A 72,089-nucleotide genomic window follows, 5' to 3' on the forward strand; every position below is an offset into this window, starting at 1 on the left:
TGTATCCTTACCAACACATATATACAATAATTTGATAATAAGTTTGAATCTAACTTATGGTGATCATTCTGTGACGGATTAAAATCTAGAAATCGTAAGTAAAGACTTCTAAACATCATAAACTCATCACTAACAATTTAGAAACATAAAAATACTATCTTAAACTAAAGTGACCATTTTACTCCTCTACATGTGAGACAGTGACCATTTTACTCATAACTTAAGAATTTCACATCCTAACTTCAAAAAACATCGAAATTTACATTCCTCATGTAAATTTTTTCCTAAATCCCAATAACTAATTACAAAAATTTAAAACATATCCCAATTATGTCAAACATGCCTAGGTCAAAACATACATGAGTCAAATCTCTTGATTTTTGTTTCAATTCGATCAAGCCTCATTTTTCATGCTTCAACCGAAATATTGCAACATACAAAATCATATCCTATGTTCAAATAACATACAAGAAAAGTCAACAAACTTCACTTTAAAAAAGAAAAATCTTTTCAATACAACACTTCCAAGTTTTTAACCTTAAACACAACTCTTGGTTCTCAATGTTTTATCTCTTTTCAAAACAACTCTAAGAACTCCAAAAGTTCAATAGAATGCTTCCAATACATTCATAACACATTCCTAAGAACTATCATGCTTTGAATCAGTAAAGCAAAACCACAAAAATCATAAAAATCCAACTTAAAGCATTCGCATTAACACTTTCATCAAAACCGAATATGTGTGTTTGATTTTGATCAAACCATTGGACCTAAAATATTTCAAGAAATAAATCATAAATGATCAACATCATATGGTTAAAAATCATATCCTAAAATATATCTAAGCAAGCTCATATGGCAAAAATTGAATCAAAACATCAATCTAGGTCCTAACATTGAGGCTACTATTCACTCCCAAAAAAGGTAAAAATAACTTTACACCATAAAATCATAAGTATTCATACAAATCTAGGAGTGTATTTCGTTTTGTGAAATTAAACTCCTAAGTGCCTCGAACAATTCAAAATGCATTTTTGAATAAGTGTTATTCTAGAAATCAAAAGTAATTTTATTGTGCCATAAAATCTAAAATATTCCTATGAGACTAATGGTGTTGGCCGTTTTGCATTCTTATCCTTCTAAGTACCTCAAATAAATAAAATAGCATTTTTGACATCGTAGAAAGTAGTAAAACTAACTATGTTGATAAACTAAAATCTACGGGATTTGTGAAAACTTTCAAGTTTTTACAAGATTCCTAAAACCTAAAGAAATTCCTTCATTGAATTTATAGCTAGCTGTTACATCCTTCTTAAAAAAATATTTCATCCTCAAACTCTATGCATATATTAAAACCACCATACCAATCAAAGGAGAAGATGTTGCTCACCAAGCCTAATGCTGGTCGATGCGTTCGGTAGTGAGTCAATATCCATAGGTACAATATGCTGCTGTAAGTAGTATAATGCATCATCCTTAGAATCATATGTCACGTTACCAAAATGTCTAGGGCTAAGGTGTTGCTTGACCTCCTCATCATCACTATCAGGCACATGGCCTTCAACGAGTAGTTGCCCTCGATTAGTAGACCATATAGAAGATCTTGAAGTCTCAGGCTCAGGATCGATAGATGCAGCATGTTCCTCAATTGCCCTACTAGACTTAGCTATGTCACATGACATCCTCGCTCTAAAGCTATCCCGAGCCATCCAAGGGGTTGGGTGAAGAGGTGGGTAATGTTCTTCATGATGCAAAGCCTTTCTCTTGTAACCGACCCCATTTCTACCTATATCCATTACATGAGTGTAATGGTGCTCATGGCGTTCCATCTTCTACTAATAGGCAAGTATCTGCAAATCAGCAAGTCGCCTCCTACGGTGTTCTTCCCTCATTTCTCGCACTCATTGTGCGAAAAGGGTTGATTTCCTAGCAATCTTTCATTCGGGTGCAATGAAACTGCAAAAATACTTAATCAAATATAGAGAAATAATTCACAGAACACACTAAAGATAGTCCGCCATAGATATGAATCAAAACATATATTTTGTTTGATATCCAAGCAAATGAAGTACAACGATTGATTTATACAAAACAACTTCATACATAAGTGAATACAACAACATCGACTGAGCCAAGACCAAGACAAAACAATACTGGATTAGGTTTCAAACAACTGGGGATACTTGGCTCGCATATCAACTTCTTTCTCCCAAGTCGATTCCTGAAAATTATGATATTTTTCAAAGCACTTTGACCATTGGCAATTTCATAATTCTTTTTCCATCCAATCAATGATTTGTACTAGCTTTTCCATGTAGGCGAGGTTAGATTATAGAGGTATGCTATCAGGTTCTCTCAGGTATCCAATTCCCAAAACTCTTTTTCAATGAGGACACATGGAATATATTGTGGATCCCATGGCACTCAGTTAGTAACTCTAAATGCATGCAACTACTCCCACTTTTTTCCACTATATCATAAGATCCTACATATCATAGGAGATACTTTCACAATCTCTAATCTCAAATTCTACATTCCTCATTTGATTATCAGCAAGCTCTTATGTCGACTTTGTGCAATCTCATCCTTCCGCTAATTGTGTGGACTTAGTCCTTTATCTCTTGTAGGATTTCTGATCCAATTATCTTACTTTCTCCTACTTCATCCCAATACATCGGGGATTTGCATTTCTTGCTATACAAAGCCTTATAAGGTGCCATCTGAATGGTGGCCTAGAAGCTATTATTATAAGCAAAATCTACAAGAGGTAGTTGCTTCTTCCAAGTTCCTTCATGTTTCATTACACAAGCTCCTTGCATGTCTTCTAGCGTCTAAATCATCCTCTCTATTTGCCTATTTGTTTTCAGATAGTAGGCACTACTAAAATTTAAACTAGTGCCCATCGAATTTTGCAAACTTAGAATCGAGGCATAAAACAAGGATCTCTTTTTGACATGATCGTCTTAGGTACTCCATGCAATATGACAATCTCCAATACATAAATTCTCGTCAATCTCTCCAAAGAATCTGTATTTTTGGTCAAACAGAGCACCTTGGAAATCTATCGAGATATCTTCCCACTTTCATTATGGATGGTAGTGACTTCAATTCACCTGCTGGTTTTTGATGTTCTGCTTTGACTAGTCTATAGATAGAACACTTATTCATGAATTCTTCTACATCCTTCTTTGTTTCTTACCACCAGAAATACTGCTTTAAATCCTAGTACAACTTCATACTATTGGGATGAGCAGGTGTAAGGAGTGTTATTAGCTTCCTTTAACACACTTTCCATTAACTCTTGATCTATTGAGATAACTTTCTGGTCCTTGTAATACAGGTCTTCTCTGACACTAAAGTCTTTCGGTCCTTCCGACCTCTCAAATTTTTTGAGGACTTCTGAAAGTTTGCTATCTTCCTTTTGACGGTGTTTTAGTTCTTCCCAGTCCAATGGAATGACTTCTTGGACTGAGGTTAGAATGACTTCTTGATTATAATTCCCGATCAATAGTTTCCTCATACTGCATAAGAGATAACTTATTTCTGTTGATGGAATAGACGAATCTTTTGATATGTTCTTGCAACTCAAAGCATCAGCTACCACGTTGGTCTTTTTGGGATGATACTTGATGTCACACTGATAGTTACTAATTAGTTCCAACTATCTCATCTTTCTCATATTAAGGTTCTTCTGCTCAAAACGGTACTTGAAGCTTGTTTGATTCATGAAAACTTCACACTTTTCGCCATACAAGTAGTATCTCCAAATTTTATTAGCAAAACCACTGCAGCTAACTCCATGTCTTGAGTAGGATAATTCTGCTCATGATCATTCAATTGATGTGAAGCATAAGCGACTATCTTCCCTTCTTGCATTAGCACAAATCCGAGTTCTACTTTAGATGCTTTGTTATACACCACAAAGGCTTAAGTGGCTTCGGCAGTATAAGTATTGGTATTGTCATAAGTCTTTTCTTCAACTCGATGAAACTCAATTCGCACTTATCACTCCAAATGAACTTTACTTTCTTCTTAGTCAAGGTTGTAAGTGGTCCATACGAATTGGAGAATCCTTCCACCAATCTCCTATAATAACTAGTCAATCCTAAGAAACTTTTAATTTCGTGCACACTGGTCTATCTCTGCTAGTTTGCTGCTTCAATCTTGCTGGGGTCTACTTCTACTGAAAATTTTGTGACCTATAAACTTAACTTCACGAAACCAAACTCGGGCTTACTGACTTGGCATATAGATTCTAGTCTTTAAGTATAGTCAAAGCCATACTTAGATTATTTATGTGCTCCTTCTCACTCTACGAGTAGATTAGGATGTCATTAATGAATACGACAACAAAATTATCCAGATAGGGTTTGAATATTTTGTCCATCATGTCCAGGAATGCAGCTGGAGCATTGGTTAACCCAAAAGGCATCACCAACAACTTGTAATAGCCGTACCTTCTTCTAAAGGTAGTTTTCGGCACATCCTATTCCTTGACTTTCAGTTGATGATATCCTGATTGCAGATCAATCTTTGTAAACATTGATGCTCCTTGGAGTTGATCTAGTAAGTCATTAATCCATGGTAACAAATACTTGTTCTTGATCATCAGTTTGTTCAACTCTTTGTAACCTATGAACATCCTCATGGAACCATCTTTCTTCTTCACAAATTGTTCTGATGCTCCCCATGGTGAAGAACTGGGCCGAATAAGTCATTTCTCTAATAGTTTCTCCAACTACACCTTGTGCTCTTACAATCTAGCAGGGGCCATATGATACGATGCCTTGTATGTTAGAGTTGTCGCAGGCTCCAACTCTACATTGAATTTCGTTTCTCTATGTGGTGGTAATCTAGGTAACTCATTGGTAAAACCTTCAATATAGTCTTCAACTATATGTATCCCATGGATTTCTTCACTTCTGACTATCCTCTCCATAGTCATTAATAGAAATGTTTAAGCACCATCCTCGATGCACTTCTTGGCTTGCAAAGTCGAAATCACTAGAGGGGTGGTCTTAATCAATGCTCTTGCATAACTCATCTTATCTTCAGTCGGGGGTTCAAACAAAACTTCTCACTTCCGATAGTCTATCTTGTCATAGTTCTTGAATAGCCAATCCATTCTCGAGATTAGGTCAAACTCCATTTGACTGAATACTAACAAGGCAGCCTTCAATATCCTCCTGTCTAATTCCACAGGGTGGTCCTTAGCTAAAGGGGTACAAGCTACTATATTCCTGTCAAGGGTCATCACTACAACACTTCAAGATAATAGTTCAATTCACAAACTAAAAATCCATGCAAACACTGCAGACACAAAGGATTGCGACTCGCCTTAATCGAATAGTGTGCAAGTGGTAAACCTTAATAGGTTGATGTTTCCAATTAATAATATAACGTGATACTACTATTAATAGCAATCCTACCATCCATTCTAAAAATAAATGCACAAAAATAATGAAATACTAGTGATGATGCCAACGTCCTCCGTCTCTGATGAGTCAGAATCGATATCACCCAGGTTACAGCATATACGCACACTGGGACATGAGGCCTTGGCTTGTTATCACCAGTTCCACTACTTTGTGTGGCATTGGAACAATCTCTAATCAAGTGTTCGGGCTTTCCGCATCTAAAGAAAATTCCATATCCATAAAGGCATTCTTTGGTGTGATGTTTTTCCACACTTTGGGCAGTGCGTGTGTAAAGACGGTGTCTGTCTTCCTGTTGTGATTCCTTGCCTTTAGCTGGGCTGGGAAAATATCTCCTCTTCTAGGCATGCTTGCAACAAAAGACATGGTCCTTTTTCGTTCATAATAGATTTGAATAGCTAGACCTCTCTACTAAGCTTCTGCTATTGCAGCCACGTTTACCAACTCCTAGTAAGTTCGGTGACAAGCCACTTGACTACGAATCCTAGACTATAGTCCTCATTGAAACTTCTGCCTATGCATTCTTTCTATAGAAATCAAGTGAGGTGCAAACCTTCCCAATGCCATAAACTTGGTGGCTTACTACTCCACGGTCAGACTACCTTGAGTCAAAGATGCGAACTTCTACACCTTATGTTGTTTGACAGAATGTTGGAAGAATTTGTTATCGAATTCTTCTTTGAATATTTCCCATGTCAATGTAGTGAGGGTTCCTAGTTCTCTTATTATAAGCTACCTTTGGGTATCCTACCAAATTCCAGCTTCTCTTTGAAATAGGTATCCAGCGTATAAAACTTTATAGTCCTTAATGCATCTGTATGTCTTGTACGTCCTTTCAAGATCAATAATCTACTTCTTTGCCTTCAAAGGTCCTTTATTACTAGAAAAGTTTGGGTAAAAATGAATCAAAAACTTCTCATAGGACCAAATCCTAACTTCGGGTCTAGGCACGTGCACTTGTTGTTGTTGCTGATGTCTAAGTACGCTAGTCAATAGACGTACAATTTTAGCTAATCCTTGCCCGCCATCCATCAAGGGATTCTGATTCTCCTGATTGATATCTTCATCAGGGTTCCAAGGTATCCTATCCCACGTCAAGTGTTACTTCTTGAAACACACGGGCACATATATCAAAACCATGTACTAGCTTTCGTACTCAAGAAATTAAAACCTAACAAAGATTAAAATTTCAATCCTAATATTTGGTGCAATTCCTAAGGATATATGGTTTTAATCCAGAGACGTATTACTCTGATATCACTCTATGATGTTCCTAAATTCCATTTGAGATCGGGCAGACTCTGAAGCATTAGGACATACAACACAAGGTTTATGATAATTAAAGATGCAATGCACCTAGTATACAAAACAATATTGAATACTCACAGCGGATAATTTTTTTCTTTTAGCAATACTATGCACCAAAAGAGATATATCTCAAAAACTTTGAAACAAAATACATAAACATAAAAATGATAGACATTCCAGATTACATCATAAGTCTGAAAGGTCCGTAATCATAAAAGTATTGAAGACAGAGCTTGTTAAATACAAGCATAACTAAAGCATCTACTGGGCTAATATGTCCATTAGCTTGTGCAACTTGGTCAGAGATGCCATAATACTATCTTTGAATTGAAGCATGGAGGCTATGAGCTCTATGTCGTGCCTTTGCTACCTAATTGACTGTCTCTAGTCGGCCAGCGTCCATTGCATTTTCTTAGGTCTAGACACATTGTCTACCATTCTGGAAGGAATGCTAGTTAAGACTATTATGGTGAGATTTGATTATAAATCTCAGCAAGTTAATAAAGAATTTAACCAACAGTTTAAATATGCATGCATAACAGTAAAAACATGCATACATAACATGAGCATAAATAAGCTTAATGTGACTTGACAAATAACATGACATGTACTGACATTGCTTGATTTGACATGAGAAGAACTTGATCATGGACAAAACTTGAAATTGAACTTGACATTACATGAACTTGAATCTGAATTGCAACTGAACTAGACATGGCATGAACTTGAACATGAAATATATGAACTTGGAATCTTGTTCAATAATTAAACATGATTAGTAAAAGTGACCATATGGGTGCTACATGGTTCCCCTTGAGCCGTATGTGTCCTTACCGATTACCGGATCACAACACAGATATCTGTAACAGCTGTGAGTATGTTAATATACATACCAGCTATGGAAAACATAATGTAGTATCTCATTACAGGTACCTTCACCAGCACAAGTACATATAACATGAAATTGAATGTGTGGGAGGCACCATCGGCATGCTTGACTTCGCTCCGATGACTATTTAATTAGGCCTCATTCGATACCTGTTGATCTTTATTTTGTCAACTTAGGGGATATCTCACTAATTTAGAGACTCTAATATGAATAAAGGAGTTCCACTAAAATATTACCTCATCCTAACACTAAGGGTCGTGATAAATATAAATTGACTTGACTGGATGTGGAAAATTTGTTTTTGAAATACTCTATAGTTAAGACGTGACGTTAGGGGTGAGCACAGTCCAGTTCAGGTTATGGATTGAAAATTTTTGGTCCTTCATTTTCCCCGAACTAGACCCTATCGGTAGGATCCGATCCGGTCAGTACATTTGGTTCAACTTTTTTTTTTTTTCCTTAAAATCGATTAATAAAAAATTATTTAAAATACTAAAGTAAAATTAAGTGACTTATTAAATGAAAATTATATAATAAATTGTACAATTATTAATATATACTATTACTATATATTATAGTTAGACATTAAAGAATATAATAATATATTGATCTAAATATATATAGTTATAGACTTAGTACCAATACTATAACTACTAACTATACTAGTAGTATTATTAATATAATATATGTTTGTAATAAATTGGTAATACTATATTAAATAATACTCTATGTAGTTATAATGATTTAATACCAACATATTAAGTTAACTATACTAACACTACTATAAATTTATATAGATACTATAATTTATACTATAACTCTTATAATATGTTAATATATTAATATATACTAGTATTATATATTATAGTTATACATTAAAGAATATAATACTTATGTAATATTGTGATATATTAATAATTAATTATATACAATTATTTATATAAATAATATTATATGTAAATAATAATATATATATTTTTAATTTTCATTTGGTCTGATCCGGTCTGGTCCAGGGTGAAAACCCCTTGGACTATGAATCGAATCGAATGAATTTGGTCCTATATAATTTGGACAGGAATAGACCGGACCAATTGGGTCAAAAAATCGCCTGTCCTGTCGGTTTCTTAGGCCCCTACCCGCCCAATATCATCCCTACGTGATGTAACATGAAACAAAAGGATAGATGACCTAATGTAACGTAACGTGACATTTACGTGAAATGAATGATATGACATAACTGAAATAAACAAACATTTTGTAACATGGCATAAAATGAAATAAACAAACGTTTCATGACATAGCATATTGTGTAATAGATAAACATTTTATGACAGAATATAATATATATATATATATATATATATAACAAATAAACATTACATGATAGAATATAATGTATAACAGATAAACATCTCATGATAGAATAAAATATGTAATAGATAAACATTACATGATAGCATATAATGTGTAACAAACATACATGTGATGACATGGCATGACATATATAATAATGTAAGAACATAGACAATTGTTTCCTTACCAATACACAATACGCATAAACAGTAATTTGACAATAAGTTAGAAGCTAACTTATAGTGATTGTTGCATGACATATTAAAATACACGAAATATAAGAAACTGTAAATAGATATTTCTAAATACTAGAAACTTATCACTAACAGTTTAGAAACATAAAATTATTATCTTAGATTAAAATGACTATTTTTTTTCTTAACTTAAGAATTTTACATCCTAACTTCACAACTCACCAAAATTTACATTCATCATGTAAATTTTTTTCTAAATCCAAATATCTAATTAGAAGAATTTAAAATATATCAAACATACCTAAGAGAGACATGCATAGGCCAACTCTCTTGGTTTTTGTTGCAATTCTATCAAATTGTATTTCTCATGCTTCAACTGAAATATTGCAACATGCTAATCATATCCTATGTTCAAATAGCATACAAGAAAAGTCAACAAAACTCACTTCAAAAAAGCCGCAAATCTTTTCAATACAACACTTCAAGTTGTTAACCTTAAACACAACACTTGGTTTTCAAGGTTTTATCTCTTTTCAAAACAACTCCAAGAACTCCAAAAGTTCAATAACATACTTCCAATACACTCGTATCACACTCTAAGAACTATCATGCTTTGAATCATCAAGAAAAAATCACAAAAATCATAAAAATCAAACTTAAAGCATTCGACCTTAACACTCTCGCCAAACCTGAATACTTGTGGTTTCGTTTTGGTCAAGCAGTTTGATCTAAAATATTTCATGCAATAAATCATAAATGATCAACATAATTTGGTTAAAAACCATGTCCTAGAATATATCTAAGCATTAAACTCAAGATCACATGGCAGAAAGTGAATCAAAACATCAATCTACCTAGATCCCTTAAATACATGACCTAATCGAACCTCTGCATGCATAAGAAATCTTATCTATAAACCCAACACATAAATCCTTAAACTAACACCCTAACATGTAAATCAAAGTCTTAAAAACATCAAATGTGAATATTAAAGCCATTGGAGCATGCTTTCCGAACAAAAGATTCAAGCTTATTCAAAACAGAATTTGTTTTCAGCCTTCTAGTTTTCAACTTTTTTTTTTTTTTTAATCTAAATAAAACTCTAATCAAAAGCTTATAACATGCCATGAATGTTCATCAAACTTATATGTTAGCATGTTAACTATAATCTATAAAAATAAAATAAAACCAAGATCTCGTCAAGAACTTGGACAAAATCAACAAAATATCACACATTGTCCAGATTATCGCCCAAAATGACATTTTCATGCTTAAACCAACCAACTTTAGACCCATCAAATGACCACAAAAAGTAACATAATCATACCAACAAAAACTATACTTGAAGTGAAACAACTTTTGTGAAGGTACCCTGTCAATAAATTGAGCAAAGTAAACTAGAAAATCTATCCTAAAACTTCTCTAGTTTTCTCTCCAAGAGAAGGGTTGGAAAGTAACAAGTAAAAGAGGAAAGAACCTGGACACCTTTGAAACATCTAGAGGATGATATGAGAGGTGTGAATGACACTTAGAGTAATGGGGGTATCAGCCAAAGCCAGGGGCAAAACTAGCCCATGGTTTTTTGCCACAAGCTAACATGTGAGAGGGAGGGGTGAGGTGGCAGTTGGCCTTCCCATCATGCACTATTTGGAATTGCTTTGGGCAGTGATAGGACCATGGCAAGGGGAAACTTCTTCTGCACGCCTTGCTTTGATGGCTCCATTTCATGGGCCTTAATGGACCTTAACCGAATGGATTCTATTTAGGGTTTCAATGGGTTTGGTTCGAGTTTGGGTTGCTATCAAGCCTAAATACAATTTATAAGGTTTTACTTAAGTAGCATGATTACAAAACTTGATTTCCTTCATATTTTCCATCTCATGGTAACTCTTGGTGACAAGCGTCTAATACTATTCACTAAGTATGGCTAAGATCTTATTAAGTGTCCAAATAAAACTTCTCTAACCTAATTTGAACATTCCAAAATATGATTTTGAAAATACTGATCTAGGTGCTAACACCGAGGCTACTATTCACTCTGAAAAAAAGTGAAAGTAACTTTATACACCATAAAATCTTAAATATTAATACGAAACTAGGAGCGTACTTCATTTTGTGAAACTCAACTCCTAAGTGACTTGAACAATTCAAAATACGTTTTAACAAGCGTTATTCCGAAAATAAAAAATAGTTTTATTGCGCTATAAAGTCCTAAATATTATTTTGAGATTAATGGTGTAGATCATTTCTCATTCTCATACTTCTAAGTATCTCGAATAAATAAAATCGTGTTTCTGAACTATAGTGAGTAAGAAAACTAACTATGCTGACAAACTAAAACCTATACGATTAGGTTGATTCGTGAAAACTTTTGGGTTTTTATAAGATTTGTAAAGCCTAAAGACATTTCTCCGTTGAATTTCTACTGAGCAATTACAATGTGAATTTAGAGGGAAAATCCCAGAAAGGCTAGATAACTAGGCAATAACAAAAAATAAAACAGGAAATGCAATAGCATTGGATGGAGAGCGTTACAGTGAGGATATGAGGGAAAATGGAACAAAAAACAAAATAAGACCTGTTTCTTACAAACAACTCAAAATAAGCGTTACAGTGCATGAAATGAGAAAAATAAAACAAAACGGTTCTAGTCCCATAGCATCTCTAACCATGGTCAAGAGAAGGCTGCCTTTGAGGTGATTTCATCTGTTGAAGGTTGACCTAATAGCACGCACACACACCATAAATACCCTTATTAAGACTATCAATAAGGATCACATCTATGAGAAAGGGTAGAAAGAATACGAGACAATAGTTATTGTCAAAAGTCAAAAATCAAATCTCGGTCAAAAGAGTAAAAATTGTTATAAACTCATTTGTATGACTATTTAGCCATCAATTAGACCAATCTTTAGCCATTGATTAAGACCCTTGAGCCATCAATTAAGACCTATCTTTAGCCATCAATTAAGACTTAAGCTATATCTATTCCTTTATACTCTTATATATATGGGTATCATTCACTTGTATTTCATCAAGTTTTGCATTGAAGAACAACTTTTTTCTCTTGCAATATCCTCTTTCTCTTACAATATCATTTTTTTTTTTAGTTTCATAACATGTTATCAACATGAAGGTTCTGATGATTTTGAAACTAGTAGTCTTCTACATCAAATAAGTTTTTCAATATATTATTTATAGTTCTTAAAATGAATATGAAATGTTACGTTACTTATTATTACTTGATGAAAATCTATGTTTATTCTCATGATTTTGTGAAAGTATTTCTTATTTATAATATAAACATGCTTATGTTCCTGATTTATCTATGTAGAAAATGTCAAATCTTACAAAATTGAAATTCGTTATTCTTGCCATTTCTGGAAAAAATTATTTATCTTGGATCCTTAATGCTGAGATCTATCTGGATGTGATGAACCTGTGAGATACAATTAAAGAATGAAATCAAAGGTCCCGGCAGGACCGCGCTAAGGCACTGATTTTCCTTCGGCACCATCTTTATGAAGAATTAAAAACTAAGTATCTAACGGTGAAAGATCACATTATTTTGTGGAATGATTTAAGGGAGAGATATGAGCACCAGAAAACTGGAATCCTCCCAAAAGCTCGTCATGATTGGATGCACCTAAGGTTGCAAGACTTCAAGAGTGTTAGTGAGTATAACTCTGCACTCTTTAAAATTAACTCACTATTAAAATTATGTGGTGAAAAAGTCACTGATGATGACTTGTTAGAGAAGAGATATACTACTTTTCATGCCTCAAATGTGCTCCTGCAGCAGCAGTATTGAGAGCGAAAGTTCAAAAAATATTCTGAACTTATATCTTGTCTTCTAGTGACTGAGCAAAATAATAAACTTTTGTTAAGAAATCATCAGTCACGTCCTACTGGTTCTATATCATTCCCTGAAATGAAGGATACTAGATTTATACTATTCCTATAAGCGAATGGTGCATCTTTCCAAAGAAACCAAGGGCGTGGACGTGGTAGGAAAAATTATAGAAGTGGAAATCCTAGAAGCGACCACACTAAAAAGGATAATAATAGATATACACCGTACCACCAGAAGTGGTTCAACTCAGAGAAGGGTAAAGGTTCTCAAAACAAATTTTTAAAGAAAGATGAAGATGGATGCCATAGATGTGGTATGATTGGATATTGGTCTCGTACCTGTCGTACAACTAAGCACTTGGTTGACTTATACCAGGCTTCTATAAAAGAAAAAATTAAAAAATTTAAAACAAATTTTGCTGAACCATCAAATGCTTTAGTTTCTATAGATGGAGAATATATTACAAGTCTTGATGTTTCTAATTTCTTTTAGGATTATGGTGGTAGAGTTGATCATTTGATTGTGATGGAAGTGTTCCTTTTTAATTAATGTATTTTCTTTATCTTATTATAAAAACAATTTATATTTTGCAATATTTTGTAGTAATGAAAGTTTTATATATTTGTAGAATCATGAGTCTTACTGATGAACTTTTTATCTCTAAGATGAATAATAGAGATATATGTCTGGCTGACAGTGCTACAACTCACATAATTCTTAAGGATAAAAAATATTTTCAAAATCTAACATTGAGTAAAGCCTATGTTCATACCATATCTGGTTCATCAAATCTAATTGAAGGCTCCGGAAGAGCTTATATTGTGTTGTCTAATGACACCAAATTTTGTATTGATAATGCTCCATTTTCTTCACGATCTAGAAGACGTTTATTGAGTTTTAAGAATATACGTCGTAATGGTTGTCATATTGAAACCACCAACGAAGACAATAAAGAACATCTTCTCATTACTAAAATAATGTTGAACCAGAAGTTCGTATTAGAAAAACTATCTACTCTCTATTCTGGATTATATTATACAGAAATGAGAACAATAGAATCACATGTGGTAATGCACCAAAAGTGCATTGACCCTAAAGTATTTATGACTTGGCATGATTGCTTTGGACATCCGGGATCAATAATGATGAGACGAATAATTGATAAATTGTATGGGCATCCCCTAAAGAATCAGAAGATTATCTTACCCAATGAATATCCATGCTCTGCATGTTCTCAAGGTAAATTGATTATCAAACCATCTATTTCAAAGGTTGTTTTTGAATCTCCGTCATTTTTACAAAGGATTCATGGGGATATATGTGGGCCTATTCAACCATCAAGTGGACCGTTCAGATACTTTATGGTTTTAATTGATGCATCAATTCAATGGTCACATGTTTGTCTACTTTCCACTAGAAATATTGCATTTACTAAACTTCTTGTCCAAATAATTAAACTACGAGCACAATTCTCTGACTATCCAATTAAAACTATTCGATTGGATAATGCAGATGAATTTACATCTTAATCTTTTGATAACTATTGCATGTCAGTAGGAATAGATGTTGAACATCCAGTTGCCCACACACACACTCAAAATGGTTTAGCTGAATCATTAATTAAAATGATTCAGCTAATCACTAGACCTCTACTTATGAAATCAAAACTTCCTATTTCTGTCTGGGGACATGTTATATTTCATGCAACATCGTTGATTCGAGTTAAGCCATTAGCATATCACAAAGATTCTCCATTACAACTTGTATTTGGTTAACAACCAAATATTTCTCATCTTTGTATTTTTTGATGTACGGTATATGTTTCAATTGCACCTCTACAACGTACAAAGATAAGTCATCAACGTAGACTTGGGATATATATTGGGTTTGATTCTCCATTTATTATTAGATACTTTGAGCCTCTTACAGGGGATATGTTTAAGACAAGTTTTAAAAATTGTCATTTTAACGAATCCATTTTTCCAGCATTGGGTAATGAGAAGTCAGTGCCTGAAGCACGACAGAAAATTACTTGGGAAAATAAAACTCTTCAATAATTTGATCCTTGTACAAATGAATGTAAACTAGAGGTTCAAAAGATTATTCATTTCAAAGTGTTGCAAATCAATTACCGGATGTATATATTGACACTAAAGGTGTGGTAAAATAATATATTTCTACTGTTAATGTTTCAACAAGGATTGCAGTCCCTAAAAGACAAGTTGCCAAAATAGCAAGAGGTGAGTCTAAAATACGCTTGAAGCGTGGACGGCTTATTAGTGCAAATGACAAAATTTCTCGGAAGAGAAAAATACAAAATGAATTTGGTACTCCTGAAGAGTCCATACCCACAACACAGGCCATAAGAGTAATTGATGCTCCTGAAGAGACTAAATCTCCTGAAAAAGAACCTCCTGAAGAGGTATTTAATGAAATGTGTTCCCTTAAAGAGGGACAGGTACCTGAAAATAATGAAATATCGATACATTACATAAGTACTGGAGAAATTTTGGATAGAAATAAAACTGTTGTCGACAACATATTTTCATATAAAATGGCTATTGACATTACCAGAAGTAATGAAGAAATTGAGCCAAGAACAGTCGAAAAAGGTCGACGTAGAAATGACTGGCCAAAATGAAAATCAGCTATTAAAGCTGAATTAAACTCGCTAGCAAAGCGAGGGGTCTTTGGATCAATTGTACAAACACCAAAGGGTGTAATGCCTGTTGGATATAAATGGGTATTTATACGTTAGCATAATGAGACCAATGGAATTGTGCGATATAAAGCACGACTTGTTGCACAAGGTTTCCTGCAAAAACCAGTAATTGATTATGAGGAAACATACTCTCCTGTTATGGATGCAATCACATTCAGATTTTTGATTAGTTTGATAGTTACCAAAAGATTGGATATGCAGTTGATGGATGTGGTCACTGCATATTTATATGAATCATTGGATCATGACATATATATGAAAATCCCTGAAGGATATAAAATGTCTAAAACTTCTAATTTGAATACATCCAAAAATATGTATTCTATTAAAATTCAAAGATCTTTATATGAGTCAAAGCAATTCGGACGCATGTAGTATAAACGCCTTAGCGAATATCTATTGAAAGAAGGATTTGAGAATAATCCAATATGCCCATATGTTTTTATTAAGAAATCAGACTCCTGATTTGTTATTATTGCGGTTTATGTTGATGATCTAAATCTTGTTGGAACTCCTGAAGAGATCAGAATAACTGCTACATATTTAAAGAATGAATTTGAAATGAAAGACCTTGGCAAAACGAAATTTTGTCTCGGCCTATAGCTTGAACATTTGTAAAATGGAATTCTCATTCATTAGTCAAATTATACAGAGAAAGTCTTGAAACACTTTTATATGGACAAAGCTCATCCCCTGAGTACTCCAATGGTTGTTTGATCACTTGATGTGTAGAAAGATCCATTTCATCCTTGTGAAGACGATGAAGAAATTCTTGATCTTGAAATACCTTATCTCAGTACAATTGGAGCCCTAATGTATCTTGCAAATTGCATTCGGCCTGATATTGCATTTTCAGTTAATTTACTTGCAAGATATAGTTATGCACCAACTCGAAAACATTGGAATGACATTAAACATGTCCTTTGATACCTCCGAGGTACGGTTGATATAGGATTATTTTATCAATATGGATCAAGTCCACCATTAGTTGGATATACGGATGCAGGTTATCTTTCAGATCCACACAGAGGTAAATCTCAAACTGGATATGTATTTACCTATGGAAATTCTACTATATCATGGAGATCTGTCAAGCAAACACTATCTGCTACCTCTTCAAATCACTCAGAGATTATTGCAATTCATGAGGCAAGTCGAGAATATATTTGGCTAAGATCAGTGATTTAACATATTCAAGAAAAATGTAGTCTTCCAATGATTAATGATAGTCCAATAATTTTATACGAAGATAATGCTGCTTGTATTATTCAAATTAGAGGAGTATATATCAAAGGTGATAGAACTAAACATATTTCAACTAAATTCTTTTATACCCATGAACTTCAGGAGAAATGTGAAATTAATGTCAAGCAGATACGGTCAAGTGATAATCTGGCAGATTTATTTACTAAAGCATTACCAACTGCGACATTTAAGAAGATTGTGTAGAACATTGGAATGCGAAGACTTGAAGACCTATTATTATACACTTTTCAGGGGGAGTAAATGTCTTAAAGAATTGTGCTGATTGTACTCTTTTTCCTTCGCTAAGGTTTATCTCACTGGGTTTTCCTTTGCAAGGTTTTAATGAGGCGATCTTAAAGCACTTAACAATATACATAAATGTTGTACTCTTTTTCTTTTGCCATTGATTTTTTTCCCACAAGGTTTTTCCTTAGCAAGGTTTTAACGAGGCATATTCCTTATATATGGTCATCCAAAAGAGGAGTGTTATAAACTTATTTGTATGACCATTTAGCCATTAATTAAGACCAATCTTTAGCAATTAATTAAGACCATTGAGCCATCAATTAAGACCTATCTTTAACCATCAATTAAGACTTAAGCTATACGTACTGCTTTGTACTCCTATATATATAAGTATCATTCATTTGTATTTTATCAAGTTTTGTATTGAAGAACAACTCTTTTCTCTTGCAATATTATTTCTCTTTTAGTTTCATAACAGACATTATCAAGATATCAAAAGAAGCTTGATGCAACTAGATGTGGATATGTAAGAGCTTGACACATCTGGCTGTTTAGCATGGTGGATCGAAGGGCAATGAGTTTGGTGGTGGTACGTGTATATATATGCCCTTTGGGCTTTGTCGACAAAAGTTGACACATCTAGGTTCTTGTAACCAGAGAGGATGTGAGGGATTGAAAGGTAGAGACCGTCTTTGGGTACAGGAGAGAGATATAGCCTTTGCCTTCGTCCATAGATGCGTTAGGTGACTCCATCAATAAATACGGCTTAACTCGATTAAGACTTTTAACATTCATTACTTGTTCGGTATCGACTCGTTTAGACCCCCATAATAAAAGTTGAAAGGAAATTTTTTTTTTTTTTTTTGAAAGAAATCACCATTTCATTAAACCAAGGAAGATGGAGTTACATGATTACAGGGAGGTCCAAAGACCACAACAACCGAATCCTCCTCTAGCCTAAGGGCATCCTTGGCCAGATTGTGTGCCATTTGATTGCCACACCTCCTGACAAAAACCACAGACCATTGGCCTAACCTGGAGAGTACCAAACCAGTGTCATACATGACCATTCCCACCCTATCCCATCTCTCAAGCTGATGATTAATGCCATTCACTATCTGCACAGCGTCCCCTTCCAGGATGACAGGGCTGAACTCCATGTCCCTAGCCAGAGAAGCTGCCTGGAAAGCTCCTAAACCTTCAGCCAATAGAGGGTCAGGAATGCTTGAGATAATGAGCTGCTTTGTAACTAAGATCCTGCCCTCATGGTCTCGGGCCACCAGACCAATGCCAACCTTAGCTTGAGGCACATCCACAGCAGCATCCCAGTTGATCTTAATAGAGCCTGAGGGAGGAGGATACCACCCAGTCATTCGAGTACTAGAAGCTTGAGGAGTACTTTTCCTACTTCCTTGGGCCTCCTTATAAGCTGCAAGTGATAAAGATGCTTGACTCACCACCAGGTTGGGATGCATGAAGGAACCCTCAAAAACCAGTTTATTCCTTCTAAGCCATATGTTCCTGGATATGACTGAAAACAGTTCCATTAGAGGTTGAGTACCCTGCTCTCTGAGGCACTCGAATAGATCCTTAAAACTGTCCACCCTGAAAGAGCTTTTTTGGAAAAATATGTGGCTTTGACTCCATACATCCATGGCAGAAATGCAGTTCCAGAGAGCATGAGTGGTGGTTTCCTCTTCCAAGCAACAGATAGGGCATATAGGAGAGTCCACAATCCTTTTCCTGCAGAGGTTGAGCTTTGTAGGGAGAGCTTCTAAGCATGCACGCCATAAGAAAGATTTGTTAGCATTGGGGATCTGCATCTTCCACAAGTCAGTCCAGTCCCTCTGCCTCGGTAACCCCCTAGAAGATTGTCCCTTGAGCTGTGCATAGAGTTCCTTTTGTAGGTGATAGGCACTCTTAACTGTGAAAGAGCCATCTTTGGATCCCAACCAGATTAGTTTATCCATAAGACCAGATGAGCTTAAGGGAATTCTCTGGATCACTGCTGCTACCTCAGGGCCAAAAACTTCTGTTATCAAGCCTCTATCCCACTGCTTAGTTTCTTGGTTTATGAGTCTAGCCACTTTCTCATCCTCCAGCAGAATGTTTACAGGTGATTGGATTCTGTAGCTTGTAGGTTGTGGCAGCCACCTATCTTTCCATATTTTGGTGCTTTGACCATCACCAATACGCCATATGGAGCCTTTTTCTATCAGACCCTTTGCAGCACAGAAACTTCTCCATATAAATGAAGGTCTATAACCCACTTTGGCTTGAAAGAAATCAACACTTGGAAAATATTTCAATTTTAGAACCTGTGCAGCAAGGGAATTGGGCTGTTGGATGATTCTCCATCCTTGTTTAGCCAAAAGAGCTAAATTGAAACTCTCAAGGTCCCTAAAACCCAAACCACCTGCAGATTTTGATCTTCCCATTTGACCCCAAGATACCCAGTGCACCCTTTTTTCATTTTGTAGATGGCCCCACCAGTAATGGTGCATAATTTTGTTGATTTCATTCAAAAGGGATTTAGGAAGTTTGAAAACTCCCATGCAATAAGTGGGAAGGGCTTGAATCACAGCCTTGAGAAGTATTTCCTTCCCTGCCTGAGAGAGAAACTTGTTTTTCCAGTTGCTGATTCTTCCTCTGATTCTGTCAGTGATACCCTTAAAAGCAGCATTCTTAGATCTACCAATGAGAGCTGGTAATCCAAGGTACTTCTCATAGCTTGAGGAGGCCCTTGTTCCAGCCAGTTTCAAAATATATTCCCTTGCAGCTGGCTTTGTACTGGAACTGAAGAAAATAGAGGTTTTGGTCTTGTTAAGTTTCTGACCCGAGGCTTCTTCATAAAGGTTCAGCAGAGCCTGGGTAGATGACCACTCTCCTGCATTGGCTCTACAGAAAATCAAGCTATCATCAGCAAAAAAGAGGTGATTGATGCTAAGCTTCCCCCTGGAAATGGGAAAACCATGAATCATCTTGATACTTTCAGCATGGTTCATTAAGCTACTAAGCACCTCAGCCACCAATATGAAAAGATAGGGGGAGAGAGGATCTCCCTGTCTGATTCCTCTAGTTGGGATAAAACTGCATTGAGAGCTACCATTTATAAGGAGAGAATAGGATACTGTAGTTACACACTGCATGACCAAGTTAATCCATCTATTGCTGAAGCCCATCTTACCCATGACCCTTCTCAAGAAGACCCATTCCACTCTATCGTAGGCCTTGCTCATGTCTAGCTTTATGGCCATATATCCTTGCTTCCCTTTGCCTTTGGTTGACATTGCATGAAGAGTTTCAAAGGCCACTATGACGTTGTCCATAATCATTCTGCCAAGGATAAAAGCACTTTGGGACTGTGCAATAATAGAAGGGAGAATCAGTTTGAGTCTATTCGAGAGAACTTTGGACACCACCTTATAAACGACATTGCAAAGAGAGATAGGCCTAAAATCCAGGACAGTTTGGGGACATCTGATTTTTGGAATTAGTACTATGAAAGTATCATTAATAGCTGCAATATTACCATTCCCATTTAATATTTCCAGGACAGCATCAGTGAGATCAGCTCCCACAATATCCCAGTGTGATTGGTAGAACAAAGCAGGGTATCCATCTGGTCCTGGTGATCCCATTGGATTCATATGGAATATAGCACACTTTACCTCTTCAGCTGAAAACTGTTTGGTTAAGTTGGCATTCATCTCTCTGTCTACCCGAGGATGGACCTGGTTCAGACATGCCTCAATTCCCCTTGGATTTGATGATGTAAATAGATCTTGGTAGTACTGAGAAAACAAACCAGAAATCTCTCTCAAATCTGTTGTAAAGCTTTCATCAGTCCTCATAAGCTTGTGAATTCCATTGTTCTTCCTCCTCTGGTTGGCACATTTATGGAAGAATTTAGAGTTTCTGTCCCCATCTCTTAACCACAGTTGTTTTGCTCTCTGTTGCCATCTTAGGTTCTCTTCCTCAAGAGATTTATCAATTTCCTTCTGAAGCGCTTTTATGGCTGCTGTGTTAGAGCCCATATTTGAGTCCTGCATCCTCAAAAGAAGCTTTAGTTGTCCTTGTATGTCCCTCTGTTTTTTCCCAAGGCTCGAGCTCCAATGCTTTAAGGACTCCTTGCAACTTTTTAGTTTCCTCATGAATAAATTCATTTTAGGGCCCTGAGCTGAACCCTGTGCAGACCAAGTAGATTTAACAATGTTGTTGCATGCTTCATGTACATTCCAGCTTGCTTCAAATCTGAAGATCTTCTTCCTTCTTGACTCAAAACTTGAATGCCTCATACCTCTCTTTGTAGCAATAACCAGTAATGGGCTGTGATCAGAAGTTTGGGCAGCAAGAGCACTGATGTTGCAATCACAGAACAGGTCAGACCACATCAAATTACCCATAGCACGATCCAGTCTTTCTTTAGTAAACTGATCACCCTCTCTATTGTTGCACCACGTGAATTTTGAGCCTTCAAACCCAAGGTCACTCAGGCCACACCAGTCCATAGACATTCTGAATGCCTCCATCTGTGAATATGGTCTGCTAGCTGCTCCCATCTTTTCATGGTGATGCAATATCTCATTGAAATCCCCCAAACAAAGCCACGGTTTGTCCTCCCTTGGTTTGATCAATCTCAACAGGCTCCAGCTTTCCCCTCTCCTTGATGTTTCAGGGAAACCATAAAAACCAGTAACCAAAATCTGTTGGGGGCTACCCTCTTCAGTGAGTACCATAGAAATATGATTTTGTGAGAAGTTTACTAAAGAGAAGTCCACATTGCTATTCCACAAAAAAGCTAGGCCCCCACTGAGGCCTCTACTTCCCACCACAAAACTACAATCAAAATGAAGTTTGTTCCTCACTTCCTCAACCCTTTTCCTATCACATTTGGTTTCCATTAGGAATATGAAGTCGGGGTACTTAGACCTCACTAGGAGGTTTAATTCTCGAACTGTACGGGGGTTCCCAAGCCCCCTACAGTTCCAGCTGAGGCCAATCATTGCTCAAGGTGGGGCTGCTCCACAGCCTCCACCAGGATTGTATTATCACTAAACTCTGATAAAACATGGGTGTCTTTATGTTTTTTCACTGTATATTCTATGTCTAACTGGGAGACCATTTCCCTTTTCTTATTGCCCTTCCTTTTAGGAGATGTGACCAAAGAGATAGAATGATTTACCTCTCTAGCCTTTCTTTTCCAGGTGGCCCCTCTTTGTCGAGTCACTGCTCCCGTGATGCGTGGCTTGAATACTTCTTCATTATTTGTTCCTTGTATCCGATCCCTATTAACTTCAGGTGAGGCTGAATTGAGTACAGGAGAGGCTAACTCCTTGACAGCTGGATGTTGGCTGTTAGAGATAACAGCCTCCACCATAGGTGCGATCAGAGACTCAGTTGGCAGGTCCTTGCCTGGCATTGACAAAACATTTGCTTCCTTAACTTTATTTCCAATAGAATTAGTGTCTTCTTCCCCCCCTACTTTCTGTTTCAGGTTGGTTTCGCCTTCTTGCCCTTTTGAGGAGTCAGTATGCTGCCAATGCTGATGACTTGGGCCACCAGACTTGCCTCCATACTGCCTGCCATCAAAAATCTTGGAGTTCATTGGCTGAGCCCGAATCCAAGGGCCAAATTGCATGGTCTTTGGATCATCACCAGATGTAGGTCCCCTTTGTTGAGTGCATCTTTTCCTTTTGTGAGCCAAAATGCCACAGTGAAAACAGAAAGACTGTAGTATTTCATATTTTATTGCGATCCAGTGTTTTATGTTATTCAGTTCCATCCATTTACCCCGTAGAAGGGGTTTGTGTAAGTCCACTGCAACTCGTATTCTCATACATTTCCCCCATGCCACCCCATCTGAGTCTGCATCGACTCTAATGACATGGCCAACTGAGGAGCCCAACTGTTTACCCACTTCCTCTGTCATTGCTCCCCAAGGAAGGCCGTGGAGTTGAATCCAGAAGGGTTCAAAACGGAAGTGGATGTCATTTAAAAGAACATCTTCATCAAATTCTAGGAAGGATACCAGGTTCCTATCAAAGAACCATGGCCGACCCCCCAAGACTTTTTCTTTATCACCAAGAAACTGAAACTCGATTAAAAATTTAAGGTCCCCTAAATCTTTGAACTTCACCCATCCCTCCGATCTCCATATGTTCGACATGGTGACTCTGAAAGCCTCACTATTTATGCCTTTTTCGGACAACACTCCTCCAACTATGCAATGTTACGTGAAGATTCCTCTGATGATCTTGCAAAACAGACCTTAAAAACTTCCCTTTCAGCCGAAGACAGGTTCAATCTCTCCCACCTTTTGGCAAGATCCTCCTCCTCCATATTACAGGTTCACAAGTATGGAAGAACGAAAGGAAAGAACAGTACTCCCACCAGGGAAGACCAAACCACCTTACACGAGCAAGGGGACTGAAAAAACCTTACTCAGCCTCAGACTCGCGGGAGAGAGAGACAGAGAAGGCACCGTACGTCCGTTGAAAGGAAATTTATCAAAGAGAGGTTGGATAGAAGATGTCAAATAAAGATTTGCATTGTTGCAATTCTTGACTAGGATCCCATCAGCACCCCATCTATGGACCACCTCTTGTGACCATAATAAATTCATCATCATGAATTCAAATATCAATTCTGGCTCCAAAAACCCAAACAATTCAGTTCGAAGCATTCTGCGGTAGAGATGAGTTCTATGATAGTTGGACGGGCTTGAAACGGCACTTACACCGCAACTTTCATCCTCTGTAACATAAGCAAACCATATGGATGTAATCCCCTGGCTGTTTAGCACCAACTGGCAACTAATACCAGAAAATGTAATCCCCTCACCAAGCCGGCACAGTTCCATCCAGTGTTACAAGTCTGTAACATGTATGCATCTACGTGTGTGTGTGTGTGTATAGAGAGAGAGAGAGAGAGAGAGAGAGAGATTCACCTCATTCGATGCTAATACGAATGATATATAATTCCAGCAGACAAAATTAATCACCATTGCAAGTGAAATAGACAATATTTGTTTAATGTAAATCATGGATATTTAAGTCATTTCACTTGTCCAACATGATATGAAAAGACCAAAATTGCCATTATCTTACACTAAAAACATTGAATATCTTAATCATTTCATTTGTCAACATGATATGAAATGACCAAAATAATCATTATTTTACACTAACTAGATTCTCTGTGATACACCATACCAAATGATAAGCGTAGAGGATATATGACATCTCCCATTGCTTAGAAGGAAGAAGCTCTTCCCAATAATTTCAATGGAACTCCAATTCTACCACTAACTACTCCTTTTAGAGTATGAACCCAAATTTATCTTAGGCCTCTCTCGAGACATTACCCTAGAAATGGACAAAGTTCCCTTAATTTCAAGTAAAATGGAGATGATTCTATTTCAATCCGAACATACACACATTAAATGCTGGAATAATACTTGACTTTACTGATCTTTAAAGAATAAGTGGAGGATTGTTAAATTAAACCTCCTACAAGCAACTTAAGTCGTTGGTACACATTGGTAGTACACATCAATAACTATACATTTGAAATAATGATGTTCAGAACTTTTTTTCCTTTTTAGCTACGTTTCTGTGAAACTGACTTTCTGCTGTACTAGTATCAATACCTTAAAAACAAAGGATCAGACTGATCCTATCTCTCGCCTGTGAAACAAATGCTCTCTCTAACAACCTACAACGACAAAATTGGGCTCTTCCAAATCTGGACTCCAAAAAAATAATTCCCTTGACCACCTGCCTATGTTTCTCACAGAAGCAAATTATCACCCAGTTATCAGAAACAAAAATAGGGGGCTTTAATATTCTACCCTTTATTCCAAATTTTCGCAAAGAACCTTCTCCAGACAACGTAAAATCAGCAACATCAAATGTACTGCAATTCCACTGCATGAAGAACCATTCAACACCTGAATTAACATATACACAAACAGTTACATTGTTATGAAAGCAACGTAATTTGCTAGTAAAAGGGCCCTTTAACAATGCAATTGATGCTCACCTTGAGCGCCTCATTGTACATTCACTGCATGCATATCTGTGCATGCATGCCTGCACCCATGCATGTGTGTGGGTGTGTGAGAGAGAGCGAGAGAGATGAGAAAAAAAAAGACAGAGAGAGAGCAGCTTATAGTGCTGCCCAATTAACTTATCTTCAGCCATTCATTTGATCTTGAAGCCTCCTGAACATGGTATGCACAATAATGTACGTGCCTCGTTCAATATACTTAGATATTTTGAGGGTCTTATTTGCAGATTTCTTGTTCTAAACTACAACATTTACCCTTTTCGCATGGTATATTTTTACATAATCAACTCGCACAATTCAAGTTTTTGCTCATTTTAAAATGTGTAAAAGTTTATTTATGCTTTCAGAATTTTCAATAAAATTTCCATAACCAAAAAGCTTGTGAAGCTGAAAGTGTCCTTAGGTTGAGAATATTCTTTTAGTAAAATGAAGATCTATTCTAGATGGAAGTCAAAACAGTTGTAATGGTAGAGGTAGCACATGCCTAGTTCACCATGCTTAGCTATTAGGTGGCGAATGTTGCAAGATATCAATTGAACAATTGTTATACGAGATGGAGATTAATAGCTAAATGAGACAATTAAAGCAAAAACAAAAATTAATTGCTTTTGTGATCAAATTAAATATATATATATATATATATATAAACTTCTTTCAAACAAAGTTTAGCTGCAAATCCACTTAGAAGTATCATTTCATTATGTTATAATTCTCACTCGCATAAGCAATGTAAGGTTTTTATGATTAAGTTTCAAATCTGAAAATATAATTTTATTTTTCTTAAATGAGAAACTGATATCAGATTAAGTAGTATTATTTAGCTTTATGAATTATTTTGCAAATAATACCTATAAACAACAGTATATAGGAATAATAAATTATTTTACCTTAAAAGATAATTTTCATTTTGAAATTAAAATATAATATTTTTTTAATTTCATAACGGTAATATCATTTTTGGAAAATTAAAATATTTTCTAAAACATTAATATTTATAGGTTTTAAATTTATTAATAGTAAGACAAATTCTTAACACTAAAAACTGATAGAAAAAATAATATTTTTTTCAATTTGCATCCATATTAAACTTTAAACAGAATCGTATACAAACGCATCAAGTAAAAGAGGATGATATTTTCCATAGTAAGTAAAAAGGACACATCAAATACAAAGGGTAAAATTGTAAAACCACTCTTCAAGTCAAACGACAATATTCACAAATCTCTAGACTCTTATATCTTATAAGATAGAAGATAACAAGGTTAAGACAGTTTCCTCCACAAAAACAAAAAACCCAAGCGAAGAGGTAAAAAATTTAAAAAAAAAGAAAAAGAGAGGACAGAATTGTAAATACACGCACAAAGTAAAAAAGACGGTTTCTCCACCAAAAAAAACAGCCCAAATAAGAAAGGGCAAATCATAAATTGAAGCATCAAGTAAGAGCATAAAAAGGCCCAAATAACGGGGAAAGAAGGGCAAATCGTAAATAGGATATAAAGTAAGACCTAACAAACGGATAGCCACTTTAGAGAGAGACACGTATCTGTAAATCCTTTGTAATTCAAGAAATTCAAAGAACTAATGCTGTAACTGTCTATTGAATGAGCGCAAAATGAAGAGTGCATACTTAAGAATTAACCCTAATGTGACATTAATCAGTGGAGCAGGGAAAGCAGGTTTGGAAGTCTATAATCCATCTCATCTTTTCTGGAAAAGGTAACCATACCATTATGACAAAAGTCTTCCAAATAAGATCCCACTAAAAAGAATAGCACCGAACCACTTGTTGGACACAAATCTGAGAGAAGCAAAGATTCAATCAAGAAAGATGAGTTTATAATAATGAAAGCTTACTGAACAAAACAAAATCATAATGATCAAACTCAACGGAGAAGAAAGAAGAATTCAACAGAAACTAAATTGAGACCCGTTACAATTTGTCAGATATATATAGCATAGACACAATAGTTAATGGATCTCATTATAACAAGAAAATAAAGGATCATCACAGAGTTTCAGTACTTTTCAACTGTGTAAAGGTGGGGAGTATATGAGACAACAGGCTGCCTGTGTTTACGTTAGATGTTCTTAATGAGTATGAAAGGGGCATTTAAAAAATAGAGAAAAAACAAATGAACCACATGAAGTAAAAATTGGCTGAGCTGACCTGGTTGCCGGTATCGCTTGTTCAGTAATTCAAGTAATGTATATCTTTGAGAGATGTACATCATGTATGGTTATAATTTTATAGGAAATGGTGATAATACTCCTCTTTGCTTTATGGTTTTTTTACATCAAAACCCGAGTTTTCAATCGTAAAAATTTAAGACCGAGTTTTGTAATATCTGATATTCAAGACCTCCGACTAATTTTCATAGAACATTATGACAAAAATTGCTGATGTGGCCATAAAGAGCATCGTACAACCAAAATTTTTTCAAAAAAAGAAAACACCCTCCACTGAAGCCACCCAATCTTTCTTCTCAGAGAATTCCTCCATTGTTATAATCAAGATGATATTTGAGCCTTGTTTAAATGACATCTTAGGAGGCTGGAGTCTGGACTAATGCAAGCACAGCATCGTGTTAATCCATAGACATTATTTGAAAGGGGATCCTACATTAGTTTTATATTTTTTTTATTACGATCCCCTGAGATTCTGCAATTGCAACATGTCTTTTACCGAATTAAACCTCCAAACCGTGTAACGTGCCGACATTACACGGATTAGGTAAATAATCTGCATATCACTGATGGGATGTAGCCCTTAAAAATCGTTTGCACTCAAGGATTCAAACATTAGACCTGAGGGAAATACATTAATTTTAACTAACACTCAAATACAGCATAATGTGATTCATAAGATGATCCTTTTGTTTTAATTCCTACCAAAGGCCTCCTAAATGATCCATTATCCACTTTTTAATATGATTTTATAAATTTCAACAGACATGTGTTCATGCAATCATACAAATTGTAATGTTTATCAGATTTATAATAAAATTGGGAAATTTATGACACCACTCCCCTATACTTTTTGGCTTGCTTTCTAAGTTAAGAGCCAATATTTCACTTATGAAAATTTAAGACCCAAGTTCAATAACATTTGAAACTCAAGACCTCAGTCTATTTGCTGTCAATTTCTTGACAGAAATTACGAGTGTAGCAATGCAGTGCTAGGTGTAACAAAAATAATGCTTTACTGTGTTTGCAGGGTGGGGAATCCTCATCCAATGTGCAATGGTGCCTCCCCTATTGTGTTAGCACAGTTGGGGACATCCCTCTGGCATGCAAGTGGGAGGGATCTCCCTCTCCTTGCAGTTGCAGCATTGGGGGCCGTGAGGTGGATGGGATTCTCCCCCTCAGTCCGCCAAGTTGCACCTACCAGCCCTATTGATGGCAATGGAGGATTCTCCGAGTTTTTTTTCCTCTTTTTGTTCTTTTATTTATTTGTAATGAATGCTTACGTTACAGGTGGCACTATGGCCCATGTCAACAATTTTCACCTACAAAGTCTCAGAGCATTATATGAAGGTCTAGAATTTCAAATGTTATGAAACTCGGGTGTTAAAAGTTCAACCACTGAAAACTGAGGTCTTAACATTAAAAAACCAAAACGCAAAGGTGTTGTTATCATAATTTCTCAAATTTTAATATACCAAACAAAACCTGAACCAATAACAAGAAAGCAGATGTTTGCAGGCGTGCACACTATATTTAGTGTTCAATCAAAATTAATGTATGAGCCCTTTCAAATGATGTTCTTGGCCAAGTACCATGTCTATTCTTTCGGATTTTATATTAGCATGGGAGCCTTTCAGCTTGTACTGCTTACACTCCTAGATCTTCTGGACAAATAGCTGCATTAGCCGATACACCTAAATTCATCTAAAAAAGGCTCACTCATCATCTATAGATTACAAAAAACAAAGGCATTTCTCTGAACAAAAGGACAAGAAAAACCTTATGAACAGAATAGGATCTCTAGCTATGTGCATTTTTTAAAGTACGCCCCTAGAGGATTTATATATATATATCAGTAGGACCCTAGAGGAATTATAGAATGCCTTTATGCATCATGTGAGCCAAAGAACAACCAACAGAATATAAACAGTGAACCTATGTTTTACTAGAACCTGAAAAAATCTATTAAATAAAAATTACGCACTTCCTGTTGCAATCAGCACGGGACGATAGGTCCACCGTCCATATCTGCCAAGCCAATTGTCCAGACGCAGCTGCCAAAAATATATAATATGGCCACCCTGCTCCAGAATGTTTTTGTTTTTCAGAAAAAGAAAAAGATTATCATAAGTGAATTACAACTAACAGAAAGTAGCAAACATAGAGAGCATGATAAATACCAATCCCAGCATTAAATCCACTGAGGGTGAGGCTACTGATGCATGCAATTCCAAAGCCGGTAATCCACTCCTTTGTTAAATCCCCAAATCTCAAAGCCGTAGATTTAACACCCACTTTCAAGTCATCTTCTTTATCCTGAATGCAAGTTAGATAAAGTATTTGTTAGGTAGCAAGGAGAAATGCATTTTCTCTAACAATGATTTCATACTTCAATAAACTTGACAGTTTTGTAAGTAAGCCACGGACCCTTCATATCATGATAAAAAAGTGTACGAAACACTGCTTGAACAAACTGAACTCCTCGGAATAAATTACAACCTCCTAAGATTTCCATTTTACTTATAAAAAAAAAATTACAACAACCTCCTAAGATTTAAAAATAAATAAATAAATAAATTAAAGAAAAAAGGGAAGAAGAAGAAGGAGGAAATAAAAGCATCTAAAACTAAACTTTAAATTTCAAAAAAAAAAAAAGAAAAAAAAAAGTTTACTTTTTCCATGATAAAAGTCAAAACAGCTGAAAATTTTCATTTAAAAAAATAAAAATAAAAAACTACATTGACCACCCCATCCCCCCCCCCCCCCCCCCCCCCCCCCCCCCCCCAAAACAACAAAAATAAACTTGACAGTTTTGTAAGCCACGGACCCTTCATATCATAATAAAAAGTCTAAGAAACACAGCTTGAACAAACTGAACTCGTCAGAATAAATTACAACCTCCTAAGATTTCCATTTTACTTATAAAAAAAAAATTACAACAACCTCCTAAGATTTAAAAAATCAATAAATAAAAATAAAAATAAAAAGGGAAGAAGAAGAAGAAGGAAATAAAAGCATCTAAAACTAAACTTTAAATTTCAAAAAAAAAAAAGAGAAAAAGAAAAAAAAAAGTTACTTTTTCCATGATAAAAGTCAAAACAGCTGAAAATTTTCATTTAAAAAAATAAAAATAAAAATATAAAACTACATAGACAACACCCCCCCCCCCCCCCCCCCCCCCCCCCCCCCCCCCCCCCCCCACCAAACAACCCAAGTATATAATAAACAAAATTTGTATTTATGGAAAAGAACCTGAGCTTTGGATTTGCTGAATGCTAACTCCAAAAGCTCTAGTCTATAGACAAAACCATTAGAAGAGTTTGTCTTAGGAAATCTCATTGTATTCATGCATGTCAGTTCGCTTACATGAAGCAGTTGGAGAATGTGTAAGAAAGTATGATTATAGCCTCCGAAAGATATTAAATTATACCTGATGTGCATATATTGTGTCATACACAAGAGTCCAAAATACTCCAGAAATGTATAATGGGAACACTATAGCTGGTTCTAGACTTCCTTTAATTGCAGCCCACCCTAATAAAGCACCCCAATTAAAGGTGAGACCTAGATAGGCTTGAGGCTGCAGTGATATATTTGCATTGTCAGAATACTAGTCAAAACTCATGAAATGCTGATTCAAGGAAAGAAAAAAACAAAGTTGTACTTGCATGTGTTAACAGAATTGGACAACAAACAACATTACCCAAAATGTAAACCTCTTCATTAGGGGATAGGAGAAGACTAGCAACAGGGATGAAGCCCCCAAAATACGGCTGGCAGAAGTAGACAAGCCACATCAATTTGCAAGGACCACACACACTTAATAGTATCAGTAAAGAGCTGATTTAACCAAATTTGCAAGCAAAAACTGAGGATATGAAGAAAATTCATAGATTGCATGAAATTGCTATATTTAAAAAGCATCTATTGAAAAATTTTGTTCAACCAGATTTTGCAGGAAGAATAAACCAAAAGTTGTATCAAGATCTTGAAAAAACTTGAAATCGGTCCTAATCTTGTTCACGGTTTGGTAAGCTAATAAACTTGTGGCAAACCCTAGGATTGGCTCAAGTGGTAAAGGCCTTGGGCTTGGGGGTATGCTCCCCCCAAATCCAAGGTTCAAATCCCTTGGGTGCAAACAATTTCTAAGGGCCATCGGATTGGGAGATTTTCTCCTTGAATTATCCGATGTGCACTTGCGGGAAATTCCTTACCGAGGGCCTATGCACCCCCGGGATTAGTCGGAAAATTGTTCCTGGACACCTGGTGCCAATAAAAAAAAGCTAATAAACTTGTTGCTAGTTTCCCCCATTCAATGGAGTCATACCATGAGAACTTGCCTCTATATGAAGGAAAATAGTTATTGCCTCAATTTGATATTCTTCATAAATTACTCTCTTAAGCCTTAAAAGGTTAGATATTCAATTTCAATGAACATTTGTTGAAGAGAAACAAGAAATCCTACTGATTGTTTCCCAGGATCCCTCTCGCATGAAGATAGATGCCCTCGGTTCTAGACACAAAATGTTACAAAAAAAGTTGGTAATTTATCAGCTCAAGGATCACACATGAAAATGCCACTAACCTATAATTATCCAATTGAAGAAGAATCTCAAGGCCCAAAAGCAACTGAAACCCAAGAAAACAAAGTCCTTGAAATGGTGACAAAAGACCACTTGCAATTGGTCGCAACTTTGTACGTTCCACCTGCATTACAGAAGGTTCTTGCATAATTATGCAAAGTAAAATACTTATAAAAAAATAAGTTGGAGTCAAATGAAAAATCATCAATCAAAAATCAAATAAAAATATCCTTAGTTTCCATATTTTCTCAATCAAAGAAAGATGGAGGGAAAAAATATCAATCACAAAATAAACTTTACATCTCCAAATTGAAAAAGATTCCCAAAAATTCAAATTCAATATGACATGGTTGCAGGGATCAAGAGTATGGCAGTACAATGAGGACTAAATTAACTTTATAATGGCTGGAGAAAATTCAGATCCCTATTACTTCCGTCTCTAATTTTTGGGGGGCAAAATTACACATTACCATCCCCCAAACTATAACATCTTTTACAATAGGAAATTTTGGCTAGACACCCGCTCTGCTATGGTCTATTTCAATCTAGATACTTATGCATTTTTTATTAGCCATAGCCCCTACAGTATGCATTTATTAGCAATAGGACCTTCCGTCTATTTTCCATCAATCACGATTAACGAAACCATGAGTAGCAATCAGAGATCGCCACGTGGCAAGTTAATTTTTTAAAAAGTTTATTAATTTTTAAAAAAATAATAATAAAAAAATCTCTGCCACCAATGGGTTCCATGGTGGCTTTGAAGTTTTGTTTTTAAGTTTTTTGAAAATTCAAAAAAAAAAAAAAAAACCCTATTAAAAAGATGTTTATTATTTTCAAATAAAATTTAGTTAAAATTCTTGCCACATAACAGTCTCTGATTGGTCCACGTGGTTTCTATTAAAAATGGACGGAGAGACCTATTTCGAATAAACGCATACCACAAGGGGCTATGGTCATATCACAGGGAGTGTTAGATTAAGATTTCCTTTGCAATATGACCAAATTTTATAACTGCGTTACCAATCGTATCAACTTTGATGCCATCTTAAACTTTGTACGGCTATGTTTGGTTGTTAGAGTGAACTCAATCCATTCCAAATCAATCATTGATGGGACCCAATACTTTTTCAACTTTCCAAAAAAATGTTAAAGCCATCTCAACCTACTTCATATATTCAAACACATATCTCAAACTATTTACATTCAAACACATCTCAATGAGACCCATAAAATACTACTATCACATAACTCAGATCATCTGAGATCACCTTAGCATCCAAACATAACCTAAATAACTCGATCGAAACATCTCTATCTGGAGAGCAAGCACTAAAGTATGCTTTGGCCTTCAAAGAACTCAAATCTAAAAGCCGCAAACAAGGTAAAGGAAATAAAAGAGGTCGTCCCTTACTCCATTCATACTGAATGGCGGGATGGGTGAGAAAGATGGTTATCAATACATTGTAAGACCAACATAAGCGATTGCAGATTTAGCAAGTCAGATTTGGTTTTGTTAGGTTAGAATAGACACCTATGCAGACTGGCAGACCAGGGCTCTAGGAACTTTAGGGGGAAAGCACGGATATCTCGATATTGAGGTAAGCTTGATTGTCTTATTGAGCGGTTGGCGGTTAACGTAGATCAGTGAATTCTTTCTTTTCCGTACACTATACAGGTACTTTTGGTAGTTATGGGAAGGGCAGCTAGGCTCACTCCCAAGTTTTTTCATTTGCAGTGGTCCCCACACAGAGCTAAACAATGTCCACTTTCCTACTAGAAATACACGATGTCTTATGGCCGGATCAATGGTGAAACTCATTCTCCTTCTTTAGTTATCTTTTTATGCTTTGTTTGTGCATGTGATTTAGTGCTGTGAAAATACAAATTATATTATATTTGAAAAAAATAGAAAATCACTTGTTGATTCACCAAATCGGGGGCTATAGTCTGCATCAAGTGGCCTCAATGGTATATAAAGACCATAGGCCAACTATCCACTTCATAATGCATGAAAATAAAAATGATCAAATATTTTTTTGATAAGTAAACAAAGAAATCAAGAACAAAAATGATCAAATATTAAAGACAATGCTGATTGAATTAAACATTATGATGCACTCTTATCAACCTCAAGCAAAATAATAATAATAATAATAATTACCCAAGTAGCAAATCTAATAGTGAAAGGTTTAAAACCTTCCATAAAAAATATGAGGTTGTAACACTAAACATATATACAGTGTTCAGAAAACAGATTCAATTACAAGTTTGAGAGCCTCCCAAAAATGGGTTAAACTATCTCCACCTCCAAATATGAAAATGAACATGTGCAATGATTGAAGATAGATCTGGGAATATAAATGATAACAGCTACACTATCCCGTCATCAAGTCCAACAATAGCACTCACAACTAAGTAAATAATTTTTTTCTTTCATGTCCGACCCATAAACAGCCAGTCCCCCAATAAAGGGGGAAGGTTGTGGTAGACCGACAGCAAATAGATAAGTTTATGATTTTGTTAAATCCAGTAAGCATGAATCCTAATTTAAACTAAACATGTTTCATTTCAAACAAAAAATTGGAATCTCAAGAAAACAAACATTTGGTCATGAAAAAAGTAAAGCCATTTCGCTTATTTGACGTGCTCACCAAATGACAACACATAATGCTCTGAATCACCACAAATATGCATAGAAACGTACTCATCAGACAAATTTTAGCAACTAAAACAAGCATTGTATCCCAGTATAAAATAACACGATTACATTTACCAGAAAGGGTAGAAATCAATGAGACTTACCATTATATCAATATCCCGATCAAGAAGATCATTTATGGTACATCCAGCACCCCTTAGAAGCAAAGCTCCACAACCAAACAGCGTCAACATCTTAAAATCAGGAAGCTGTCCTGGGGATGTGGCCAAGGTAATTGACCTAAACCAATAAACAACAGTTTCAGATCCCCAGTTAATAGCATTTATCAAAATTACAATTTAACACAGCACCCAAACTACTTGTGATATAAAAATAAAAAAAGTTAATATGAGTGAATGGTCTATGAAATTCTAATATATAATTATAAGGATGCATCAACAACAACACAATGTTTTTCTCCAAAGCCATCCCAGGGATCAAAATCAATTTGGCAAAGTCAGAATCAGTACCAGAAAGAGCGGTTTATAATTATGGAGGTTTGGCCTAATCTCAATTGTCGAGGACCATACTTGCCCATGAAATATCTGAAACTTTCATTGGGAGCGTCCTTCGAGGTACAATCCATCTCGGATGGCATTATCAAGAAAATACAACATTGCCTAGTTGGTTGGAAGCTACTCTATTAATCTAAAGGCGGGGTGTGTTATACCCTTGAGTTGTGTCACCTATGATAGAAAGACATGACTAGGACGTAAGGAATTTACGGAGGGAGATTATGATACCCTATGGTAAGTGAATATAGGTGGCCAATATTACTTAGGAGGGAGAAGTTCTTGCTCTTTCTGATGATTTCTATAAGCTCCAATTCTACCATTGAATAGTCCTTTCGGAATATGGCCCAAATGTGGCTTGGGCCTTCCTTAGATCGTTACACTACCCTCGTTGGTGTAGCCCAATGTCTTGAGAAGCTCTAGTGGGACTTCTTGTTGGGTGGAGGTCACGATGAGTTTACCATATCAAGTGGTCTAAGATTTCCACCCATTGCATATGGAGGTTTGGGGGTTAGAGTTCTTTTCTTCCTTTTTTTTTTTTTTTTTTTTTTTTTCAGAAAACTCTCCAAAGCAAACGGTTATGACATTATGCAATGGGGAGAGAGATTTTGTAGTGATTGGTGGCGGATACTATGTATGGTAATGTTAGGGCGTGAAGGGTTGTGTTCATATGAGGTCAACGGGCCTCTTGATGTTGGAGTGCAGAAAAACATTTTTTTTTCTAAGTAATAAGATATTTTATTGATGAAAAGATAGGCATAGCCTAAGTACACTGAAAGTATACATGTGAATACACCTATTTAGGAACTAGTAACTGATAGAAGGAAATCATGGAAGCTGAGACCATTCAACTCTAAAGCTATGGCCCACATAAATAAAGACTTCCAAAAAAACCTCCTAAACTCTTCTAGAGAGCGTTCCTGATCCTCAAAAAGTCTTATCATGTCTCTCACTCCAAATACACCAAATAATACAAAGAGGAGCCATCTTCCATACGGCCGCAATCTGTGATGTCCCCATGATTCCTCTCCAGTTTGCTAATACTTCTACCACCCTTCCCGGCATGACCCATGCTATACCCATTTTGCTGAAGAAATAATTCCATGTTTCCCGAGCAAACTCACAATGTAGAAGTAGATGGTCCACCGATTCACCATTCTTTCTACACATACAGCACCATTCTATTATGATAAGTCCTCATCTTCTTAGGTTGTCCATAGTAAGAATCTTCCCTAATGCTACTATCCATACAAAGAAAGCAACCTTAGTAGGTGCTTTGCTCCTCCAAATGTTCTTCCAAGGAAAATTACTGTGTCTTTGATGCATAGTAATTGTGTCATAAAAGGAGCACACAGAAAAATTTCCTTTCCTAGAAGGTCTCCATACCATCTTATCTTCATTTATGGCATCAATAGCAGTGTTATACAGCAGGCTGAGAAACTCCACCAGCCCAATCACTTCCCAATCATGTGCATCCCAAGTAAGACTTATGTCCCATTCCTGTGTGTCATTGATTATTACCCGCAAATCAGCCACCATGGCTTCTTCATCTTGAGCAATTCTGAAAATAGTAGGATAAGCATCCTTCAAGACCGTGTCTCCCATCCACACATCATGCCAAAAGCTAACCCTACTGCCATTCCCCACACATAATCTAGTGTTTCTGGCGAAGGAACACCAACCTTTCCTTATGTATTTCCATAACCCCACCCCATATGCCCCCTTCCCTTCCCCAGAACACCAACCCCCCCATGTACTTCCATACTTCATGTCGATCACCCCTCTCCATAAAGTTCCACTCTCCTTATTATAACGCCACAACCATTTTCCTAGTAATGCCTGGTTAAAAGCCCTCACATTACGGATCCCCAAGCCTCCATATCTCAAAAGAGTACACACCTTATTCCACCCCACTATGTGAAATTTGAGCTCCTCATCCAAGCTACTCCACAAAAAGTCACGTTCACTATTCTCGTTGCAATGCTGGCAGGAAGAGGGAATAAAGACAAGTAGTATGCTGGCGGGAAGGTTAAATAAAGTGCTCTTAATAAGAGTGATCCGCCCCCCTTTAGTTAAATACAACCTTTTCCACCCGGCCAATCTATTCTCTAATTTCTCCACCACCTCCTCCCAAATTGCCTTGGCTTTAAAGGTAGCCCCCAACTAAAGGCCAAGGTACTTCAATGGAAACAAAGAGACCGCACATCCCAAAGTGTTAGCCAACCCCCTAATGTTCCTCACCTCACCAACCGCAACTATCTCCACCTTCGCAAGATTAATCTTTAAACCAGATACCGCTTCAAGTATTGTATATGTCCTGCATTTGCCTCACAAAACAGCAAAGTATCATCCACAAACAAAAGATGTGAAATGTTGATATTTCCCACTAAAAATCCAGAAAAGAATCCCCCCTCAACTGCAGCCGACACCATTCTACTTAGAGCCTCCATTACGATGACAAATAATAGAGGTGATAATGGATCTACCTTGTCGTAAACCTCGCGAGCTATTAAAGAAACCCACCAGATCCCCATTTACCAAAACCGATAAGCGAGTCGTTGACATACAATGCCTCATCCACATTCAAAGGGGTAGAGGGGATTTCTGTCATATTCTTAGATTTGAGGTGGGCAACGGATCCAAATCAGATTTTGATATTATGTATGGTGTAGAGCCCAATCATTGAAGACAATCTTCCAAGATTTGTTTCATATGAATTGTTGTAAGTAGGTTTCAGTTGCAAAGCACTTCCCAAACTCTAATAACATACAACTATAGAATCTTACTTTTATTAGATTAGCATAGACTGGGAGGCAGATTTTTTCTTTGCATTCTTTGAAGTATATGGCTCATACACTGAAAGTAGGTAGATTATGTAATTTTCTTAAATATGTTTGTACGTCTAGGGTTAGTATAGATACACATTATGTAACCCTAATTGACTAATAGTGAATTTTGCGCTGCTAGCTCCTTGTGGATTTGGGCACATCGTCGAACCATGTTAAATCTCTATGTTGATTTCTATCTTTTTCTCTTTTGATCATTCTGTATAATTCATCAGCAATTGCCACACGTTTCACAACAGATGGTGTTGACAACAACTATTGGATCCCATCCAAAAGCATACTTTGAGGCCGAGTCTTTCTTTACTGCACCCGTCCCTCAAGTTGCCTCTTCATTTCCTTGGAAGAATATTTCAAAAAATAAGATACCTTCTAGGGCAGCTTATTTTGCTAGGATGGCAATTTAAGAAAGATTTTAATCATAGATAATACGTGGAAGAGGCAGACCATAGTCTTGGAGTAGCATTGTATGTGTAAGCAGTGTGAGGAAAGAGCCTCCTATTTCATTGGGAGGTGGCTAGGGAGTTATGGGCTTCAAATTACGTTTTAGTAATTTTGCGATGGTGTAAATTGTGCCAAACAGTTGGTGGTTATGTAGGTATGCTGGTGGATCCCATTCAGAAGTCATAAAAAAATAGAAGTTTGAAGGATGGTTACTTTATGCTTAATGCGGTCTATTAGGGATGACAATCATGCCTGCACATTCAAATATCATGAGAGGACACAATGTTAGAAAGTATTTTCCTCTTTCAAGCAATCAACCCATTGAAGAATCAAGAACTTCCCACTTAACCCTATAGTTAGACCAGGAGCTAGCCCAATTGTGCTGAAAAGGGTGAATTATTTAAAATAGAAAAACCATAGCTAACGAATAACGGGATATAGTCTTCAGTAAAGGGTCCAATCACATAGAAAAACCAAACAATTAAATACTAATTGACACGAGACGCTGAACAAGAGGAAGAAATTCTTAATTTAAGAGAGTTGAAGCAGCTTCGTTGTCCAACAGGAAAACTAAAGCAAACAAAAACACCAAATCACTGCCACTATCATCAATTTATCAGGTTCAATATATTCACGGTTAAGCTCCTCCCCAGTTCTCATGTAATCCTTAAAAATAAAAAATAAAAAATAACAAATATAATAAAAATAAAAAATAAAATAAAATAAAAAGGAGAGAGAGAGAGAGAGAGAGAGAGAGAGAGAGAGAGAGAGAGAGAGAGAGACGCACAAAAAGACAAGAAAGGAAGAGTAAAGCAGTGATACCACATGCATGGCCAAGCGAGTAACCAGGTCCCTATGGGCTTATCGAGCCGAGCAAGACGAGCATAAGGGCGAGCTTGTTTTGGCAAGTACAAGTCAATCCAAGACACCTCCGCCTTCAACGGTCTCGACCCTCCCTTATCCTCCTCGCTCTCCCTCACGCTCGTCGAAATATGCGCAACGGATCTAAAATCCCAATTGAGTTTCAAGTTCTCACGGCGGAATTCAAAAATGGGATTGATCCGGTAGTACCGCCTAAACGGGTTACAATAATTAGGTGTCAGGTTAGGATTAAGATTTGGTGTTGGGATAGGCGGAGAGGACAAGGAATTTAAGGAGGGACAAAGATAGAGCGAGGATGAAGAGGAAGAGGAAAAGCGGGTGAGTTTCTGAAGCCTACGGAAAGAGCGAGCGAACAGAAACGACGCCATTTGGAAAAATTCACCTGGTGCATCACCTAGATTCCGACAACAGAGGACTTTATGGTGGACCAAAAGAGAAGGAATAGCCTGCCACCAACCGAACTCAACCCATTCCATTCATGGTAAAGCTACAGGCTGCCTGAGCGTTACCGCTCGTTTTGCCCGTTCGCCGTGGCTAAGCCAGTGATCCAACTAGCAGCATTAATTTACTAAAAAAAAAAAAAAAGCAAAACTCCAAGACATCTTTCGGAACCCTTCATCCCTATGTTATGAACGTGTTTTAGGGTCATTTATGCATAATCACCCGCAATGCAATTAAAGAGTAGAGTAGTTAAGGTATGGTTTGGCCTTTCAAAATTCTCATCTTATTATTATAACTTTATCAAATATTCATATAAAATATAATAAATAATTTAACTTTTCAAATCTCAAAATTAACAATAATAATATTAAAATATAATATTTTAATATTTTATCTTAAAATTCAAAATTCTCATCCTACTACCAAACCATACCTAAAGGTTTTAGGAATATCTCTTATGCGTAAATAAGTGATTACGATAGAAAACTCTTTTTTTAATACTAATGAATCATATGATCTTTACATATCTAGATTTTCTATATATATAGAGCCCATGAAACTTCTATTATTATATAATAGCAAGTTTATCCCACATTTGAAATTCAAGTAAATGGGTAGAGAGCTTATCCATACTCAAACGATCGAATAGCTTTTTTTATCCGGAAGACTCAAACAGTTATTCTTCCGAAGGTTAGAATGAAATGGAATATGGGGAAAGGCCCGGTTCCCATGGGACCTTTTGTTAGCAGCCCAACTCATAACCCAAGTCCACCGGTCAGCCCAACTCATAACCTAGGTCCACTGGTTAGCCCAATAGGCCTCTTAGTGATATTGAGCCCCTTCCAGTTATCCCGTGAAGTCTTATCACGTGTAGTGTGATGGGATTTGTAATTATAGCATTATATCAATTTTCATGTCTTTCTATCATAACGTTGTTTCGTCTTCATGCTATTTTGCATATCAACCGATGCAGGTATTTATAATTTTCAAACACTCTCTTTCTCATTTCTCCTCTTTTGATTCCTCTTTTTTCTCCTTTCAAGTTCTCTATTGTCTTCGTATCCTCTTTCTCAACTTTTGCCACTCATCCATGGATTCCTCCAAGAGCAATCCCTCGACTTCTTCTCACATTTGGTTCTTCGCGACCTCACAATCCCCCTATTCATCCTGAAGAGGCCCATATTAACCCTAACAAAGAAGAAGAAGATGCTCCTTGCTCCATATTTGAGGTCCATCAATGGTCCTCCACTATTTTCCATCACGAATTGGAGATTGTGAGGGATAACTTCCACATCCCTGACTCGGTAACCTTAAGGCCGCCTAAACAGCATTTGGGAACCATCGATGTTAAAGGTATGGCAATTTATGTTGCTTTATATCTCACTATGTTTATGATGGGGCTCTATTTGCCCTCCATACGACTTGTCCACAACGTGCTAGACGTCCTAGGACTTGCTCTGGCCCAATTAGTGCTCAATGCTTGAGGATTTTAATGGCTTGTTGCATTTTGTGGTTGCAAGTATTGGAGCCTACAGGTGATGAATATCCTGATCACATGGCCCATAAGTTCCCTTCCCTCCATGGATTTAGGCATTTGGACTTTGGATGTAAATCTTTGTAGCTTTAGGTCTCAAAACAAAATAATTCAATTAGAACACAAATACTCACACGTCGAGGATTGGCAGTGGAAATTTTTCTTTGTTTTGGGCGCTTGTTGGGAATTTCCCGCTGATGAGGTCTCAAATCGGGAATTTCCTGTTAGGGCTTCTTGGTCTCCAATTCCCAATGAGCGTGAATGCAAGATCCTCCTTTCTACCTAAGAGGAGGCTCAAATTCGATTAGTGCAAGCTTGGGCGGACAAGAATACTAATTCTACTTGGTCGGATGTCATCTCGACCCCTCCCAATATCGATAGATTTTTTGTAGTGTCCAACCGGTCACACGTTCTTTGGCATGAATTTTTAGGTGCCCCTTGGCTGATGGGTGACCTGAAGAGGGGAAGGGCTGTAAAATAAACAAACTACTTGACAGGTAACTCCAATTCGACTCAATTAAACTCTAATTCGACTCGATTAAACTCAAATTCAACTTGAATAATATTAAATAGGTTGTTCGTAAGTACAGAAGTAAGCTCAATTATTAAACGATACAAACTTGTATAAAGCTCCACTGGCTTGAATAATATTCGTGAAAAAACTCGTGTGAAGTTCATCTCGACTCGTCAGTATATATATATATATATATATATATATAATAGCCAAACATTATATATGTATTATTAATTATGTATATAGAATTATAGTGACTTATAGTTATAGACTTTCTTCTACATATACTATAAGTCTATAAATTTAATTTATAGTATTAATATATCATATTGATATTTATATCTTATTCTTATCAAATATTGAATTGTCATATAAAAAGTTCTGCTTGTAGGCCAATAAGGCTATAGGCTATAGGTTATAGTCACAACTTATTAACTTATAACTTATCACTTATGATTACATCATTCTATGAAGTACTATTGAAGACTTTACAATATTTTTACTAATATATCCTAATATCATTATTAAATGCTTATCAAGTATGATTCTTAGATTCTATCATTATATATTCTATGAATTTACGTTGTACTTATGATTCTATCATTCTATAAAATACTATCAATAACTTATCACTAGTTATTAATCTTATTACTTTATATATGATTACTCAATAATCACTAGACGCTAATAATAACGTATTCATAAGATAGAGTAAACTATAGTAATATAAATGTTTAGTGTTAATGTCTTGTTTTACAACACCGCTTGCTAGTTTTAAAAATTATTTTATATAACAATTAACATGTATTATAATTTATAGACTATAGTATTTTTTTAAAATAGAATAATATTTAAATTAGTATAGTATATTAGCATTTAACTTTGTATTAATTTTGGCCTTTGGATCAACTAATTTATACTGCTAGGACCCGAGAGCCGTTGATTCCTAGTTTATCCTAGGAATCAACAGCTAGGGTAAACTTTCACTTTGCATCTTTTACTTGCGTCGTTTCACTCGACTGTCCAAGTCTTAGACTCTCTCACCACACTTCGATTCACTCCTTCACTTTCACTTTCTATCGGACCCATCAAGAAACCCTAGCCTCCTCTAACCTCTTATGGGTTACCTCCTATCATTTGATTTGCATGAATGATGGAATCAAGGATACTTGCATTCACTTGTTCTAGAGGGGCCTCGAGTCAAACATGCTGCAACTGTGAGAAACCCCAGCAGATGCAGCCGATAGGGTTTCTCACAATTGCAGCCGACGACCGTATTTTAAGGGAGCAATGGTTATAATTTCAGACTCTAATATCGCAACCAGTCCTCAACAAAGAGGTCATTAAATGCATACATTTATGACTCCCAACTAATTGTCTCCCTGATTTTGTGGTTCGTAGTTCTCTGGTTCATCGATTCGTCCATCTATGAGTCGATTACCAAGTTATTTTCTTGTTTCTACGCATTTGGTTGGGAACTTGGCAAATTTGACTGATCTTATCTAATTATAGTTTCATCTAAGTATTTTCAATTCCCCTTTCTAGTTCTATCCTAACTCTTTTTAGATTGTGGTATTTTACGTTGTAGATCTAGATCGAATCATCTAAGTACACTGTCATTCATTACCAGTCAGCAATCGTATATGCATGCTTCTGTGACTGTCTAATGTCCATCACTTTGATTGATAAGTTTATGTTTTTATTTTTTTATAATTGCATAATATTATCTGTTAGACCTTAGGCTATTAACTTCATGTTTTGGTTCATTTTGCTATTGTTTATAATTGAACTTTTATATCTAAGTATCGTGGAAAAAACCTTCTAAAGAGCTTGCCTATTGATCTGTGCTTGAAGCAAAATTTCTAGTCCGTTGTGAGTTCTCTCAACCATTCAGGTTATTTGCTATGTAATGATGCTTTATGTTCTTACTTGGAGTATTTAATGATGCTTTATTGTTTATGTTTTGGTTGATTAATCTGATCCTATGGTGATTTTGGCCTTAACATGTCTTGGTTGATTAATCTTTTACAATTTGTCCTGTGTTTATGTTCAATTTCAAGACTTAAAGTATTGATTCTTGAATTTGTTTTGATTGATTATAAATGATTATACATGGTCTAGCTTCAACTATTTAATTGTGACATCTTGAATATCTCTTGGTTGATTAATCTTATCCAATATGTCATGTGTTTATATTATTGTTTCAAGACTTAAAGTATGCTTTCTTGAATCTAATTTGGTTGATAATAGATAATTATTTATGGTTCTTAATTAAACTATTTAATTATGCCATCTTTAACATGTCTTGGTTAATTAATCTTTTACAATCTATCATGTATTTATATTCAATTTTAAGACTTAAAGTCTTGATTCTTGAATCTATTTTAGTTGATTATAAATGATTACTTATGGTTGTTGCTTGAACTATTTAATTATGTTATCTTTAACAAGTCTTAGTCGATTTATCTATTACAATCTGTTTCAATCTGTCCTATGTTTATGTTCTTGCTTCAAGTATGAAATGGTGCTATGTTTAATATGTTTTGATTGATAAATTTTATCCAATTTGTTATATTTTTATGTTGTTGAGGTGCCTTGCTTCTAGAGGCACATTGAGCCACCAAGGCAAGATTGTATACTAAAACTATTTGAGTCAAATTTGTTTGACTTTAACATCTTTTAGTTGATTAGTATCAATTGTATCAGCCTTGGCTCCTCACCATCCAGATTTCCTAAATTTGTTTAAATGACAAATTAAATTTTGCATTGCAAACATCCATCGACAATATTACAAAGTTAAAAGTAATTTAGTAATGATGTAAGGGAATATAAATGATATTAATGTTTTTTATTGTCACAATGTGTAGGTTGTCATGGTAATTTTGCTCAAGTTGGGAACTTGTTAACTTCTATCATGGTGATTTTAGATTTTGTTGAATTTTGATATTTTCTAGTCATTGTGATTTTGTTAGTAACTAAGCTAATATTGTTTAACAAAAATGAGTATCTGTGTATGCCTATTGCTATTGCAACCTGCTGCTTTATGGTTATTCTTCTTATGTCATGCTAATTTTGTTTTGGTAACTACCTGTGGTTTTACATATTAGTGTATGCCTGTTGTTGAGATGCCTGCTGGTTGGCAAATTTGATTATTCTTTTGTGACTTGTGTCATATTGTTTTGGTTATTTTGGTAACTTACTTCAACCTGTCTAGCTATTTTGGTAAAATCTATTGTTGAGCTATTCTTTGGTAAGTTGGTAACTACCTATGTTATTACAGTTTACTAGTTTAATGCAAATCTGTTGTTAAGCTGCCTGCTGGTTGGCAAATTTGATTCTTCTTATTGCTCTTGTGTCATGTTGTTTTGTTTATTTTGGTAACTTGCTTTAACCTGCTTGCTGTATTTGGTTGTCAACTTGTCTTGCTATTTTGGTAACTTCTTTGATAGCTGCTTGTGGTATTACAGTATGCTCGTTCTAAGTTAAACATCCATATCTGCCTGTTTGCCTTTGATAGCTCCATGTCTGCATGTAGTATTCGATTCTTCTTTTCCCTTGCAAATTAAGTTTTGCATTCCTGTCAAACATCCTTTAACAATATACTAAGTTAACAGTACTTGAGCAAGGGATTAAAGATCTGTTAACAAATTTTTTAGTATATTAGTGTATGCAGGTCAACAATGTTAAGATTTTTGGCTACATTTATAAAGACTAACTGATTGAGGACTTCACTGATTCAAATTTTAGAGCTCATTTTTTGTTTTGAAGTTTAATGTACTAAGTTTCATTTCTTATTGTTTTAAAGTGTTTTTTGATTCACTTGTTCTGTTAGGATGTAAATGTCATTTATTGTACCATAGCCATAATACTCTACAAGGCTTCATGATGTAAATTTATATTTAATTTGTTATTATATGATGCATCTATCTTAATTGTATATTAATTATTTTGTGAATAAAATGTACTGTAAAAGAGTTGAGCTCCAATCAAGCTTGGGTTGGGCTCATTAACAGAACTGAGCTCCAGTCGAACTCGAGTTCACATTACATGTAAATGAGCTGAGCTCGAGCATTAGCTTGGGCCTAGCCCATAAACGAGCCAAGCCCAAGCTCGACTTGAGTTGTGAACGAACCAAGCTCGCACACCCCAAGCTTGCTTGAGTTCGGCTTGTTTACAACCTTAAAAAGGGGGCCACAGCCCACTACTGGTAGAAGAAAGAAGAAGAAGGCTCGTGTAATCGTGGTGCCTTCAGATGAACCTAGTTCCACAAGGGATGGCCTATTGCCACCACCTTTGGAGAGTGGCCCAGAGAAGTCAAAGCCTCCTCTAGTACCTCCAACTAGTTCTCTTAACGAGATTATGGCCCAAGCTGAGGTTGATCTCAAAACAGTGATAGCTATTGAAGCCGCTACTGAAACCACCCAGTCACCCACCATACCAACCATCGTTACCCAACAGGTAAGCAATGGTGTCAACTTAGATAAGGGCGACAACATTGTCACCTTGAATCCCAAGTTGCTTAATATGCACTCGACTGTGCTTGGTAGCTTTATTTCCTTCGACGTTTCTAGAGAATCCCCTCTGGTTGAGGATGTTGAAGACCTACTGATTATACTTGGCTAGCCCATTGCTTCAACCATCTCGGGTGGAGTTATCCTAGACTTGCCCTTTGTTTTACCAACTACATCCCTTGCCAGTATAAGTAGGGTATCAATCTCCTCTTCACCTTTAAGCATTTCCCCTGCCGAGGGTGGTGAGCCTTCCTTAATTTTCCTAGAAGAAAATCCTCCTGCCAATTCCTCTCAGGTACCACCTATTCAGGGCAATGATATGGAGCTACCCTCTGATCAACAGGCAAGGGCCCCTGACTGTTCCCCTAAGGCTTGTTCGAGGTGCTCCTGCCTCAGGAGGCTTCACTGGTGTTTCCTTTAGGATTCCCTATCCACGAGGTTCCTCCAATTCTCACCCATCTAGCTTTTCCCAACCTTCACATGTTCACTGTGAAGAGGCCTTTCATTTTACTATTTGTCATCTTCAAAGTATCCTCTCACCGATAAGTTCCTTCACTTTGAGAGTTGTTTTTCTTTTTATTGACTTTGTGTATTTTTTCTTTAGGGAGTTGATCGCTGGCAATTCTGGTTGAGGATCATTTGTAGTTAGAGGAGGAGAACCAATCCATGCTATTCACTATCCTTCATCGACCAGGCCCACAACACTGTCCGCGTTGCCCGTGCCAAGAAGAAGTGAATGGCTAGTGTACTGTCTCAAGTTAAAGCTCGTTCCTGCAAGCATGAAGGCAAGTTGGCTTCTCTTCGTGCCCAAGTTGACTCACTTTGGGGGGAGTTGGCGAGCTCCCGAGAAGAATCTAGTTGGTATTGCCAAGAAGTAGAGACAAACGCAAAGGAACAAGATGATCTTGTTGTTCGCCTCAATCAAGCAAAGGCAGAAAATGAAGGGTTGAAGAAAACCAAGTCTGATTATGCCGCTCACTTGGTAACCTCCAAAGAAAAATAGTGAGAAGCTAACACTAGACTGAGCATGGTGGAGGGCGAGAAAGCCAAGGCCAAGCGAGATTTTGGCGAGGGTGAAGAAGACTCTTAAGGAGAACGGCCGCCATTATTTGCAGTTGAACCAAGTTTTGGAGAATTGCAAAAAGTAGTTGTCAGACTCAGAAGCTAAAGTAACTGAGCTAAACACCGAGTTGGGCCAATCTTAAAGTGAGCTTGCTCTCGTTCTTCCCCAACTGTCAGCTGCCTATACTATTTGAGGCCAAGGTTGGGGTCTTGGGTTTAAGCTTGGGATTAAACAGCTCAACAATCCCGAGGTGGATCTTCGCACCTTGGACTGGAAGTCTCTCCTAGCTAGCTCCGCTGCCTACCACATCTTTGACTCTTTTGGCTGAGACACTGTGCCAGACACCTTTCCTCCTTTTCACCCATCTTAATTTTTTTTTTTAGCTTTTTATACTAGGAAAGTGTTAATGAAGTAAATACAATGTCTGCCTTGCAATAGGACACCAAGTTTAACTTGTAGTTTAGTTCAGACTGATATGCTACTTTACTATCAATGCATTGCTAACCTTGAGTCAAGATTGCTCCAACCATTTAACCTTGGATGAAATACTAACTGTTAATAATACCATTTGGTTTTATTCCACGACTTCCCCCTCCAATGGGGTGGCAGATCATCAAGTCATGATTGCTCCAACCACTTAACCTCAGTGAAATGAGTATGGAGGGAGAGTCCCTCGTCCCTCGACCTCGTAACTCTAGTGAGAGGTGTAATGGGGGATAGTTTCGACTGTGTAACCTTAGCAATAGGTGTAGTGGGAGAGTCTCTCAATCGTGTAACCTTAGCTATAGGTATAGCAAGAGAGTCCATTGACTGTATAACCTTAGAGAAAAGAGTGTTGGGCATGTGACAATTAAGGAAATGAAATAAAACAAAGTAACAAGAGAAGACAAGATATTATTAAATCAAACTGGTGAACTTATTGTATCAAAATTAACTCGTCACATATTCAAACGTAATACCTGTGGCTTGGTTGCCCTATTTCTACCCGTATCATAACTTCGCTCTTGTATGCTAGAGTGAAAGGTGTTTTGCTAAGGTTTTTTGTGTGGTCTTGTACACCTATAAGATTTCGGGGAGCTTGTCAGCCCATGTCCCCTTCTACTCGTCTACCTTCTTCTTCAATATCTTGACAACAGTTTTGTTGGTTGCTTCAACCTGCTTATTCACCTGCGGGTGTCTCAAGAATGAGTATTTGACTTTGATTCCAAGTTTTGCACACCACTTGCGATAATGCTCAGAATCAAACTGTTTGCCGTTGTCGAAGATGATGTATTGGGGTACCCTAAATCTACACGTGATTGTTTTTCATAAGAACCTCGTCACCCTTTGGGCAGTCACTGTTGCCATTGCTTCAGCTTCTACCCACTTAGTAAAGTAATAGACAGCGAAAATGATCAACCTAGTTCTCCCTTTGCTCGGGGGAATAAGGTTGACCAGGTCTATCCCCCACTGAGCAAAAGACCAAGGGGAGGTTATTGATCTCAGCTTCTCAAGAGGTGCATTGGACATATCCTTTTATGAACTCCTTTGCATCTTTTTGGGTGTTTGGCTAGTAGTATCTGCCCTCACGATCTTCGTGGCGAGTGACCTTCCTCTTGAATGATTTCTGCTTACCCCTTCATGCACCTCTCTCATCACAAACTCAGCTTCTTCCTTCAAGATGCACCTTAATAATGGAATTGAAAAACCCCGTCTATATAGCATCTCGTCTACCATGGTGAACCAAGCCGCACTGTTTTTTACTTTTCTTGCTTTTTCCCAAGAGGCAGGAAGATCTCCTATTTCCAAGTGCTTGATTATATTAGTTGCCCATCCTGGCATGCTCTCCCCAATCTCTAAGGCCTCATCTCCTATGACCAGTATGTCTATAGCTTGGAGGTTAACCCTCCAGAGCAAAGTCTCTTCTTGCTTTGCCGATGTTGCTTGTGCTAATTGTTTAGCTTTCCAATTATCTCCTAAAGGGATCTACTCGATTTGGAAGTAATGAAGCGGCTGCAGCTCTCTTGAACTTGGTGGATGTACTTTATCAACTTATGTCCCTTCCCCTTATATTCCCTCATGATTTGACCAACCACAACTTGTGAGTCTGCCCTTATCTCTACTTCTCCCCCGCCTGAAGTTTCTACTATGGCCAACCCCATGAGTACTGCTTCATACTCAGCTTTGTTGTTCATCACTTTAAAGTTCAATCTTATTTCATGATACGAATCCACTCCATCGCCTGCCACCATGTGAATGCCCATGCCACCTCCTGCTCAGTAAGATGATCAACCAACATACACTTGCCATGGTGCCCTCTCGGGAGCCTTGGGCACCTATTCTCGAAAATTTGTGAATTCCGCTACAAAATTAGCCAGGATTTGGACTTTGACAATAGTTTTGGAAAGGTAACTGATGTTGTACTCACTTAGTTCAATGGACCATTTGATCAATCATCCTGAGGTGTCGAGCTATTGTAGCACCTTCTGTAGGGGCAACAAGGTAACCATTATTATTGGGTGGGCTTAAAAGAAAGGGCGTAATCGCTGTGCAGCTATTACGATGACGAAAGTGATAAGCTGAATCTTCAGGTATCTTGCCTTGACTCCTCTCAAAGCTCTACTCAAGTAATACATTGTTCTTTGTTCCTTCCCTTCCTCCCTCACTAACACTTCTAACGTGGCGTCTGGGGACTGAGGATAATTTTCCCTTATCTTTTTATTATCTCTAAAGCCTTAAGTTATCTACTATCAAATGCTATGTAGCAAGAATTAATCCCAAGTGCACCTCTTCTTTCTTGGTGTTTGGCAAAACTGATTCCCTAAAATGATCATGAATTTATCATCTGCTATATTATGAGCATGCTTCAAGTAAAAAATTAAACTAGAAAAGTTCACAATGTTCCTCAGCAAAACTACAAATATTCAACTTAGGGAGCTTCTACTGGCTACTATTGGTATCAACAGAGCAAAGAGCTTTGAAAAATATCTCAATTTGCCAGCTTTACTCAGAAAATCAAGGATTTAAGCATTTCATTCCATTAAAAGTCGAATATGGGATAGAATTAACAATTGGGTTAGCATCTCTACTTCTCCCCCGCTGAAGTTTCTACTATGGCCAACCCCATGAGTACTGCTTCGTACTCAGCTTTGTTGTTCATCACTTTAAAGTTCAGTCTTATTACATGATACGAATCCACTCCATCGCCTGCCACCATGTGAATGTCCATGCCACCTCCTGCTCAATAAGATGATCAACCAACATACACTTGCCATGGTGCCCTCTTGGGAGCCTTGGGCACCTATTCTTGAAAATTTGTGAATTCCGCTACAAAATTAGCCAGGATTTGGACTTTGACAATAGTTTTGGAAAGGTAACTGATGTTGTACTCACTTAGTTCAATGGACCATTTGATCAGTCATCCTGAGGTGTCGAGCTATTGTAGCACCTTCTGTAGGGGCAACAAGGTAACCATTATTATTGGGTCGGCTTGAAAGAAAGGGCGTAATCACTGTGCAGCTATTACGACGATGAAAGTGATAAGCTGAATCTTCAGGTATCTTGCCTTGACTCCTCTCAAAGCTCTGCTCAAGTAATACATTGTTCTTTGTTCCTTCCCTTCCTCCCTCACTAACACTTCTAACATGGCGTCTGGGGACTGAGGATAATTTTCCCTTATCTTTTTATTATCTCTAAAGCCTTAAGTTATCTACTATCAAATGCTATGTAGCAAGAATTAATCCCAAGTGCACCTCTTCTTTCTTGGTGTTTGGCAAAACTGATTCCCTAAAATGGTCATGAATTTATCATCTGCTATATTATGAGCATGCTTCAAGTAAAAAATTAAACTAGAAAAGTCCACAATGTTCCTCAGCAAAACTACAAGTATTTTTTTTTTTTTTTTTTATGGAAATATGCTTCATAGCATTCGTTCATAAAGCAAAGTTACAGCTGTGACATATAGTCAACTAACGCAACTGCTCAGGAGCTTCCCCGTCAACAAATTCCTTTGTGACGGACTTTGTCTAAACTTCTACACCCTCTCTCCTGACAGCAGTCAAGAGAGAAAGCGCTCTGTCGACGCAGAGCTAAAACAACCACTCTTCTGAACAAGAGAGGTACACCCACTCTCCACCCTCCCTAGGAGGAGGAGCACAACAACACTCTCTCCTCTTAAAGAGGAAGAGTACCAACACCTACCTCCCCAAAAGAGGAGTAGGACTAACACCCACCTTCCTCCAAAAGGAGGAGTGGGACTCTAACCATTCTATATTATTAATAAAACTAAAAACAGACTAATAAACCAAATACATAAAATCAAAATGGGCTGCAAGCTAAAAGGCCCAAGCCCAACGGCCCGGCTTGTAAGCAGAAGGGGCCCGACCCGTTAGGGTTTCACTCTGTTGCCGCTGCCCCTCGTCCCCTGCATCGTCCCTGTCCGATTCTCGCCCAGCATCATAGAGCTCCCATCAACAGACGGTTCTGAGGACTGCCAACGCCGCATCCTCCACGCCGCACCTGAAGAAAACTCCGGACGACCCCGCACCTGAGGACAGTCCACGAAGCCTCCCCCATGTCCCCGCAGCTAAACAGCCTCCCCAGCGGCCCCCTGCACCCCACTAACATCTCGTATCGCCCCTGCTAAAACTGAGAAACAGGGCAAATCGCCGAAAGAGCCATCGTCGGCCACTCACCCCAGAAAGCCGAGGCCAAACCACAAACCTACGGATCCTCCCCACCAGGTCAGCCCACGTTTCCGCACCGCTTCACAACAAAGAACGACCGGAAGGAGGAGCACTGGGGTTAGCCAAGGGCAAGCCTTGGCGTAAGAGCAACTGCGATACAACGCCCTCCACCGGGAGCTTCCAAAAACCAACAACCTGACCCAACAAAATAAAGCAAAACAGAAACAAACTAAAAGAACAGCCACTAAAGACATGAAACGGAAAACGGAGAACGGAGGGGGGAAGAGAAGGGAGGATGGAGCCGAAGACTCGGTTCCCCCTCTCCCCCCCGAACGGGTTCAGAAAGCTGGGTTTCTAGAGAGAAGGCAAAGGTTCTCTCTCTAGGCGAAAGTGGAGGTCGTACTTTCGATCAGCCACCATCAAAACTACAAGTATTCAACTTAGGGAGCTTCTACTGGCTACTATTGGTATCAACAGAGCAAAGAGCTTTGAAAAATATCTCAATTTGCCAGCTTTACTCAGAAAATCAAGGATTCAAGCATTTCATTCCATTAAAAGTCGAATATGGGATAGAATTAACAATTGGGATAGCATCTCTACTTCTCCCCCACCTAAAGTTTCTACTATGGCCAACCCCATGAGTACTGCTTCGTACTCAGCTTTGTTGTTCATCACTTTAAAGTTCAGTCTTATTACATGATATAAATCCACTCCATCGCCTACCACCATGTGAATGCCCATGCCACCTCCTACTCAGTAAGATGATCAACCAACATACACTTGCCATGGTGCCCTCTCGGGAGCCTTGGGTGCCTATTCTCGAAAATTTGTGAATTCTGCTACAAAATTAGCCAGGATTTGGACTTTGACAATAGTTTTGGAAAGGTAACTGATGTTGTACTCACTTAGTTCAATGGACCATTTGATCAGTCATCCTGAGGTGTCGAGCTATTGTAGCACCTTCTATAGGGGCAACAAGGTAACCATTATTATTGGGTGGGCTTGAAAGAAAGGGCGTAATCGCTGTGCAGCTATTACGACGACAAAAGTGATAAGCTGAATCTTCAGGTATCTTGCCTTGACTCCTCTCAAAGCTCTACTCAAGTAATACATTGTTCTTTGTTCCTTCCCTTCCTCCCTCACTAACACTTCTAACGTGGCGTCTGGGGACTGAGGATAATTTTCCCTTATCTTTTTATTATCTCTAAAGCCTTAAGTTATCTACTATCAAATGCTATGTAGCAAGAATTAATCCCAAGTGCACCTCTTCTTTCTTGGTGTTTGGCAAAACTGATTCCCTAAAATGGTCATGAATTTATCATCTGCTATATTATGAGCATGCTTCAAGTAAAAAATTAAACGAGAAAAGTCCACAATGTTCCTCAGCAAAACTACAAATATTCAACTTAGGGAGCTTCTACTGGCTACTATTGGTATCAACAGAGCAAAGAGCTTTGAAAAATATCTCAATTTGCTAGCTTTACTCAGAAAATCAAGGATTTAAGCATTTCATTCCATTAAAAGTCGAACATGGGATAGAATTAACAATTGGAATACTATTTTTCTTTGTCAAGTAGGAAAAGAGGTCCTCATCAAAACTAATTTATAAGCTACTTGTACTTATAGTATGAGTATCTTTCTCTTCCCAAAAAAGTTATGACAGGAATTAAGTAAGATAATCTGGAATTTTGGTAAAGTTTCCAAGTAAAAACTATAGTTTGCATTGGGTTGGTTGGGATAAAATAGGAATATCAAAATATGCACGTGCATGGTCTTGGTTTCCGAGATCTTGAGTGTCTTAACAAAGCTTTGTTAGGAAAACAATGTTGGAGACTATTACAACATCCTAATTCTCTTATGGGACAAATTTTTAAGGCCAAATACTTTCCTCATGGATCAGTATTGAATGTTAATCTTGGTATAAGACCTTATTTTGCTTAGAGAAGCATGTGTTCTACAGTAAATTTAGTTGAACTAGGTTTTATTTGAAGCGATGGAAATGAGAAAAAACAAAAGTGAAAATTTGGAAGGACAAATGGATCCATGGAGGTCCTTCTCTTTTTATTCATACATCAGTTGGGAGGTTGAATGAGGAAGCTTATGTTAAGGAGATGATTGATAGGGATTCTCATTGGTTGCATTTATCACTCTACATGATGTTTTTCAATAACTAATCTATCAAATGTCTTTGAGTTTATTACAACATGAAGACACATATATGGAAATGTTCTATGTAGTCATTTCATGTTTAAAAGTGCCTATAACTTACAAAAAGAGATAAATGACTGGGACAATGGGTAATGGGCATAGTTCTAGTGGTGATTGGTGTAACAAAACTCAAAAGGGACTATGGGGTATGGAAGTATCAAACTCTACTAAAAACTTCATGTGAAGGGCATGTAATATGGGGCTCACCACAATGTTAAATCTTTTTAAAAGAAAGATAGTTGACAACTCATTGTTATTGAAGATACTTAGCAAATCATACCAATGGCTACAAAGTCATACATGGAAACTAAGTCATACAAAGACCTAAGACACTCAACAGCTACAAAGTCATACATGGAAACAAAGACACCCAAATGCTACAATGCAAATATGGAAATAGAGGATTGATTCTCATCTATTTTTCAACTACTCTTCAATTGTAACGTTAGACTATAATACATATTTTCCTTACTCACATATGTACAGTGAATATTTATATATATATGCTCTCACGCTTTGTGAAACATTGTGTCAAACAGCTTGTATTCAATTCTTTTTATGGTATCTAGAGCCTTGTGAGAGCAAGAGAGTCTTACTCCCACGGCAGCCCTTTCACTCTCAGTGAACAATTTTGTCACTCTACAGTTGAACCAGGGAAATTATCCCTTATGGAGAGAACAAGTTGTGGCCTTGGCTGAGAGCCGAGACCTCATGAACCACCTCACAGCCTCTGTTCCTCAACCCCAATATGAGCCCATCAATGACCTAATAGATACCACACAACCTCAAATTTGCCCTACTTACCTCAAATGGCAGTAGGTAGACAGGTTGCTTCATGGATGGATCATCAGTACTTTGTCTAAGGAGTCCCTTAGATTAGTTGTTGGTCTCAACAGCTCCTATCAAGTGTGGCATGCTCTTCAAGAAGCCTATGCCCAGGATTCCCAAGAAAGGGAGTTTCAACTTACCCAACAAATAACCTACACGAGGAAAGAGGACTCGGTTTCTCTATAGGTACATCTCAAAAATTTTAAGTCCATTTGTGATAATCTTGTAGCTATTGGGCAACCCATGAGTGATAAGCTCAAGGTGTTTGCCCTCCTCAATGGACTCGGCCCCAAATATGAGCCCTTCAGCACCACCATGCTCAAGCCATCGATGCCTTCCTATTTCAAGGTGGTGCTGCTGCTGCAAGGTTCGAAACCGAAAGTCAACTACATGAGATGTACAACACACAACACACTACGTTCTATGGCCAGGCTACAGGTTCTGACAAAGGAAAAGGGAAACCTTAGTCCTCCCGTGGATGTGGTTTTTCCCAAGCTGCACAAGTGGCATGTTTGAGCCCTCAACAAAGTGGGCCCAAAAATCAGCCCAGACCAAATTTTGGACCTAAACATGAAATTATTAGAGACAATGCTCGTATTTCGACCTATCAAATATGTGGTAAGCAATGGCATACTGCAATTAAATGTTGGCAGCGGTTCGATTATGTTGTTCAACCCAATGATATTCCTCAAGCATTGGTTACCATGACCCTCAAAAATATTATTCATGACACCGAGTGAACAACTGATACAGGTGCTTCTGCCCATATGACAAGTAATTTAGGTATGCTTTCAAATCTTCATCAATATCTTGGTAATGATGCTGTACTAATTGGTGATGGTAGTCTTCACACAATAACACACATCGGTGACACCTTTATTAAATCTAGTAACTCGTTTATTAAATTAAAAGATGTCTTTTTTTTTTTCTAATCAATTCAAAGATGTTTTACTTGTTCATGACTTGTCAAAAAAATTATTATCAATTAGTTAGTTAACCTTTGATTATCCTTATAATTGTGAATTTTATGGTGTTGGTTTTTCTATTAAGGAAATGGTGACCAACCGCAAATTACTGAACGGCCGACGAAAGGGTAATTTATATGCCTTGTCGCCATCCTTTGAAGCACACTTCTCATATCGCTTTTGCACAGTTTCTAAGGAAGTGTGGCATCAACGGTTGGGACATCCTCAAGCTTCCACTCTTCAAGTTTTAGGTTCTAAAGGTCTTCTTTTAGTTATTAGAAAAAATAAAGACAACTCTATTTGTGGGAGTTGTCAACTAGGAAAAATGAGCAAACTTCCTTTTTTTCAATCTTCTCATGATGCCTTCAATGTACTTGATAAAATTTACTATGATTTATGGGGACCTACTCCAGTTTTATCTGTTGGTAAATTTCAATATTATACTTGTTTTGTTGACATCTTCACCAGATATATATGGTTTCTTTCTTTACAAAAGAAATCTAATTTTTTAATGCATTTTTCTTATTTGAAAATTTAGTTGAAAGACAATTCAATAAAAATTAAAGTTTTTCAAACCGATGGTGATGTCGAATTTACTAACCATAAACTAAATTTGCATTTTCAAAAACAAAGAATTCTCCATCAACATTCATACCCTCACACTCTTGAACAAAATGGCCTGGTAGAACGATGAAATCGTAAAATTCGTGAACTTGGTATGACCTTACTTTTTCAAAACATTTTTGGGTCAAAGCATTTTTAATTGCTATTTTTTTAATAAATCGTCTCCCTTCTTCTACTTTAGAACTTCAATCTTTGTTTTTTCTTCTCTATAGTCACTACCCGAACTATACCTCACTTAGGATTTTTGGTTCAAAATGTTATCCTTAAACTTGGGATACTAAACAAAACAAGTTTAAACCCAAAACCCTTCCTTGTATTTTTATGGGTTATAGTGACAAATATCAAAGTTATAAATGCTATCACCCTACATGTCATCAAACCTTCATTTCTCGACATATTATTTATGAAGAGGCCTCATTTCCTTATAAACAACCTGGAATCTTCATCTTCCCTCCCCTGGAGATCAAATTTTATCTACATTTATTGATTGGTGTTCCACTAACAATTTCACTTCTAATTCTATGGATGGTTCTAGTGTTTCCTCTATGCAGGTACTTCTTTCACCACCTATCCCCATACCACACGAGATTGACCACATTCCTCTATCACATTTACCTTTTATGCAAGAAGTGCCCCCCATTCAAACCACCAACCCTACTCCCCTAAATAGTAATCCACCCACCTAACTACCTCCTCATCATGCCAGGGTAACTCGATCTCAACTTACGATCCACAAACCTAGATCGACTTAAAGCTAGGCTTGTTGCCCAGGGATTCCACCAAATTGATAGTGTCAATTACACAGAGACATTCTCTCTTATCAAAAAACCATGCACCATCTGGATCATCCTCAACCTTGCTCTTGTTCATAATTGGGACATTCACCAACTCGGTGTCAAGAATGCTTTTTTCTATGGTGACCCTCAAGATTATGTATTTATGGAACTACCTCCAAGTTTTGTCCATCCAATTTTTTCATCTCATGTGTGCAAATTAAATAAAACATTATATGGGTTAAAATAAGAACCTTGTTTTTGGTTTGATAAATTTAATAAATTTTAAATTGCTTATGGTTTTACTTGTAGTTCCGCTAACCCCTCTCTTTATTTATAATTTCTCTATAAGCACAATTTGTTTATTACTTTATATTGATGATATAATTCTCACGGGTTCCAACCCCACGCATCTCAATACTTTCTTTCATGCTCTTGGGCAACAATTTGCAATGAAAGATCTTGGTCCTTGGCATTATCTTTTGAGAATTCAGGTGACCCGTAATTCAAATGGCCTTAGACTATCTCAGGCTAAGTATGTGCTTGAGATTTTGGATCGTGCTCAAATGAAAGATTGTAAACCTATGGGTACAACTATGATGCCAAAAACTAAAGGACTCACAAGTGATGTCCCTTTTCCTGATTCGGGTAACTATCGGAGTATTGTTGGCACACTTCAATATCTCACTCTTACTCTCCTTGATTTAACATTTATTGTTAATTTTGTATCCCAATTTTTGCACTCTCCTAGTACGGCTGATTACAAAATTGTAAAGCATATCCTTCGTTATTTGCATGGTACTCTTGATACCGGTATTCATTTTAGTTTACATTCTACACTTAACCTCTATGCATTTTCTGATGCAGTCTGGGCAAGTTGTTCTCATACCTGTCACTCCACCATAGGATACTGCATTTTCTTAGGAAGCAACTGCATTTTCTAGTTTGCCAAGAAACAAAATACAGTATCCCGATCTAGCTATGAAGCCAAATATTGAGCCATGGTGAGCACTACTGCAGAAATTACTTGGATTTCATTTCTACAACATGATCTTGGTGTTACTCTCCCATCAGCACCAATTTTGTTTTGTGATAATCTCAGTGCCTTACATATGACTGCCAATCCTTTTTTTCATGCCCAGAGCAAGCATATCGAGATTGATTATCACTATTTGAGAGAACGTGTTGCTCTCGGTCTTCTCCATACCCGACACATTTCGGCATCTTCTCAATTTATTGATATTTTCACCAAGCCTCTTGGATGTCCTGTGCTTCACTCTTTACAAACCAAACTTGGCGTTATATCTCGGCATAGTTTGCGAGGGACTATTGAAGATACTCAACAAATCACACCAACGACTACAAGGCCATACATGGAAACTAAGCCCTACAAAGACCCAAGACACTCAACGGCTACAAAGCCATACATGGAAACAAAGACACCCAATGGCTACAATACAAATATGGAAATAGATGGCTGATTCTCATCTATTTTTTTGTTATTCTTCAATTGTAACATTAGACTATAATACATATTTTCCTTACATTTGTACAGTAAATATATATATATATATATTGAAAGGCTCTTCAATATGCTCTCAAGCTTTGTGAGGCATTGTGTTAAACAACTTGTGTTCAATTCTCTTTAATTGTATCCTATTTGTGAAACACAAGAAGAATATGTTGCTCATGTTCTTTGATTATGCCCTACTGCCCAAGATGTTTGGAATGTTAGCTCCTTAAAAGCACATAAACGCATTACTAAAGGTGCATGAGGATTTCTACTAGATTGTAACTCAACTATTAGACAAGCTAGATTAAAGAGAGTTTGAATTATTAGTTGTGGTTGCAATATCAATCTGATGGCAGAGAATTTATAGATTTCTCTGAATGGGATTTTACTAATCTGAATGAAGTTTTCCTCAATTCACGACATTCATATGAATTATTTATTGAAGTACAGATGAAGAAACAGCAAACCCAATTACTTTACCGCTCAATAGCTAGATGGAGAACCCTGGATACTAACTACTATAAGGCTAATTGAGATGTGGCAATTGATCTCAAAACAACAGGATTGGGGTGGATGTTATTGTAGGTGACTCTAAACCTTGAAAAAACCATTACCATTTTGCTTAGAACCAATGGAAACAGAGGCTCTTGGTTCAATGGAAGCTATGTTTTTCTGCACTACACTACACGTAACTATATGAGTTTCAAGTAACCTCACTAACACTCACTTTTGTTTTGAGTGCACTACAAATTTGAGGTTTGTAGAACTAGAGTGCAAGCACAAAGAATATTACATCAAAAGTGCCTTAACCATGTGAGTTTCAAGTAATTTTATAGAGTTTCATTTGGGACCAAACAACATCTTGAAATATGTGTTACTCAAATACAAGTTAGGCAGTACATTTATATTCTTATAAAAAAAAGTATTAGAACAATAATCCCACTACGATTAATGAATGCATTGTCCATATCCTACAACACAAAAAACAATTAAATAGTCAATTCCAATTTCATCCAAGCTAACTATGATCTAAACAACTTTATAAACTCAGACTCAATCTCATAACTTCTGATATTATCTAATGAGACATGTAAATAAATGGTAATTCGATCTCTCAACCAAATTTTGTACAAATGAGAGCTTCACCTATTTTCGGAACTAATGAACTACCAAAAGGTCAAGCACATGATCCTCTATACTAATAGCCAAGTCTTTAGAAACACTAGATATTGGGAATAGCCACCACATCTGGTGCAACTCGTGCAAGAATAGGATACTTGGCTTCATTGACCATCTAGCAACTCAGTATAATGAGGAAGTTTGTACCTCACAAGTCTTTGACAAATATTAATCAACTTCTGACTTGCTACCCAAATTAGCATTAATAGATTCTTGCTCAAAATCTTCCCAAAAATTCTGAGAATCAGAATCGTGTATATAAATATCAAATGAAGAAGAATCATTGCTTAGAGGAATCATGCTAGAAGTCCCATACAAGCTAGCATAATACTCATCATACATCTATATCAACAATTCTTTCACCTTTACTGGAATAAAATACAAGAACTTTACAAATACCCTAACCTTCTTCTGATCATCGTAACCATCAAAGCCCAACTTTTCATCACAGAATTAGTGGAGAAAGTGCTTTTCATCAATCTCTAATCGCATAAAAACTTTTTGAAACTTTTAGACAACCTTAAACAACAAGTGGGATTCAATTTGATAGAGACATCAAGGCATACTAATTTTGTAATATCAATCTTTTGTTTACCTGCACATTTCTTGAACTAATACATTCTTGCTAGGAAGACCTTACGTATGATCTAATCACTAAATTACAAACTCTTGTGGTTGAGTCATTATAATCTTTCAACCGTTTATTTACAGTGACATTGAGGGGTACTATTACAGATTTAATTGAATTCATTTTCAATGAAATTTGTAACTAACCTAGCTAATTATGTTAGTTAGTTTTCTTTCTTTTACTCTTTTTCCTGCTCCTCCTCTACATACATGTATATAAACAAAGGGCTTCACTATAAGCAACACACGAAATACAATAAGAATTCTTTCTCCCAAGAATCTTTTTCTCTTGATTTTGATTCGCTTCATAGGTGGCAGAAAATTTTAGACATCTTGAAATCTCATACCTGAATCCAAAAATAAGGGCAGAACTAGGATTTGGTGCATGGAGCAAGGGTTATTAGCAAAGTCTGTCGGATGTAGAGGTGAACAGTAATTGATGGAACCGACCGTCACCAACATTTAACATTAACCATATAAGATAGCTATCTAGGGACAAACTAAATTATTAAAGTCATCCATATGAACCTCTCACTTAAGCTCCACAGGACTTCATTTTCTTCCACCATCACTTATTTGGAAAGGAAGTGAAAAAAGGACCCCATATGTTGCAATGGATTATTTGGATCGAAGGAAAAGTAGTAGATCTTGCGTATCATATCAATATACACCAGTTATAATTTTGTATAATCTCTTTATCAAGCTAACACTTCTAATTGATACCATTTCTACAACCACCATATTGACTTAGAAGGTTCTAAAATGTTGCTAACTTTATTTGTGATACCTAATCATTTTACCTATACATTAAAAGTGTTTTAATTCTTTCTAATAGCAAATACCTAATCATTTTAATTTTTTACAAGTCTATATGCCAAAAAGAGTATTTGTCCTAGTGCTTACATTAATTCTTTAAAAAATAATTGGAGTGTCTCATATTCTTGGTTCAAAAAATTGTTTTCTATTGTCATATTAGTGTAATCAGTTAGTAATTTATCAGATAATATAGATTGCTTGTAAATTTAGTTGTTTGGAACTTGTGATATGTTCCAATCATGTAAACTTCTTTTTATATCTATAATTTTAAACTCTTCACTAATCAAAATGAATTGGATTATAAAATAATAGCATAACTCATAATCCAAATGAATTTCATGGAAAAAGTTGAGAACACTTTTGTGGAAATACTGTTTAGACAACCCATATACCTATATTAATGGCCTTTAATGAGTCGACCAATGGCCTTTAATGAGTTGACCTATATCTTACACAGAAGAAGTGTTAAGTTATTTATAAGCATATTGTGTGACATACTATTTAATTTGGGACCATTTATATTCATAAAAAAAAAAAAATTAAATATCAATCTTTGTTGGCAGTGTGCTTGGTGTTTTTTTATTTGTTATTTTTTTTAGAAAGAAGACAGTACTTCAATTTTATTGTTAACCCTCACTTATAGCGGAGGAATACCGTGGTTACAACTAGACACCTAAGGGTTATATATAATCATAAAATTCAAACCCAAGCATCAAAATAAAATATAGAATAACTCAAACACTATACAATATACCAAAATAAGCATATAAATCAAAAGCAAAACATAATACATACCTGAAAAATTAGACTAAATAAATAGGCTTGCAAATAAATTTATTTAAAGAAAAATAGCATGATTAGTGAATTAAAGAATATGGATATTGATTAAAGTATGGAGATTTTTGCATATTTCATGACGAGCCCTTCTACTCATCATCCCTATACAACATAGTATATTTTTTTTCTTATATATTTTTTTTTCTCACTAAACTAAAGGAATTATTCTATTCATAATATATTCACCACATGTGTAAGGAAAAAATTAAAAATTAAAAATTCATATATAGTATGTGGTGTAGAGATGACGAGTAGACTTTTTCTTAATAATATGTCCAACTCCATCGCTTTCTACCTTCGTCCCTTTCTAAAAGCTGGGTACTACTTTCTTTTGTCCACCAAGCCTATCCAAGAATGCAAAAGATGTAGAATCGAAAGTTTTCAACAGTAGTCTTGAGACATTTGTAATTAATCAATGCACATATTCTTATTGCAGGATTTTCTTGTAGAAGATGTTTAAGGCAATTTGACTAATGAATTGTTCTAACCAAAGTTTTGAATACCATACTAGTTATTGTTTTTGTCAAAACACTAGAATGAAATCTTTCGGTCAAAGCACTGGAACAAAATATTTCGATACCGATATCGTTTCGGTGTACCGTTTCGAGATAGTCTATGTATGAATAAATTAATTATAACGCAATTGAAATAATGTAAAAACCATGTATGGAATTTTAATTTTCAATGAGCTGGAATAATGCAATTGAAATTCATTTGCTGTAAAATAATCACATATGGCATTTTAATTTTCAATCTACTTGACTGCAAACATGAACATCAGAATTTTCAATCTATGAAACATTTCCACAAACACCTTTCAGCTATCTTAGTATTTCATCATATCAGCCATTGTTTACATTTCATTCATACACCCAATTACATCACTGCATTCCACAAAAGGAACATTACATCTACTTGCGACGGAATAGCAACATCGAGTCACCCACATGAGCTAAAGGAGGCGATGGCAATGAGGGTTTCCTTGATTTCAATCTACACTTTGGGCAACACTAGGAAGAAAGTGATAAAAAGGGGAAATCAAAAAATGGTGGGGGTGGGGTGGGGTCACTAGGCTGGGTGATGGCGCCAGTGGCGATAGGGAGAGGACCAAGGATCAATTCACTAAAAGAGAATCATCAATCAAGAGAAAAATCAAGGAAAATGATTTTCAATTTTTCTATTTTCTTCTGCCTAATGCCAACCACGAAACATCATAAGGAAAAAGAAAAGATACAGGAAAACACAAGTTTGAAATCCCTTTATTTTTTTTACGAAAAAGACACTTGATTATGCCCAAAGAATATCGCAGTAGTTGTAGCACGGCTTTGGGCGTAATCAGATTTTGACGTCGTTGTCGAGGAGACGGTAGAAGAATTGCTATATAGTTTTTCTTTTCAGTAGTTTGTAAATGCGGTAACTCCGTTCCCTCTTTTAGCTAGTTGCATCTTTATTTTATTTTCTTTTTCTTTTTGTAGTTTTTTTTTAGTGTTGCATTTTTCTCTACCTTGCATGCACAAGTATAAAGACGCCTTGGGTCGGTTTGCTTGTAGACCTGTGTAAGAGTCAGAGCCAGAGTCTAATTTTTCTAATCACTTGTTTGATAATTCTTCTAATTTTGAAGAAATGAGTGAACATAGAGATCAACCCACTAGGATCCTTCAGGATTACCTCCAACCTACACGTACAACCACACCAACATGCATCATGTTTCCAGCTAATACTTGCCAACTGGATTTTAAAATAGGAATGATATAGTTACTCCCTACTTTTCATGGCTTGAAAAATAAAAATCTATATGTGCACATTGGGGAGTTTGAGAAAGTAGTTGTAACTTTTCATAGTAAAAATGCACCTGATGACGTTATGAAACTTAAAGTTCTTTCCTTTCTCTTTGAAGGATAAAACTAGAGTTGGCTATACTCGCTGAGGCCACGAACTATTGGGTCATGGAATGAGATAACTCAGGTCTTCTTTAATAAAGACTTTCCCCAACATAAGACTAATGCTTTAAAAAGATAAATCTCCATCTTTGCACAAAATAACAATGAGACTTTGTATCAGTCTTGGGAGATTTAAGGAGTTGTTGAGTATGTGTCCTCACCATGGATATGAGAATTGGCGTTTAGTGAGCTATTTCTATGAGGGACTTACACCTATAGAACTCCAATTTGTGGAGATGATATGTAATGGTGAGTTCTTATAGAAATATCCTGATGAGGCCATAGAATACCTCAATGAGCTTGCTGAAAAAACTCATACTTGGACTGGACCTAGTGCTACTGAGAGCACAAATAGATCATGACCTACAGGAAACCTAAATGGTGGTGGAATTTACTATCTTAGAGAAAAGGATAACCTAAAGGCTAAGGGCGAGATACTCACTATGGAGCTAGAGGTGTTAAAGACTAAGGACTTAAATCCAACACACGTGACTAATCATGCAAAGTCTTTTAGACCATGTTTGTGTGTGGCGGAGTAGATTACCTCGCCCAAGAGTGTCCCACATTTGCTGAGATAAGAGGGATGTATGAGGAACAATAATGCCTTAGGTATGTACAAGAAGCCTTTTACACCTTTCTCTGATACCTATAATTCAGGGAGGTGCAGTCACCCCAATTTTAGCAGGAAGAATGAAAACCAGCCACCTACACAACTCCCTAGATCATATCCTGCACCATATCATTCATCTTCTAAAGTCCTTTAGAAGACACTTTGCATGCTTTTATTGAGGCATATGGTAAGACTAACCAAAAGTTTGAATCTTTAATTACACAGGTTGCTGAAGAAAACAAAGAGATAAAGAGTCAAGTGTCCAAATTGATGAGCTCCTTGAGTGTGAATGAGCGAGGTAAGTTCCCTTCTCAAGCTCAATTTGCACCCCATGGTCAACACATGTTGTAAGAGAATTTGAAGGATGAGAATGCCATTGTAACATGAAGTGATAAGTCATTACACATCCCAACAATGAACAAATCATAGGATGTGGAAAAGAATCAAGATAGTAGTGATGCCGAGCTACCCAAGGAACTTGAGTTGATAAAGAGTCCTGTTAAGGTACCATTCCCTCAAGCTTTAAAATCAAGCAAGTGAACTCTGGATCCTAATAATGAAATCCTAGAGAATCTAAGGCAGTTCAAAATTAATCTTCCTCTTTTGCATGTGATTAAACAAGTTTCTACTTATACAAAAGTTTTCAAGGATTTGTTTATAGTTAAGAGGAAGCACCATATTAAGAAGACAACATTCCTGACAGAACAAGTTAGTGCTCTAATTGGGTAGCATATTCCTCCCAAGTACAAGGATCCTGGTTGTCCAACCATTACATGCAGCATTGGAAATAATGAGTTTCGGCAAGTTTTGCTAGATTTAAGAGCTAATGTGAATCTAATGTCATATTCTATTTATTTGCAATTGGGGTTAGGAGAAATCAAACCAATCACTGTGGTATTGCAATCGGCTGACCAGACAATCAAAGTACCACAGGGTGTGGCAAAGGATGTTCTAATCCAAATTAACAAATTTTATTATTCTGTTGATTTCCTAATCCTTTATACTAGCTCTGTTGTTGATACTACTTCTAAAACTCTGATTTTAGTAGGCATTTCCTTACCACTGCTAATGCTCTTATATTTGCAAGAATGGGCTCTTGAAGCTGTCTTTTGGAAACATGACTCTCGAGATGAATATCTTCCATATTGCAAAACAGCCAGAAGATGATGACGAGAGCCATCGGACATACATGATTGACTCACTTATAGATATAGGAGTTTCTACAACTCATAATTTTGATCCCCTTGAGTATTTTCTTGTTAATTTTGAGTTTGATTATATCAATGATCCATCTGATCTAGTTGATATTTGTGCTATTTTTTATAGAACTCAGGATTATGGCATTTGGGCATTGCAATCGAAGTTTGAGGAGTTGCTTGAGAAAAGTGAAAAATAAATTCCTTCAAGTGTGGAAGCACCCAAAGTTGAATTGAAGTACCCAAAGTTGAATTGAAGTCTCTGCCTAAGGGTTTAAAGCATGCTTTTCTTGGTCCAGGTGATACTTTTCTTGTTATTATCCAATCTGAATTGTCTGAGTCTCAAGGTGAGAAATTAATTTAGACGCTAAGTGCGCATAAGTCAGCCTTAGGTTGGAGCATTACTGATATAAAATATGTGAGTCCCCTGGTCTATTCTCATAAAATTAATTTGGACAAAGTAAGCAGCTTTCGTAGAGACCCCCAATATAGGCTTAATCCCACTATGAAAGAATTAGTTAATAATGAAGTGTTGAAACTATTAGATACAGAAATCATATATCCTATTGCTAATAGTAAATGGGTAAGTCCTACATAGGTTGTTCCTAAAAAGTTAGGTGTTATTGTGGTGAAGAATGACCTGGGAGAGTTAGTACCTACAAAACTTGTGACTGGGTGACGGATGTGCATTGATTACATAAAATTGAATGCTGCCACTCAGAAAGACCATTTTTCTTTCCCTTTTGTTGATCAAATTCTTGAGCATGTGGTTGATCATCCTTTCTATTATTTCTTAGATGATTATTATGGTTATTATCAAATTGAAATTGCATTAGAAGACCAGGATAAAACCACTTTCACTTGTCCTTTTGGTGCTTATGCTTTTCGTAGAATGCCATTTGGATTGTGTAATGCACCTGCTACTTTTTAACATTGCATGATGAGCATTTTTAGTGACATGGTTGAAAATTGCATTGAAGTTTTTATGGATGACTTACAGGGTTTTGGATCTTCTTTTGATGCATGCTTATTGAATTTAGAGAGTGTTGACTCGTTGTGAAGAGAAGGAATTAGTTTTGAATTGGAAAAAATGCCACTTTATAGTATCTTCAAGTATTGTCTTAGATCATATTATTTCTTCTAGGAGGATAGAGATTGATCAATTTAAGATTAAATTAATCTCTAAGTTGCCTACACCTAGGACAGTAAAGGATGTGAGATCCTTTCTAGGTCATGCGGGCTTTTATAGAAGGTTCATACAGAATTTTTCCATCATATCTAGACCACTATGTGACCTTTTAGCTAAAGATGCCTCATTTGAGTTGACACAAACTTGTCAAGAGGCCTTCAAAATGCTAATTGGCAAGCTTACCTCAGCACCCATAATGCAGTCACCTGATTAGACTTTACCTTTTGAAATCATGTGTGATGCTAGTGATTTTGCTGCAGGTGTTGTTCTTGGACAGCGAAGGGAGGGGAAGCCTTTTGTCGTTTACTATGCTAGTAAAACTTTAAATAGTACTCAGATGAATTACTCCACTACTGAAAAAGAGTTACTAGCTGTAGTGTTTGCTTTGGATAAGTTTCGTGCTTACTTGATTAGTTCTCCTATTATTATTTTCATAGATCATGAAGCACTTAAGTACTTTCTTACAAAGAATGATGCTAAGACACAACTAATATGGTGGATTTTACTTTTACAGGAATTTGACATCACCATCAAAGACAAGAAATGAGTGGAAAATATAGTGGCTGACCATCTCTCAAGGCTCACATTTGAGGACACCACTGACCACCTGCCAATCAAGGATGATTTTCCTGATGAGCATTTACTTTCTATTACTTCTCTACCATGGTTTGCTCATATTGTGAATTATTTGGCTACAAGTGAGATATTGATAGATTGGAGTGCTCAGGACAAGAGGAAGTTCATGACTGGGGTACGTAACTTCTATTGGGATGACCATTTTCTTTTCAAATACTACCTTGATCAAATTTTAAGGCGTTGCATCCCTGATGAAGAGCTTGCTAGCTAATTGGAATTTTTTCACTCTCAAGCTTGTGGGGGCCACTTTTCAATGAAGAAAATCTTTGTAAAAATTCTGCAATATAGATTTTATTGGCCCATCTTGTTTAAGGATGCAAACATCTAGTGTCTCTCATGTGAAAATTTTCAAAAGTTAGGAGTTATATCCTATCGTAATATGATACCGTTAAACCAACTTTAGTGATTGAAATTTTTTATTGGGGCAATGATAATAGGACGATAATTAAATTGATCAAAAAGAATGTGTTATCTCGATTTGGTACATCATGTGCTATCATTAGTGACTGGAGTACACATTCTTGCAATTGTTTTTTTGAGACTTTGATGAAAAAATATGGGGTGGTACATAATATCTCTACTGCCTACCAACCCCAAACAAGTGGACAGGTAGAACTAGTAAACAGGGAAATTAAGCAAATTTTAGAAAAAATGGTCAACCAAGATTGCAAAAATTGGTCTTTGAGACTAGTTGATGCACTTTGGGCCTATCGTATAGCTTTCAAAATTCCCTTAGGCATGTCACCTTATATGCTTGTTTTTTAAAAGTCTTGCCACCTACCTGTGGAACTCGAGCAACGAGCTTATTGGGTCATCAAGCATTTCAATTTTGACATGGGAGAAACAAATAAGCTTATGAGAACTCTAGAATCTATAAGGCTAAAATGAAAGTGTTTCATGATAAAAAAAAATATTTTGAAAAAACGTTTAAGTCTAATAATCGAGCATTCTTATATGATTCTAGACTCCATAAGCACCTAAGAAAACCTTGGTCTAGATGTACCGACTATTTTGTATTGAAAAATATTCTTGCAAATGAAGCAGTAGAAATTGAGGATCCTAAGGATAGTTAAATTTTTAAAATAAATGGTCAACGCTTTAAAGTATTAATTGATAGGCAAGTTCCGTAAGTGGAAGACATTCCACTTGTGGATTCGGTCTATTAACCTTGACCACACCACCCAGATATATTTTTCTTTATTTGTTTTGTTTGTTTTGTTTTGTTTACTCTTATTTTCTTTCTTTTCCTTTTATTTTCTATTGTTTTTTTTTTTTTTTTGTAGGATAGTTTCACTTTGTCATTTCAGGTTACCATCTTTGGTGCTTAGCGAGCTACCCTCGTCACTCATCAGGTATATTCTACCATTTTTAGCTACTCCCCATTCAATTTTGATTCTTAAATATTGAGGACAATGTTTCATTTATGTTGGGGGTGGTGGTGTAAATTCAATATTTAAAATACTTGTTGGAACCCTGTGGCATATTTTCATGTGTCAAATTTTTTTTTTAAATTTGCATCACACAAGCATCATTTTCACATGTGTACCCATTCTCATTCATAGTCATATTTATGAATTTGCTAAATCCATCATAATCATTTTTTGCTGAAGTAGTCACAGAACCCCTAATGCACTAATCCAAGTTTTATGGTAAGATGGTGGTTTGACACGTGTAACTAAATAACTCTTTTGCTTAAGTATTTATGTGAGTTTTAAAGAGGATTGAGAGCTTACAAGTGCAGTAAATTGTGATAAGCATTCATTAATCTATTGAATTGGGCACTTCTTTTGATAATATCATTACATGGTTTGTGGTAAGATGGTGGATATACTTGGGATATGATGAATGTCTACTTAGGATCAACGTTTGAACGTTAGCTTTCCATCATAGACCCCTAGTAGCCAACTTTGAGCCAATAAACAAATGTAACTTTTTCTTTTCATATGCCCACATCATCCATGCCTCTTTACATTGGAGTATAGCCTATACACTAATTTTTCTACCCTTTTTACTTCTAAGTGTATATTAAGTGTGGAATTTGCATTTTCTTTCTTTTGTGTTGGGTTCTCCAAAAAAAAAAAGGTCAAGGTTGGATAGAAATGGCAAGGATACCAAAGTGGCGTGTGTTTGTTCATCAAATTGTTGAAAAAAAAAAAAGAAAGAAGAAGGAAAAGCATTATTATTCGATTATCTAAAAAGTTGGAGAGTATATCAAGTGATAAGTGTGGTTTACTAAGATATTTAATAAGAATCCATTTGTATATATTTGAAAGTTTTTGCATCATTTTCATCCTTTTTTTTATATAGCCCCGAACCCAAGCAACGTTACCACCTTTTATGTTGACTGTTCTGATACTAAGTAGGTTTTTGGAAAGAGTGGTGGAAGTCTTATTTATTAGTGTTCCTATCATAAAAACAATGTTTGCTTGTTGCTTGTACATAATTGTCTAATTCCCCAGGAGAGTGTGTGTACACCCATTGTCAACTCCATAGAAAGAATCCTCACACGAAATACTTTTATACCAATGAGTTATGGAGTAGAACCTTTCGCTTGAGATGTTCTTGATGTCGCATATGTCAGGGCTTCTGGTTAGATGGATATAGTTTGGAACACACACATTGTAACATCCGTCCTTGTGTGGGTCCTTTAGAAAATGATTTTAATAAAAATAGACGGGAATTACGGTTCCTTTTTAAATTTTCTTTACTTTCGTGCCAGGATACAAAAGACTCCACGTTTATAAATAAAACTTGTTCCTTTATTTAGAAAATTACAGCAGAAAACATTAAATTTTTATAATTAAATCTCTCGTACAAAATATCATGCCTAGGCTTTCTTGCTCTTCCCCTTGGACTATGCCCATCCTAATGCGTCATGCTCATCTTGTCCCTGGGAGGACACATATTAAACTAAAATGAGTCAATGACTCATAAGCATTACTTCATAAAGTTAAAATATAATAACATAGGTTTTCAGTCATGAATTCATCACTCCATACATATCATATACTTATCATGCATAGACATTCAATTCGATTTAAAACGTTGCGAGGTAGGGTTTTTCTTTAAAAACATTTTCTTCTTGTAAAACAATTTTCCATGCCTTGCTGCCTTCATTTCTTAAAGAGTCTTTTCATGCATACATCTTTTCATGTATACATGCATTCTTACTTAACATGTATACATTCTTTCTTATCGCTTTCATTGGCCTTTGCACACTGTTGTACCCCGTGTGCTAAGGTTAGCAGACTTTTGGAGCTGATCCCACCCGTGGCCACTGGTTGGGAATCTATTCTGTCAGAGTGCAGCAATGGGTGCACTACCAGTAGTTCTTACCCGACATTGCAATCTACCCAGTCCAGTCCTTCGGTACCTTTCCATTCCATTCATATGGTCATTACGTATTTTCATACATTAAGCATTCAGTCCATTCATTCCTTTCATTCCTTTTTCAGTCCATTCAGTCTTTTACAGTTCTTTCATTTAGTTCTTCCAGTTCTTTACAATTCTCCAGTCCTTTCATTCATAAAAGTCATTTTAAAAGCATGGGACATGTTAAAACAGTTTTCTGTCATGACATCATTTAAAACACCAGTTTGTGCATCATTTAAAGAATCAGTTCATTTCATTTCGTGAACATACATACAATACGTACCACGTATAGCATCCATCCAGATGCATACACTTACTTACTTTGGGTGTGTGAAAAGGGGCTTCCAAGGAGGGTCGTTACGTACGTATACTTGAAAACTTATGCTTAACTTTCTTTTTCGTAAAACATGTTTTGTAAAGAAAAGCGTCAATTCGTAAAGCATCTTAAAGAAAAGCATTTCGTTTTCATCTTTTTTTATTTAAGAAAACTCTAGAAGAGTATGAATGTAATACTTACCTGGACTTCTTGCCATACTCATTCCATGCAATCCATTCGTGTAAGTATCAGATGGCAACCTACATGCA

The 72,089-nt window shown here is 36.5% G+C and overlaps 1 protein-coding gene across 2 annotated transcripts; it reads right to left on the minus strand.

Annotated features, from left to right (window-relative positions):
* Positions 1–24,690: 24,690 nt before the first annotated feature.
* Positions 24,691–40,094, minus strand: LOC122310247 (4-hydroxybenzoate polyprenyltransferase, mitochondrial). Of its 2 annotated transcripts, XM_043124127.1 has the most exons (8): positions 39,405–40,091; positions 34,888–35,023; positions 32,085–32,206; positions 31,203–31,272; positions 30,930–31,079; positions 29,680–29,815; positions 29,484–29,580; positions 24,691–27,113 (listed from the first exon to the last, which is right to left on the minus strand). In XM_043124127.1, the coding sequence occupies exons 1-8, from the start codon at positions 39,938–39,940 to the stop codon at positions 27,044–27,046; spliced, it is 1,317 nt and encodes a 438-aa protein (XP_042980061.1). In that variant the 5' UTR covers positions 39,941–40,091; the 3' UTR covers positions 24,691–27,043. The 2 variants fall into 2 exon arrangements, with proteins under 2 accessions (XP_042980061.1, XP_042980062.1); XM_043124128.1 differs by lacking the exons at positions 24,691–27,113; positions 29,484–29,580 and adding an exon at positions 30,752–30,794 and having other exon boundaries at positions 29,679–29,815; positions 39,405–40,094.
* Between the last annotated feature and the right edge of the window lie 31,995 nt (positions 40,095–72,089).

Source organism: Carya illinoinensis, chromosome 5 (genome assembly GCF_018687715.1).
Source record: "Carya illinoinensis cultivar Pawnee chromosome 5, C.illinoinensisPawnee_v1, whole genome shotgun sequence".
In the NCBI taxonomy this organism is placed as follows: domain Eukaryota; kingdom Viridiplantae; phylum Streptophyta; class Magnoliopsida; order Fagales; family Juglandaceae; genus Carya; species Carya illinoinensis.

Excerpts from the sequence above, each read along its gene's own strand:
- LOC122310247 (XM_043124127.1), bottom strand. The coding sequence starts at position 39,940 with ATGGAATGGGTTGAGTTCGGTTGGTGGCAGGCTATTCCTTCTCTTTTG. Across the intron at positions 29,816-30,929 it reads ACACAATATATGCACATCAG|GATAAAGAAGATGACTTGAA; the intron begins GTATAATTTAAT and ends ACTTGCATTCAG. Across the intron at positions 29,581-29,679 it reads TGGATTTAATGCTGGGATTG|GGTGGCCATATTATATATTT; the intron begins GTATTTATCATG and ends ATTCTGGAGCAG.